General features: G+C 45.7%; 2 protein-coding genes and 2 non-coding genes across 4 annotated transcripts; 2 read left to right on the top strand and 2 right to left on the bottom strand.

Annotated features, from left to right (window-relative positions):
* Nucleotides 1-15,879: 15,879 nt before the first annotated feature.
* Nucleotides 15,880-15,951, top strand: trnat-cgu (transfer RNA threonine (anticodon CGU)). The gene has a single exon. It is a non-coding gene; the product is annotated as a tRNA-Thr (tRNA).
* A 4,419-nt stretch (nucleotides 15,952-20,370) lies between these two features.
* trnal-uaa (transfer RNA leucine (anticodon UAA)) lies at nucleotides 20,371-20,453 on the bottom strand. Its single transcript has one exon. It is a non-coding gene; the product is annotated as a tRNA-Leu (tRNA).
* Nucleotides 20,454-30,285: 9,832 nt separating this feature from the next.
* LOC137315747 (probable G-protein coupled receptor 139) lies at nucleotides 30,286-33,823 on the bottom strand. The gene is made up of 2 exons (XM_067980241.1): nucleotides 33,754-33,823; nucleotides 30,286-31,223 (listed from the first exon to the last, which is right to left on the bottom strand). Exons 1-2 carry the CDS (start codon nucleotides 33,821-33,823, stop codon nucleotides 30,286-30,288), a joined length of 1,008 nt encoding a protein of 335 aa, XP_067836342.1.
* Nucleotides 33,824-51,399: 17,576 nt separating this feature from the next.
* LOC137315746 (probable G-protein coupled receptor 139) lies at nucleotides 51,400-56,144 on the top strand. Its single transcript, XM_067980240.1, has 2 exons — nucleotides 51,400-51,496; nucleotides 55,246-56,144. The coding sequence occupies exons 1-2, from the start codon at nucleotides 51,400-51,402 to the stop codon at nucleotides 56,142-56,144; spliced, it is 996 nt and encodes a 331-aa protein (XP_067836341.1).
* The last annotated feature ends 8,317 nt before the right edge of the window (nucleotides 56,145-64,461 follow it).

The following is a 64,461-nucleotide window of genomic DNA, read 5'->3' as shown; positions in this document are numbered from 1 at the left end:
ACTGAGACGGCCCGAATCAAAGTTACAAATGAAATCCCATGTGACTGACCGTGGAAAACTATCCCTCCTCTTCCTTCTTGGCCTGTCTGCAGCCTTTGACACGGGTGTCCGCACCAGCCACATCCAACGCCTCTCTTCCGTTGTCCAACTGGGTGGGACTGCCCTCGCCTGCTTCCATTCCTATCAATTCAGGATTAGCTAGGGAATCTCCTGCAATGATTCATCTTCCCGCCCCCGCACCGTTATCTCTGGTGTCCCACAAGGAACAATCATTGACCTCCTCCCATTTCACAAATTGAAGCTTCCCCTCAGCGACATCATCCGAAAACACAAAGTCAGATTCCACATGTAACTGACACCCAGCTGTTTCTCACCACCGCCTCTCTCGACCCCTTCACTGCGAATCCAACGTCCAGTCCTGGATGAGCAGAAATTTCATCCATTTAAACATTAGAAAGACTGAAGCCATTGTCTTCAGCCCCTATCACAAATTCCGTTCATTCACAACTGATTCCATCCCCCTCCCTGGTCACAGTCTGAGGCTGAACCGGACTAGTAGGCGTTCTATTTGACCCTGAGCTGAGCTTCTGTCCCCATGTCCTCTCCATCACCAAGATCGCCGACTTCCACCTCCCTAACATCATCGTCTCTGCCCCAGCCTCAGCCCATCTTCTGCTGAAATCCTGATCCGCGGTTTTGTTACCTCCGGACTCGACTATTCCAATGCTCTTCTCGCCGGTCTTCCCACCACGCTCCATAAACTTGAGCTCATCCAAAACTCTGCTGCCCGCATCCAAACTCGCACCAAGTCCCGTTCACCCATCACCCCTCTGCTTGCTGACCTACATTGGCTCCCGGTCGAGCGAAGCCTCTATTTAAAAATTCCTAAACTCAGGTTACATAGAATTACATAGAATTTACAGCTCACAAACAGGCCATTCGGCCCAACTGGTCCATGCCGGTGTTTACGCTCCACACGAGCCTCCTCCCATTCTACTTCATCTCACCCTATCAGCATATTCTTCCATTCCTTTCTCCCTCTTGTACTTCGTGAACTTCTCCTTAAATGCATCTATTCTATTCGCCTCAACTATTCCTTGTGGTAGCGAGCTCTACATTCTAACCAGTCCATGGGTAACTCAGTCTCTCCTGAACTGCTTATTGGATTTGTTGGTCATTATCTTATATTTATGACCACGAGTTTTGTCCCTCCACTCCACCACAAGTGAAAAAAAAGGAGAGAAAAGAGTCCCAGCCTGTTCAGCCTCTCCTGATAAGTATATCCTCTCAGTTCTGGTATCATCATTGTAAATCTGTTTTGCACTCACTCCAGTGCCTTTAAACCATTGTTATTAATGGAGATCACAACGGTGCACAATACTCCAAGAGTGGACTAACCACTGGTTATAAATCACTGGTCAGGCCTCAGCTGTCCAATTTTCTCCAATTATGGGCATCACACTTCAGGAAGGATTTCAAGGCCTTGGAGAGGGTGCAGAGGAGATTTAGTAGAATGTTCCCAGGGATGAGCGACCAGGCTGCTGCTTTTACTCTCAGTCTGATGTACAATTCTCTGTTTTTCTCTTCCTTACAGTGAACTTAGTAACGATTGTGATCCTGTCTCGAGGAAGGTGCGGTCTCTCCAAATGTGTCACTCGTTACCTGGTGTCCATGGCAGCGGCGGATCTACTGGTCGTTATCACTGATCTGATATTCAGGCAAATTCCTATTCTTTATTGGACTCAGTTTCAGTTCATTTGGGGCTTTAAAGTGTGTAATATCCACGCCGTCCTGCTTTACGCAGCGACAGACTGTTCTGTCTGGTTCATAGTCACTTTCACCTTTGATCGATTTGTGGCTATTTGTTGCCAGAAGCTGAAAACAAAATATTGCACCGAGAAAACGGCGGCTGTGGTTCTGGGAACAGTGAGTGTGCTGTTCTGTGTGAAGAACACTTTCTGGTACTTTATGCTTGGAGGTGAATATTGGATTAGTAATTCTCCCTGGTTTTGTTTTGCATCAGATTATGTTCGTTATTCACAGGTGTGGACAGCAATTGAATTCCTTCATTATATTGTAACCCCATTTGTTCCATTTGTTCTGATTCTGCTGCTCAATGCTTTCACCGTCAGACACATTTTAGTGTCGAGCAGAGTCCGCAGGAAACTCCGGGCCCACAGCAGTGGGGAGAGTCCCAGTGACGCAGAGATGGAGAAGAGAAGGAAATCAATCATTTTACTGTTTGTTATATCGGGGAATTTTATCCTGTTATGGGCGGTGTTTCTGTTGTTTTCTGTATGGAAACGATTATATGTGTTCGACTTTATTCCTGTGATTCTACCTAAATTTGTACAAGAACTGGGATTTATGCTCCAGCTCCTGAGTTGCTGCACCAACACGTGTATTTATGCCGTGACCCAGACTAAATTCAGAGAGGCGTTGAAGAATGTGGTGAAATATCCCTTTACTGGAATTGTTAAATTCATTAAATAATGAGAAGACTTTCCATCATCACAAGGTGTTGGTCTGGTGTTCTGCCCAATCCCCTCATCTCTGTGATCCAAACACAGTGCGGCAGGTTTTCATCTTTCACCGCCCTGATTTAGTGACGAACAGGGACGGTGGAGGTGGGGAAGTCCGCGGAGATCAGTCCCGCTTGATTCCTGCTGGTTTTTAGCCCCGTTAAGTCCTCTGGTGCGGCCTGGGGCGGGTGGATGAAGCTCCCTTCCGCCAGGCTCTTGTTTCATGTGTTTACACAAAGCGGGCGGGCGGGGCACACATGCAGCCCGTGGTGTGAGGACCAGAGAATCATATTTTAAGAATAATATTACTTCACCTTTGGAACAGAGGAACAGGAGTCGGCCATTGAAACCCTCGAGCGTGTTCCCCCATTCTATTCGATCAAGTTCGATCTGTATATTAACTCAATTTACCCGCCTTGGATTTGTAACACTTAATACCCTCGACTAACAAAAATCGATCAATCTCAGTTTTGAAATTTTCAATTGATCCCCAGCCTCAACAGCTTTTTGGAGGAGAGGGTTCCAGATTTCCACTGCCCTTTGTGTGAAGAAATGCTTTCTGACATCACCCCTGAACGGACTGCCTTTAATTTTAAGGTTATGCCCCCTTGTTCTGGACTCCCCCACCAGAGGAAATAGTTTCTCTCCATCAAATCCTTTAATCATCTTAAATACGACCATTAGATCAGGCCTTATTCTTCTATATCAAGGGAATACAAGCCTGGTCTGTGCAGTCTGTCCTCATAATTTAATCTTTTTATCCCCGGTATCATTCTGATGAATCTTTGCTATACCCCCTCCAAGGCCCATACATCCTTCCTGACGTGCGCTGCCCAGAAGTGAATTCAGTCTCCAGATGGGGTCGAACCAAAGCTCAGCACAGCTTTAACATAACTTCCACCCTTTGTGTTCCAGCCCTTTTTGATCAGGCTCAAAGTTCCATTCGATTTTCAATTATTTTTTGTACCTGTCCTTCAGCTTTTCGTGATTTCTGGACTTGGACCCTGCAATCTCTCTGCTCCTCCACAGTCCCGAGCATCTCACCATTTCGAAACCCTGATCTATCTTTCTGAGGTCGAAAGCGGATGACCTCACACTTTTCCACATTGAACTCCATCTGCCACAGTTTTGCCCGTTCATTTAATCTTTCAACGTCCCTTTGCAACTATCTGCTCCCATCTACAATATTTATTGTGCTTCCTAACTTACTGTCGTCAGAAAACTTAGATATACGGCTCTCTATTCCTTCATCCAAGTCATTGAAAAACATAGTAAAAAGCTGAATCCCCAGTACAGATCCCTGGGGACACCACTAGTCACATCCTGCTGATTTGAGTCCATATCCATTATCCCCACACTCTGTCTCCTACCTCCTAACCAATTCCCTGTCCAAGCCAATGGGTTGTCTCCAATTCCATGCACTCTCGATTTTGTCAACGGACTCTTATATGGAACCTTGTCGAACGCCTTCTGGAAGTTCATATAAATAACATCCATAGACACTCCTAATCTACCACATTAATTAGCTCCTCAATAAAATCAACTAGCTTCGTTCGACATGGTAGCAGGAGAGGTCGATAAGGTGGTTGAGAAGGCAGATGGAATGCTTTTCTTTTGTTAGCTGAGGCATGGAACATGAAAGCAGGGATGTTATGCTGGAACTGTATAAAACACTAGTTAGGCCATAGCTTGAGTACTGCGCACAGTTCTGGTCAACACATTACAGGAAGGATGTAATTGCACGAGAGAGGGTGCAGAGGAGATTTACAAGGTTGTTGCCAGGATTGGAGAATTTTAGCTGTGATGACAGATTGGATAGTCTGTGGTTGTTTTCCTTGAAACAGAGGAGGCTGAGGGGTGATTTGATTGAGGTGTACAAAATTATGTAGGGCCTAGGTAGAGTGGATCAGAAGGACCTATTTCCCTGAGTGGAGGGATCAATAACCAGGGGCATAGTTTTAAAGTGATTAGTCGAAGGATTAGAGCGAAAATGAGGAAAATATTTTCAACCACAGGGCGGTGGGGGCCTGGAACTCACTGCCTGAGAGGGTGGTAGAGGCAGAAACCCTTCACTCATTTGAACAATACCTGGATGTGCACCTGAAGAGCCGTGACTTGCAGGGCTACGGACCAAATGCAGGAAAGTGGGATTAGGCTGGGTGGCTCGTTTCTCAGCCGGCGCGGACAAGATGGGCCGAATGGCCTCCTTCTGTGCCGTAAATTTTCTATAATTCTATGATTCTAAGAGGTCCAGGATCAATTTACAGCTTATTGAGTAAGACTTGTCACTGTCCCTGAAACTCCCTGTCCCTCAGTATCTGTGTCCGGGGAGAAGCTGATGGATTTGTGTTACTTTCTTCAGGTGAATCTTTGTGCTCATCGAGGTGATGGATGTCAGAGCCTGGAAATGGGACATTTAATCAGTCCGAGCACCTCTTGTCAGTATCCGGGACTCCCAGGTCAGGCACAGAGCAGTTCGCATACAGCAACGACAACTTGCATTTATGTAGCGCCTTTAACATAATAAAAGGTCCCAAGGTGTTTCACAGGAGCGATTATCAAACAAAATTTGACTCCGAGCCACAGAAGGAGATATGAGGACAGGTGAACAAAAGCTTGGTCAAAGAGTTAAGATTTAATGAGCGACTTAAAGGAGGAGAGAGAGGCGGAGATGCGGAGAGGTTTAGGGTGGGAATTCCAGGGATTCGGGTCAAGGCAGCTGAAGGCACGGCCGCCAATGGTGGAGTGATTTCGGACAAGGGCAGAAATCTCGGAGGGTTGTCGGGCTGGAGGAGGATACAGAGATAGGGAGGGGCGAGACCATGGAAGAATTTGGAAACAAGGATGAGAATTTTAAAATCGAAATGTTCCCAGACCGACCAAAAGCAAGCACAGGGGTGATGGTTGAACAGGAATTGGTGCGAGTTGGAATACGGGGAGCAGAGTTTTGGATCAGCTCAAGTTTATGGAGGGTGGAAGATGAGAGGCCGGCCAGGAGATCATTGGAATAGTCAAGTCTAGAGGTAACAAATGCATGGATGAGGGTTTCAGCAACAGATGAGCTGAGGTGAGCTGGCGATGCGCAATGTTACGGAGGTGGAAGGAGGCGGTCTTGGTGATGGAGAGGATATGTGAGTAAATCTCTCTCTACACTGTCCTAACAAACACTCCCAGGGCAGGTACAGCATGGGTTAGATACAGAATAAAGCTCCTTCTGCACTGTCCCATCAAACACTCCCAGGGCAACGACAGCACGGTTTACATTTTTTTTTCGTTCATAGGATGTGGGCATCGCTGGCAAGGCCAGCGTTTATTGGTCATCACTAACTGCCCTTGAGAAGGTGGTGGTGAGCCGCCTTCTTGAACCGCTGCATTCCGTCGGGTGAAGGTTCTCCCACAGTACTGTTAGGTAGGGAGTTCCAGGATTTTGACCCAGCGACGATGAAGGGACGGCGATATATTTCCAAGTCGGGATGGTGTGTGACTTGGAGGGGAACATGGAGGTGGTGGTGTTCCCATGGGCCTGCTGCTCTTGTCCTTCTAGGTGGTCAAGGTCGCGGGTTTGGGAGGTGCTGTCGAAGAAGCCTTGGCGAGTTGCTGCAGTGCATCCTGTGGATGGTACACACTGCAGCCACAGTGCGCCGGTGGTGAAGGAAGTGAATATTTAGGGTGGTGGATGGGGTGCCAATCAAGCGGGCTGCTTTGTCCTGGATGGTGTCGAGCTTCTTGAGTGTTGTTGGAGCTGCACTCACCCAGGCAAGTGGAGAGTATTCCATCACACTCCTGACTTGTGCTTTGTTGATGGTAGAAAGGATTGGTGGAGTCAGAAGGTGAGACACTCGCCGCAGAATACCCAGCCTCTGACCTGCTCTTGTAGCCACAGTATTTATGTGGCTGGTCCAATTTGATTCTGGTCAACGGTGACCCCCAGTATGTTGATGGTGGGGGATTAGGCGATGGTAATGCCGTTGAATGTTAAGGGGAGGTGGTTAGACTCTCTCTTGTTGGAGATGGTCATTGCCTGGCACTTGTCTGGCGCGAATGTTACTTGCCACTTATGAGCCCAAGCCTGGATATTGTCCAGGGCTTGCTGCATGCGGGTTCGGCCTGCTTCATTATCTGAGGGGTTGTGAATGAAACTGAACACTGTGCAATCATCAGCGAACATCCCCAATTCTGACCTCATGATGGACTATAGTGGAATCAACGGATATGGGGATCGGGCGGGAAAGTGGAGTTGAGGAAGAAGATCAGCCATGATCATATTGAATGGCGGAGCAAGCACGAGGGGCCGAATGGCCTACACCTGCTGCTATTTCTTATGTTCTTATCTTCTTATACAAAATCACAGATGGCGGAATGAATGTTGATTTCAGATAGTAAGGATGGAGGAAGGAGGGAGAGTGTGTTGAATGGGGAATTTACAGCTGAGAATGGACAGGAGACGACCGAATATTCTACAGAAAGACCAACAACTTGTATTTATACAGAGCATTTAACAAAGTAAAACATCCCAAGGTGCTTCACAGGAGTGAAATCAAATAAAATTTGATGGTAGAATTTGAAACTGGAGACATGAAACGAGAATTGTCTGTTCTGAAATTCTATCCTGTAATTAAAGTAGGAACTTTGGTAAACTCCTTTTACAGGATATTAGAAGGGGAGGATTTACAGATGGGAAACTCAAACCAAACATCACGTCAAGGTCTGACAGTCACTCGATTCATCAGGACCTGAATATCATCGGCCTTTGGATGTAGAAGGAAAAATCACCAATCACAGCAGTGAGAAACTGTACACGTGTTCTGTGTGTGAACATCCTTTCAGCCAATCGTCCAGCCCATGAGACACAAACACAGACGTGCCGGGAATCAACAGTGCAAATCTGGGGACTGTGCGAAGGGGTTCAGTTGCTGGAAACTCATCGACCCAGTCACACGGGGAGAGGCCGTTCGCCAGCTGAGTGTGGGAATGGATTCACTCGCTCATCTCACCTACTGCCACACCAGAATCTTCGTAATGGGGAGAATCCGTTCACCAGCTCTGTGTGGAAAGGGATTCACTCGATCATCCCATTTACTGACACACCGGCACAGTCACACCGGAGAGAGACCGGTTAGAGAAAAAGTACGAGGTAAACTAATGGGTCTTAAGGCTGACTAGTCCCCGGGAACTGATGGCTTGCATCCAAGGGTCTTAAAGGAAGTGGCTGCAGAGATAGTGGATTGGAAAACCGCAAACGTAACGCCCCTATTCAAGAAGGGAGTGAGACAGAAAGCAGGTAACTATCGACCAGTTAGCATAACATCTGTCATTGGGAAAATGCTAGATTCCATTATGAAGGAAGTAGTAGCAGGACATTTGGAGACTCATAATACAATCAAGGAGCGTCAACGTGGTTTTATGAAGGGGAAATCATGTCTGACAATTTATTAGAGTTCTTTGAGAATGTAACGAGCAGGGTGGATAAAGGGGAACCAATGGACGCAGTATATTTGGATTTCCAAAAGGCATTCGATAAGGTGCCACATAAAAGGTTACTGCACAAGATAAGAGCTCATGGTGTTGGGGGTAATATACTGGCATGGATAGAGGATTGGCTAACAAACAGAAAACAAGGATAAAAGTGTCATTTTCAAAATGGCAATCTGTAACTCGTGGGGTGCCGCAGGGCTCAGTGCTGGGGCCTCAACTATTTACAATATATATCAATGACTTCAATGAAGGAACAGAGTGTCTTGTGGCCAAATTTGATGATGATACAAAGATAGGTGGAAAAGCAAGTTGAGATGAGGACACAAAGTGTCTGTAAAGGGATATTGACGGGTTAAGTGAATGGGCAAAAATTTGGCAGATGGAACATAATGTGAGAAAATGTGAAGTCATCCACTTTGGGAGGAAAAATAAAAAAACAAACGATTATTTGAATGGAGAAATACTACAGAATGCTGCGGTACAGAGGGATCTGGGTGTCCTTGTACATGAAACACAAAAAGTCAACATGCAGGTGCAGCAAGCAAACAGAAGATTGGCCTTTATTTCGAGGGGGATGGAGTATAAAAGCAGGGAAGTCATGCTACAACTGTACAGGGTGCTGGTGAGACCATACCTGGAGTACTGCGCACAGTTCTGGTGCCCTTATTTAAGGAAGGACATACTTGCATTGGAGACAGTCCAGTCTGCCAGGATAAAGAGAGAGTTTTTGAAATACAAAAGTTCAGATTTAAATTAGCTGAGTTTTACGAATGCATGAACACAGGTTGTTTCTGGGTGGTGTGGTCAAGGTTCAATTTAATGGCAACTGGTCGGAAAACTCAGTTGCCATTGTGGACGGGCCTCACTAAATGCTTTTTGAGATCTTTTATCCCAACTCCAGAGATTTGAGATGTTAAATTACAATTACTGAATTAGACCCTTTCTCCAAACCCCCAATTTATCTCTCTCACACAAACAAGCACAAACTGATTTTTATTGTTTCATGTCCTGTAGTGTAAAATGGCTTGTAACAACCGTGAGAGGTCGAAGACCGGCGGCGGTTCAGCCTTTATGAGGGAGATGACCGAGCATGAAGAAAGGGCCACTCAGCTGCAGGGCATCACTTCCAGTTTCGTGCCTGGTGCCTGATCAGACACTGGAGCGAGGAAAGGTGAGTTTCACATTCCTCGATTGGCCAGCTGCATGTTTAAAACCTGCGTGTTGTCTGAAGGATGGGAAAAGGAGATTCGAGTCTGACCATGCTCGTGCAGCGTGTGGGCGTCTGTGATGTGACCGATGAACATGCTTCACCAGTGGAACATTTTGTTCTTCCTTCCCACAGGTGCACAGCCGTCTGAGGACACTCGGGCTGCAGAAGGTGGTGAGTCGGCGGCTGCAGAGCTTGATGGTGTTTGTGCTGCAGAGAGTGATGGTGTTTGGGCTGCAGAGGGTGATGGTGTTTGGGCTGCAGAGGGTGATGGTGTTTGTGCTGCAGAGAGTGATGGTGTTTGTGCAGCAGAGAGTGATGGTGTTTGTGCTGCAGAGAGTGATGGTGATTGGGCTGCAGAGAGTGATGGTGTTTGTGCTGCAGAGAGTGATGGTGATTGGGCTGCAGAGAGTGATGGTGTTTGTGCTGCAGAGAGTGATGGTGTTTGTGCTGCAGAGAGTGATGGTGTTTGGGCTGCAGAGAGTGATGGTGATTGGGCTGCAGAGAGTGATGGTGTTTGTGCTGCAGAGGGTGATGGTGTTTGGGCTGCAGAGAGTGATGGTGTTTGTGCTGCAGAGAGTGATGGTGATTGGGCTGCAGAGAGTGATGGTGTTTGTGCTGCAGAGAGTGATGGTGTTTGGGCTGCAGAGAGTGATGGTGCTTGGGCTGCAGAGGGTGATGGTGTTTGAGCTGCAGAGGGTGATGGTGTTTGTGCTGCAGAGGGTGATGGTGTTTGGGCTGCAGAGGGTGATGGTGTTTGTGCTGCAGAGAGTGATGGTGTTTGTGCTGCAGAGGGTGATGGTGTTTGGGCTGCAGAGAGTGATGGTGTTTGGGCTGCAGAGAGTGATGGTGATTGGGCTGCAGAGGGTGATGGTGTTTGAGCTGCAGAGGGTGATGGTGTTTGAGCTGCAGAGAGTGATGGTGTTTGTGCTGCAGAGGGTGATGGTGTTTGAGCTGCAGAGGGTGATGGTGTTTGGGCTGCAGAGGGTGATGGTGTTTGTGCTGCAGAGGGTGATGGTGTTTGGGCTGCAGAGGGTGATGGTGTTTGTCCTGCAGAGGGTGATGGTGTTTGTGCTGCAGAGGGTGATGGTGTTTGTGCTGCAGAGGGTGATGGTGTTTGTGCTGCAGAGAGTGATGGTGTTTGGGCTGCAGAGGGTGATGGTGTTTGAGCTGCAGAGAGTGATGGTGTTTGTGCTGCAGATGGTGATGGTGTTTGAGCTGCAGAGGGTGATGGTGTTTGGGCTGCAGAGGGTGATGGTGTTTGTGCTGCAGAGGGTGATGGTGTTTGTGCTGCAGAGGGTGATGGTGTTTGGGCTGCAGAGGGTGATGGTGTTTCAGTTCCTGACTCCACCTGCCACCCTCAGGGTGTTTATGTGGGGGGAGCGCTTTACTATGAGGAGCCTCACCTCACCGCCTCTCCAACTCCCGGCCCCTCTGGCTCTGTGCGAGATACACACAATCCCTGAGTCCGACCTGTCGGGGTGTGAGGCACCGATGCGAGTTAGGGTAGATGCGCCCAAGTCCCCCGTGAGTCGACGTTGACGTAATCCCCCCTTCCCCCTCGCCCCCCATGTAGATGATGAATTGGGAGAGGACATCAACGGTCAACAAGTGAGACGATTGACGGCTGATGAGAGCGACAAGTGCCGTGACTGTTTCGTCTCCATGAGACAGGAGATCAAGGATGCTGGACACAACATTCGCGCCCAGCTGGCCCATACTGGACTGAACATTGCCCAGCTGGCCCATACTGGACTGAACATTGCCCAGCTGGCCCATACTGGACAGAACATTGCCGAGCTGACAAATATTCACAAGGCTCTCGTACATTTCATGGAGTTGAATACGAGTACGGCTATGCTGCACCCGAAGCCCGTGACACACCCCGTGCCACTTCCTGCCGCAGACAGAGTACAGGCCCAAGAGCCAGGAGCTGTTCCTGCACCTGACGCTACTTTTATTCATGTCCCCGTGGAACAGCAGCACTCCAGCTCCGAACTCCCTGATTACAGCCATTTTGTAAGGCACAGATTTCGTGCCCTTGGCTCAAGAGGGGCTCGATCACAGGGAGGGATGGGGGCCAGGAGGAAATAGGATGCTCCTCGAGTGAAGAGTTCGCCTCATCTTGTTCAGAGAGTCACAGCGACCCTCGAGCATGCCGCAAGGGGGCGTCTGTAAATCTCATTGCTGTTTGTTCGGTTGGTGTTTTGGTTGTTTGTTTTCATTCGCTTGTTGATATTTTGTGATGTAATGAATCTCTCCTGATTGTTTGTCTGATAATTTTTGTTGGTGCTGCTGCTGCCCTTCAAACTTAATCAGAAGTCATTTGTAATTGTTCGAAGATTTTCTGAATATAAACCATTTTAACATCACAAATGCTTTCAAACAAGAAAATTAATAAGTTAACGTAATTTTTATTTAAAGTTTTGGACTACACACCTCAATGTTCACAATAAAGTTTTGCAATAACTAACGACCTCAAAATGTTAATGTAAAGTTTTGCACTAATTTTTTGATGCTGCAATTAAAGCTCACTGTTTCACTTTCAATCTCGCTTGTCCTGTTATCTGCTTTCCTGGGAGGGGGCGGGGAGACAATTACCCATTTTCATCGATGTCAAAAGCATCAGCCACTGGGTGCTCTCTCTCTGCCCTGTCCCCTGCAGCCACGGTTTCCTCGGGGGTGGCGGTGGGGGAACCAACAATGGCCCCAGCAACATCCGGGTTGTCATCCTGCATCTCATCCATTCCCAGCGGCATCTCGTCTTCCTGGTCAAAGGTCAGTCCTTCCCGCAGGGTAAAGTTGTGCAATGCGCATCAGACAACCACAACCCTGGACACCTTGACAGGTGAGTACGGCAAAGATCCCCCGACCTGTCCAAGTATCGAAAGCGTGATTTCAGCTCCCCGATTCTCCTCTCCATGACTTGGCGTGAGCACACGTGGGGACGGTTGTTCCTCTCCTGAGCTGTACTATTGGTCCTGTGGTAGGTTGTCATCAGCCACGGCTTCAGCGGGTAGCCCTTATCACCTGAAATCCATCCAGATCCTTGCTGCTCTCCGGTGAAGGTATCATTGCAAGTCTGAGTGGCGAAGGACGAAGGCATCATGGGCACTTCCCTTGTGATCTGTATTTCCACTCATGATCCACAGGTCGGCATCGCAAAGGATCCTCACATTTCACCAATTAAACCCCTTCCTGTTGATGTTAGTGACAGGTGCCTCATTGGGTGCCTTCCATGTCACATGGGTTCCAACGACAGCCCGTGCGCTCTTGGGAATCCAGCGATCCAATGGAACACGGTTGACCTCTCCCTTTGGGGAATCCAGTGATCCTGTGGAACACGCTTGACCTCTCCCTTTGGGGAATCCAGCGATCCTGTGGAACACGGTAGACCTCTCCCTTTGGGGAATCCAGTGACCCCGAGGGGAATCCAGCGATCCTGTGGAACAAGGGAGACCTCTCCGTTTGCCGCGGTGGGGACATGTCAAGGTTGATGAACTGGGAAATCCTGCGGAATATCGCGCCCCTGACCTCATGAATTCACTCTCACAGGTCTCTGGGTGATGGTGTATCTGTGACCTGATGAATACAGACTCTCGCCGCGCTCTGGGTGATGTTGCACATGTCACCAGGGCCTGACTGAAATGACCCACATGCAACTGACGAGGCCCTGCAGGAAGTAGAAGGTAGCTGAAGGTCCTCTTGTAACATCTCACAGAGGCGGCCGATTGCCTCCTTCCTGAAACGAAGTCTCCACACAGATATCTCTTCCGATAACAATGTGGTTGATGTGGTGTATCTGGACTTTCAAAAGGCGTTTGATAAAGTGCCGCACGGTAGGCTTATCATCAAGACTGCGGCCCATGGAATAAAGGGGGCAGTAGCAACATGGATACAGAATTGACTGGGGAACAGAAACAGAGAGAAGTGGTAAACGGTTGTTTTTCGGGCTGGAGGAAGGTGTACAGTGGTGTTCCCCAGGGTCAGTGCTGGGACCACTGCTTTTCTTGATATTTATTAATGACTTGGACTCGGGTGGACAGGGCACAATTCCAAAATTTGCAGATGACACAAAACTTGGAAGGGTCGTAAATAGTGAGGAGGACAGTGATAGACGTCAAGAGGAAACAGACAGTCTGGTGGAATGGGCGGACACGTGGCAGATGAAATTTAAAGCAGAAAAATACGAATTGATACATTTTGGTTGGTAGAATGAGAAGACGCAATGTAAACTGGAGGGCACAACGCTAAAAGGGATACAGGAACAGAGAGATCTGGGGGTTTATGTGCACAAATCGTTAAAGGTGGCAGGGTATGTTGAGAAACCGTTTAAAAAAGCAAAGGGATACTCGGGTTTATAAAAAGAGGCACAAGTACGAAAGTATGGAAGTCATGATGAACCTTTATAAAACACTGGTTTGACCACAACTGGAATATTTTGTCCAGTTCTGGGCACCGCACTTTAGGAAAGATGTGAATGCCTTAGAGAGGGCGCAGAAGAGATTTACTGGAACGATTCCAATGATGAGGGACTTTAGTTACGTGGATAGACTGGATAAGCAGGCTTTGTGGTTCTTGGAACAGAGGTGGTTGCGAGGAGATTTGATAGAGGTGTTCAAAATCATGAAGGGTCCAGACAGAGTAGATAGAGAGAAACTGTTCCCATTTTAGTGGAAGGGTCAAGAGCTAGAGGACGTAGCTTTAAGGTGATTGGCATAAGAACCAAAGGTGACGTGAGGAAAAACTTTTTTACACAGCGAGTGGTTGTGATCTGGAATGCACTGACTGAGGGGGTGGTGGAGGCAGATTCAATCATGGTTTCAAAAGGGAACTGGATAATTACTTGAAAGGAAAAAAATGCAGGGCTACAAGGAAAGGGACGAGCTGGAATGAACTTGCACAGACGAGGCACAGACTCGATGGGCCGAATGGCCTCATTTCGTGCTGTCACCTTTCTCTGACGGTCTGATGAAAATGGGAGAAGAGTGAAAATGAGTCAAAATACGACCGAAATAACAAGTACCTGGAGTGGGGGTCGAGCCCACGCTGGTATAAACCCATTGGATTTTATATCTAAATTCATAACCACTCGGCCATCCCGCGTTTTGAATTTGTATGTAATGTGCCTGAGTGTCATTTCTTTCATATCTTCGTCAGTCAAGGTCCAGAATGAAATGATGTCGGGAGTGGAGAAAGAGGAACAGAGAGGCAATTTGAAAAGCGTTGAAGAAGTGACAGACGCACACAGACAGATCCACACATGTGTTGGTTGAAACACTCGATGGAAGCTTTGAGAAAGAAAGCTCTGAACCGGAGTCAGCAGGCTTCAAACCTGCGCGGGGAGACCCCAATGGATTTCCAGTCGATCGCCTCAACCACTTGTCTGCGACTACTGGATTTCAGTTAAATGCTGCTCACTTAAAATTGTAACGATCCTTCCGTGCGGTAACTTTTCTGTGATGCCAATGGAAGACGAGTGACAATGAGCAGCATCAAAATGTAACCGAAGTAACAGCTGCGAGGAGTGGGGTTCGGAAACACGCGGGGATAAATCCAGTGGATCTTAAATCCAAAGCCTGAACCACTCGGTCATCCTGGTCCTTCCAGCACGACCGCTCGTCTTTAGCTTTTTCCATTCCAACAGAAGCTTTTAGAGTCCGTTCTGTTTCTTGCTAGTTTACTCTCATTTTCAATTTTCCCTTTCTTTATCAATTTCTTGATCCTCCTTTGCTGAATTCTAAAATGCTCCCAATCCTCAGGCTTACTGCTTTTTCTGGCAACTTTATTTGCCTCTTCCTTTGATTTTATACTATCTTTAATTTATCTTGTTAGCCACGGTTGGATCACTTTTCCTGTTGGGTTTTTGTGCCTTAAGGAATATATATTTGTTGCAGTCTATCACTGTCCTCCTCACTGTTCACTACACTTCCAAGTTTTGTGTCATCTGCAATTTTTAACATTTTGCCCTGTGCACCCAAGTCCAAGTCATTAATATATATCAAAAAAACAGTGGTCTCAGTACCGACCCCTGGGGAACAACACTGTACACCTCCCTCCGTCCGAAAAACTTTCACTTGCAATTGATCTCCAATGTTTGATGTAGAAAATACACTGAACGTCGAACTCGGACCATCCCACTTTCCACAATTTAATTTCACTGATATTCCAGCGATTTTAAAACCTGCTCTCTGCCTCACTCTTCACCTCGATTTCAGAACACGAATAATGTGCAAGTAATGAATACGCAGAATCGAGCTGTTTGTCGACCCGGGCTAATTCAGCCGCTCCAAACAGAGAGAGAGAGACATACAGAAAGAAATTTATTTCCAATATTTGATGTGGAAAATAGATTGAAAGACTAACTCGGACCATCCCACTTTCCAAAATTTAATTTCATTGATATTCCAACGATTTGAAAACTGTTTATTAAGGTCTCTCTCCCTGTCTCTTTCTCCCCGTGTCTATCTCTCTCTCTCTCTCTCTCTCTTTCTATCTCTCTCTGTGACTCTTTCCACAATGGCCCGTTAAATAAACTGTCATGAAATTATGACTTCAGGCGGAATAGCAGAAATCCATTGGTCCTCAATCAGTCGATTGTCGCAATCAGTTGCAAACACCTGTTGATCTGACTTCACCAGCTGAAGAACATTATCATCCGCTTTTTAAACATGAGGTGCGGTGGCCAAGTGGAAAGGCGTCGGTCTCGTAAACCGAAGAGCGCGGGTTCGATCCCCGTCCGCACCTGTTTCGCGTTTCAATTTTTAATGAAATGACCTATTTGATGACAGTTTGTTTAACTTTCCACGGGCCACTGTTGAAAGAAGACTCACTGTTCACATTTCCATCTCTCTGTTCGTTAAGATTCAGAATAAAGTGATGTGGGGTGCGAGGAAAAGAGTGATAAAGAGAGACACTCAGAAAGAGAGAGAGACACTGGGACAGAAAGAGTCTCTCTCGGTCTGTCTGAGTCTGTGTCAGTCTCTCTCCCTCCATCTGTCCAACACCCGCAGATTTGAGAATCACAGGGTCAAAGAAGGAAACAGATTGGAACACATTGAGCCTGTGTCCTGTTTCAAAACCGACTCCCAGGAAAACGGCTCCGCTAGAATCGTTAAATGGTCAAAGTTTTTCCGGCGAGTTTGACCTCCTCCCTGAGATGGGGAGACACGGGGACGTGGGGCGATTAAAAGGCTTCAGAAAAACCAGTTCCAATTGGATATTCTCCATCGTGGTGAGATATCCCCCCTCAGCCGATGGGGAGGAAGCATTTTTAAGAGGCCAACTACAAATTTTACTTCTTTGCCTCGCTTCTTCTTCAAAAACGACAGAGAGAAATAGAACAGAAAAAGAATGAAACAGGTGATTGTCACTTTCAGAATATTATTGAGCGGAGACTGTTTGGGGACTGAATTCTTGGGGCCCGTCTGTTGCAGAGCCCAAATGTGTTCCGATCTGTTCCCTTCTTTGACCCTGTGATTCTCAGATATGCGGGTATTAGAGAGAGGAAGGTGGAGAGATAAACTGACAGAGAGAGAGAGCGAGAGGGAGATATGGAGAAACAGAGACTGTGAGAGAGAGAGAGAGAGAAAGAGAGAATCAGAAAGAGAGAGAGAGAGAGAGAGAGACATAGACTGATCCTGAGACACACATTGAAACATAGAGGGAGGGGGCGAGAGAGGTTTAACGATTTTGCCTCTGTGTATAATGTGCCTAAGTGTGTGTGTGTGTGTCTCACTTGTTCTCAGATTTCTGAGTGAATCTCTGTTTCTCTGTCGTTCTCTCTCTGTCACTCTCTCCCGCTCTCCCCACATTACTTTATTCTGGACTTTGACTAACATCGAGATGGAAATGTGAAAGGTCAGTCTTCTTTCAACAGTGGCCCGTGGAAACCAGGGTTCAATTTCCCGACCGGGAGGTTATTGTTTTTTTGCCTTTAAAAGCTTCACTTTCGTTCCTCTTGCAATTTATCTCCAAGTGGAGGTTTACCAGAAAGATCCCACATACAACAATGAAATGGATGGCCAGTTAACCTGCTTTTTGTTGGTGTTAGCAAGGTCACATTAATAGCAATGACAAAATACCAGGTACATAATGCAGGTGTAAAAAGAGTGTCACTGAACAGTATGAAAGTGTAAATTAAAAAGCTACAAGGAGTGGGCTTCAAACCGCAGAACTGCTCGAGGTGTCAGCAGTCGCTCAGTGGGCAGCACTCTCGGCAGCCAGCACACAATCTGCTGAAAGAAGGCTTGTCTTTCACATTTCCATCTCTTTGTCAGTGAGGATGAAATAATGTGGGGAGCGGGGGAAAGAGAGACAGAGAGAAAGAAAGACAGAGAGACACTCTGAAAAGCGTTGTGAAAGTGAGACACACACATAACACACAAAAGCAGACACACACACACACACACACACACACAGACTCGTGTAGGTTGAAACGCAGAGATGAAAGTTTCGAAAAGAAAGCTCTGAGCTGCAGTCGGCAGGATTCGAAGCTGCGTGGGGAAACCCCAATTGATTTCCAGTCAACGACTTGACTTGCTCCAAACGCTGCTCACAGTAAAATTACAAAGATCCATCGCTCTCGAACAGACGAGCATTAAGAATCAGGATGCCTGTGTGGGTAATGTACCTGTATTTTTGTGTCTCACTTTTTCAAAGCTTTTCTGAGTGGGTTTCCGTTTCTCTGCCTTTCTCTCTCTCTCTCACTCTCTCCCGCTCCCCACATCACTTCATTCTGGACCTTGAGGAACAAAGAGATGGAAATGTGAAAAGTAAGTCTTCTTTCAACAGTTGCCCGTGGAAAGTCAAGCAAATTGTTAGCAAATAAATGGTTAAAATAGATTAAGTGAAACTTGAATTGTGTGTAACGCCATCTGTGGTGAGTGTCCTGGAGCAGCGCACTTCAGCTCCTCGTTAGTACAGTGGTGAGTTTCCCCACATATCACACTCGAGGCCGGGACTCAATGACCCGATAGAAAAAATCAACTTCTGCTGCTTTTAAAAGCTTCACTTTAATTTATCTGCAACGTTGGATGCGTTATCAGCCGTCGCTCAGTGGGCAGCACTCTCGGCAACCCGCACACAAACTGTTTAAAGAAGGCATGTCTTTCACACATTCCATCTCTTTGTTAGTCAAAGTCCAGAATGAAATGATGTGAGGAGCGGGGGAAAGAGTGACAGAGAGACACTCTGAAAAGCGTTGAAGAAGTGAGATACACACGCACAGACACAATATACACACACACTGACACAGCAGACACTGATACACATGCAGACTCTCACACACACAGGTGCACCACTGACAGACAGATATACACGTGTACGTTGAAAGGCAGACGTGAAGGGTCTGAAAATAAAGCTCTAAACCATAGTCGGCAAGGCTCGAACCTGCCCGGGGAGAGCCCAATTAAATTGTTTATCCATCGCCCGAAACAACCCCCGCCACGACTGTTTGAGTTTAGCGAAATGCTGCTAACTTAAAATTGCCACGATCCATCGCTCTGCAACAGACGGGCACCAAGAACGACCATGCCTCTGTGTGTAATGTGTGTGTGACTCACTTTTCCTAAGCTTTTCTGTGTGAGTGTCCGTTTCTCTGTCTTTCTCTCAATAGTTCAATATTCAGTTTGCCTTCTGGATTACCTGCTGCACCTGTATGTTGACTTTTTGTGTTTCATGTACGAGGACACCCAGATCCCTCTGTACTGCAGCATTTTGTAGTATTTCTCCATTCAAATAATATTTTGCTTTTTTATTTTTCCTGCCAAAGTGGATGAATTCACATTTTCCCACATTATATTCCATCTGTCAAATTTTGCCCACTCGCTTAACCTGTCAATATCCCTTTGCAGACACTTTGTGTCACTCTCGCAACTTGCTTTTCCACCGATCTTCGTATCATCAGCAAATTTGGCCACATCCTTCATCCAAGTCATTGATATATATTGTAAATAGTTGAGGCCCGAGCACTGATCCCTGCGGCACCCACTAGTGACAGATTGCCATTTTGAAAATGAACCTTTTATCCCAACTCTTTGTTTTCTGTCAGCCAATCCTCAATCTATGAGCTCTTATCTTGTGCCTGTTATTCTCTGCGAGGTAAAGGCCAGAAGCAGTGGCTGCAGCGTGGCAGGAAGCGGCAGAAGGCACGGGTGGGTGCAAGTGTGGAGAATAACAAGCAGCAGGGATACCAACTTTTATGTGGCATCTCATCGAATGCCTTTTGTAAATCCAAATATACTGCATCCATTGGTTCCCCTTTATCCACCCTGCTCGTTACTTCCTCAAAGAACTCTAATAAAATTGTCAGGCACGATTTCCCATTCATAAAACTATGCTGACAATTTAGATTGTATTGTGAGTCCGCGAATGTCCTGCTGGATTCGAGCATTTTCATTTCACACACACGAAAATGTTGAAACGCGGTGGTGAAAGGTCTGAAAAGTGAAATCTAGACCGTAGTCGGCAGGATTCGAACCACTCGGCCACGACTACTTGGCTCCAATGCAACGCTGCTCCCTTAAAATAGCAATAATCCAGCACTCTGCGACACAGAACCGCAGAACTGGTCCAGGTATCAGCCGTCGCTCAGGGGGTCGGATGTTCACGCTCGTTCCTCGTCAGTCCGGTGGTGACTATCCCTGGCGATTACACGGTAGACCTGGGTTTAAGTACACCTGGACGATGAACTTCTTCTACCTTTAAAGATATAATTTATTTCCAACATTGGACGTGTGAAAAAACACTGATAAACGAACTCGGACAATCCCACTTTCCACAATATAATTCAACTGATATTTCAGCGATTTTATATCTTGCTCTCTGCGTCACCTCGATGTCAGAACCACAATAATTAGCAAGAAATTAAAGGCAGAGTCGCGTTGTGAACAGACCCGGGCTAATTCAGCATCCCGAGTGGCTGATGGAGGCAGATTCAATCATGACTTTCAAAACGGAACAGGATAAGTCCTTGAAAGGAAAAAAATGCAGTGCTCCGGGGATAGGGCTGGGGAGTGGGCCGAGCTGGGTTGGTCTTGCATCGAGCCGGCACGGACACGATGGGCCAAAAGGCCTCCTTCCGTGGTGTGACCTTTCTATGATTCTGTGATGCAAATGGAAAAAGAGAGTCAATGAGCAATATCGAAATGTAACGGAAATAAAACCTACCAGGAGTGGGGGTCGAACCCACGCGGGTATAAACCCATTGGATCTTAAGTCCAACGCCTTAACCACTCGGCCATCCTGGTCTTTTTGCAATTTTGTTCTATGTGTAATGTGCTTGATTGTCATTTCTTCTACGCTTTTCTTTGTCATTAAATACATGGTTCGAATCGATTCACTGAAACTTGAAGCGTGTCCAACGCTATCTGTGCGGAATATCCATCAGTGGCTCACGCTAGTTCCTCGTTCGTGTAGAGTTTAGTATCCCCATCTGTCAAGCGGTTGATTATGGTTCAATTCGCCAATGTCGAAGTCCCATTGTTGTTGCCTTTAAAATCTTCACTATTTCATGTGGAAAATACACTGAATGTCGAACTCGGACCATCCCACTTTCCACAATTTAATTTCACTGATATTCCAGCGATTTTGGAACCTGCTCTCTGCGTCACTCTTCACCTCGATGTCAGAATCGAGCTGTGAGCAGACCCGGGCGAATTCAGCAGCCCGAAACAGAGAGAGAGAGAGAGACGGAGAGTAAGAGAGGCCCTAATAATGGCGCAGAGGAACTTTTCCAGAAATATCCCACATACAACAATGAAATTAATGGCCAGTTAATCTGCGTTTTGGTGGTGTTAGTTGAAGAAGGAAGTTTCGCAAATTGTCATCAAATAAAAGTTTAAAATAGATTCACTGAGATTTAAAGGGTGTCTCACGCCACCTGTGGTGAGTTTCCTTCACCAGACTGCACCAGCTCCTCGTTACTTTCCTGGTGAGAATCCTCGCCTGTCACTCAGGCACCCGCGGTTCAATTCCCCAAGCGGAAGTGGAACTTTTGCTGCCTTCAAAAGCTTCACTTTCCGTCCTTTTCCAGTTCCTCGTTAGTGTCGTGGTGAGGGACAGAGAGAGAAAGGCATCGGAAGGGGCGGAGAGGAGTTTTACCAGAAAGATCTCACATACAGCAATGAAAAGGATGACCAGTTTATCTGCTTTTTGGTGGTGATGATTATCGTCCAGGTTTGGAAATTTGCGATCAGCAAGGTCCCACAAACAGCAATGACAGAGTAACAGGTCCATGAGGCAGATGGAACAAGAGTGTCAATGAGCAGTATCAAAATGTAAGAGAAATAACAGCTGTCAGAAGTGCGTTTCGAACCCCCCGCGGGTAAAAAGCCGTTATATTTTGAGTCCAATGTTTTAACCACGCTGCTATCCTAGTCGCTAAGTGTTTATGGCGGTGAGTATTCCCGAGTGGTTAAGGCGATGGACTAGAACTCCATTCTCCACGCAGATTCGGATCCTGAGGACTGGGGATCCCATTATCTGCGTTTTAATTGCAGCAAACTTCTTGTAGAATTACTAATTCTTCAGTGAATTAAAAATGCACGGCTTTTAACACCTCGAGTTTTACGCTCATTGGAACTGATCTGCAAGATTTCATGAAATCTAAGATAGAAATAGAACAAAGAATGTGCCAATTGACCGACAGTCTGTCTCTCTCTGGATGTTTGAGTCACTCTGTGTGTATTTGTACGTGTGTATGTGTGTGCGCGCGCCTCACATTTTCTCCGTTTTTCTGAATGGGTTTCTGTCTCTTTCTTTCTCTCCCTCACTCTCTTCCGCGTTCCTCACATAATTTGACTCTGGACATGATCCAACAAAGAGATGGAAAAGTGGCCGCTCAGTCTTCTTTCACCAGTGGCCCGTGGAAAGTTAAATAAAGTGTCATTAAGCACAGGGCCGAGTGGTTAAGGACTTAAGATCCAATTGGTTTACACCCGGGTGAACCCCACTCCCGGTAGCTCTTTAATTTAATCCCGTTACACTTTCATACTGCTCAGTTCCACTCGTTTTACATCTGTATTATGTACCTGTTACTTTGTAATTGCGGTTTGTGGGACTTTGCTTTGCGCATGGCTGGAAACCTGGACGATAATCTTTCCTCAAACGACACCACAAAAAAAAAACAGATGAACTGTTGGTTCTGATATCGAGGTGAAGAGTGAGGCAGAGAGCAGCTTTTAAAATCGCTGGAATATCAGTGAAATTAAATTGTGGGAAGTGGGATGGTCCGAGTTTGTCTTTCAGTGTATTTCCCGCATCCAATATTGCGGATAAATTACAAGAGAAATGAAAGTGAATCTATTAAAGACAGCAAAAGTGTAACCTCCCTGTCGGGGAATTGAATCCCGGTGTCCCACATGGATTCTTCTCTCAGAATAAATAGACTTCAATGCTGAAAACGAAACATGAACATTCTCTCCAACTCGAATTTGATAAAAAGCACAGTTGGAAATCCATGAACAGACATTGATAGCCTCATGGTAGCACTGGGTCTGGATATGGAATGGTCGCTTCAAATCACTGCAGAATGACAAGAATCCCATCGTTTAATGCTGTTTGGGAAACAAATCCTTCTTTTTATTTTTTAAAATATAGCATTGAGCAATATAAGAACATAAGAACGTAAAATAGGAGCAGAAGTCGGCCATACGGCCCCTCGAGCCCGCTCCGTCATTCAATCAGATCATGGCTGATCTTCGACCTCAACTCCACTTTCCTTCCCGATTCCCATATCCCTTGATTCCCCGAGAGTCCAAAAAATTATCGATCTCAGTCTTCAATACATTGAATGACTCAGCATCCACAGCCATCTGGGGTGAAGAATTCCAAAGATTCTCAACCCTCTGCGTGAAGAAATTCCTCCTCATCTCAGTCTTGAATGGCCGACCGCTTACCCGGATAATATGCCCCCTAGTTCAAGACTCCCCAGCCAGGGAAAACAGCCTCTCAGCATTTACCCTGTCAAGCCCTCTCGGAATCAAATATGTTTCAATGAAATCATCTCTCATTTTTCTAAATTCCAGAGAGGATATCCCCATTCTACACAACCTCTCTTCATAGGACAATCCTCTCATCCCAGGAATGAATCTAATGAACCTTCATTGCACCGCCTCGAAGGCAAGTTTTTCCTTCCTTAGGTAAGGAGACCAAAACTGTATGCAGTACTCCAGGTGAGGTCTCACCGATGCCTTGTACAATTGTAGGAAGATTTCTTTACTCTTATACTCCAAGCCCCTTACAATAAACGCCAGCATCCGATTTTCCTTCCGAATTGTTTGCTGCCCCTGCATACTCATTTTTTCTGTTTCTTTTACGAGAACACCCCATTCTCCCTGAACACCAACATTGAAAAGTTTCTCACCATTTAAAAATACTCGGTTTTTCTATTCTTCCTACCTAAGTGAATAACCTCACATTTCCCCACATTATACTCCACCTGCCACCTTCTTGCCCATTCACTGAGCCTGTCTATATCCCTTTGCAGACTCTTTGTATCCTCCTCACAGCTTACTTTCACACCTAGCTTTGTATCATCAGCAAAATGGATACATTATACTCGGTCCCTTTATCAAAGTCATTAATATAGATTGTACATAGGTGAGGCCCAAGCACCGATCCATACGGGACCCCACGAGTTACAGCCTGCCAACCCGAAAATGACCCGTTTATCGTTGCTCTATTTTCTGTCCCTCAATCAATCCTCTATCCGGGCTAATATGTTACCCCGTCGCCATGAATCCTTACATTGTGTAACAACCTTCAATGTGGCACCTTATCGAATGCCTTTTGAAAATTCAAATATACGACATCCATTGGTTCCCCTTTATCTATCCTGCTAGTTGCATTCTCAAAAAACTCTGATAAATTGGCAAACACGGCTTCCCTTTCATAAAACCATGTTGACTCTGCCTAATTATATTGTGATGTTCTAAGTGCCCTGTTGCCACTTCCTTAATAATGGATTCCACCATTTTCCCAACGGCAGAGGTCAGGTTAACTGGCCTGTAGTTCCCTATTGTCTCTCTCCCTCCCTTCTTGAACAGCGGGATAACATTTGCGATCTTCCAATCCACTGGGACCGTTCCAGAATCTGGAGAATTTTGGAAGATCATAACCAATGCATCCACTATCTCTGCAGCCACCTCTTTTAGAACACTTGGATGTAGGCTATCAGGCCCAGGGGATTTATTGGCTTTTACTCCTTTAACTTATCCAGTACTTTTTCTCTAGTGATATTAATTGTTTAAAGTTGCTCCCTCTCATTTACCCCTTGGTTCCCCATTATTTTTGGTATGATTTTTGTGTCTTCGACTGTGAAGACAAAGAAACAATATTTGTTTAACGCATCTGCAATTTCCTGATTCCCCCTCATAATTTCTCCTGTCTCAGCCTCTAAGAGTCTAACGTTTTCTTTTGCTAATCTATTCCTTTTTACAAAAAACATGGAAAATAGGAGCAGGAGTAGGCCATTCAGCCCTTCGAGACTGCTCCACCACTCAATATGATCATGGCTGATCCTCTATCTCAGTACCATATTCCCGCTCTCTCCCCACACCCCTTGATGCCTTTTGTGTCTAGAAATCTTTCTAACTCCTTCTTAAATATATTCAGTGACTTGGCCTCCACAGCCTTCTGTGGTAGAGAATTCCACAGGTTCAACACCCTCTGAGTGATAAAATTTCTCCTCATCTCAGTCCTAAATGTCCTCCCTCGTATCCAAAGACGGTGACCCCTCGTTCCAGACCCCCCAGCCAGGAGAAACATCGTCCTTGCATCCAGTCAGTCTAGTCCTGTCAGAGTTTTATACATTTCAATGAGATCCCCTCTTATTCTTCAAACTCACGTGAAAACAGACATAGTCGATCCAATCACTCCTCATACGACATTCCTGCCATCCCAGGAATCAGTCTGGTGAACCTTCGCTGCACTCCCTCTATGACAAGGATATCCTTTCTTAAAGAGACAAAAACTGCACTGAATACTTCAGGTGTGGTCTCACCAAGGCCCTGTATAACTGCAGTAAGACATCCCTGCTCTTGTACTGAAATCCTCTTGCAATGAAGGCCAACATATCATTTGCCTTCCTAACTGCTTGCTGCACCTGCATGTTTGATTTCAGTCACTGGTGTACAAGGACACCCAGGTCCCTTCGTACATCAACATTTCCCAATCTATCAACATTTCAATAATACTCTGCCTTTCTGTTTTTCCTTCCGTAGTGGATAACTTCACATTTATCCACATTACACTGCACCTGCCATGTGTTTTCCCACTCACTCAACTTGTCTAAATCGCCTTGATGCCTCTTTGCATCATCCTCACAACTCACCATCCCACCGAGTTTTGTATCGTCAGCAAACTTGGAAATATTACATTTGGTTCACTCATCCAAATCATTGATATAAATTGTGAATAGCTGGGGCCCAAGCACTGATCCCTGTGGTACCACACTAGTCACCGCCTGGCAGCCCAAAAAAGACTCTTTTATTCCTATTCTCCGCTTCCTGTTTCCTTGCCAGCATATTACCCCCAATCCAATGTGCTTTACTATTGCACACTAACCTATCATGTGGGACTTTATCAAAGGCCTTCTGAAAATCCAAATGTACCACATCCACTGGTTCTCCCTTATCTATTCTAACATTTACATCATCAAAAATCTCCAGTTGGTTTGTCAAACACGATTTCCCTTTCATAAATTCATGTTGACTTTGTCTAATCCCGTTGATATTTTCGAAGTGCCCTGTTATCACAGCCATTATAATAGACTCCAGTATTTTCCCCACTACTGATGTTAGGCTCACCGGCCTGTTCTTCCCTGTCTTCACTCTCCCTCCTTTTTCAAATAGTGGGATTACATTTGCCACTCTCCAATCAGTAGGAACTGTTCCATCATCTATACAATATTGGACGATGACAATCAATGCATCCGCTATTTCCATGGCTACCTCTTTTAGTGCTGTGGGATGCAGATTATCAGTTCCTGTGGATTTATCGGCTTTCAGTCCCATTAATTTCTCTAACACTATTTTTTTTTACGAATACTAATTTCCTTTAATACCTCCTTCTCACCAGACCCTTGGTTCCCCAGCAATTCTGGGAAGTTATTTGTGTTCTCCTCCGTGAAGGCAGAACCAAAGTATTTGTTTAATTGCTCTATCATTTCCTTGTTGCCCATTATAAATTCTCCCTCTTCTGAATGTAAGGGACCAACTTTTGTCTCCACTAATCTTTGCCTTTTTACATACTTGTAGAAGCGTTCACAATCTGCTTTGATGTTCCTTAAAGTTTACTCTCATACTCTATTAATCCCTTATCAATCAATCTCTTGGTGCTTTTTTGCTGAATTGTAAACTCTTTCCAATCCTCAGGCTTGCTACTTTTTCTGGCAACTTTATATGACTCCTCTTTGGATCTCATACTATCCTTAATTTCTTTTGTTCGCCATGGTTGGGCCGCTTTTCTTTTTGTGTTTTTGCTCCAGAAGGGAATGTACAACTGTTGCAATTCATGCATTCGTTCCTGAAATGTTAGCCATTGCCTATCAACCGTCATGTCTTTTAATGAAGCTCCCCAACCTATGATAGCCAACTGACTCCTCATACCTTCGTAGTTTCCTTTGTTTAGATCCCGCACAATAAGATTATTAATTAACCCCTTCTATTGCACAATACCCAATCTAGGATAGCCTGTCCCCTAGTTGGCTCCTCAACGTAATGGCCTAAAAAAGCATCTGGTACACACTCCAGGAATTCAACCTCCACTGTATTTTTGCTAATTTGGTTTGGCCAGTCGAGATGTAGATTAAAGTCACCCATGATTACTGTAGAACTCTTTTTACATGCATCTCTAATTTCCTGTTTTATGCTGCCCCTACATTACCACTATTGGCATTGATTCATGTTATTATGAAGAGTCTTTTTTTGTTTTGATTTTATTCCGTTCACCTTCTTTTTATGGACACTGTACAATTGGTGGATGAAAATAAAATCAGCAATCATTTTAAGAGAATTGTTGGAACCTGGAGTCCAAGTTACACAAAGTGGTGTCTGATTGCTGGAGGCTTAACTTTAATATATTGATTGGTAAACTTTATTTAACCAAGTCATGGTCCTTGCCTGGGCACAGTTTACACTCCAGGGATTTGTGCAGAAAATCTAGGCTGACACTTCAGTGCTGTATTGAGGGAGCTCTTCACTGTCGGAGATGCCGTCTTTAGGATGAGACATTAAACTGAGGACCCCTCAAGTGGATGCAAAATATCCCGTGGTCCTATTCGAAGAAGAGCAGTGGAGTTCTCCCCGATGTCCTGGCCAACATTTATCACTCAATCAACACCTAAAACAGATTATCCAATCATTTTCTTCATTGCTGTTTATGGGAGCTTGCTGTGCTCAAATTGGCTGCCTGCATTACAACAGTGAGTACAGCTAAAAGTATTTCATTGATTATAAAACGTGTTGGGACAACCTGACACTGTGAAATGCGCTTTAGACATGCGAGATTTTCTATCTTTCTTCTTCTGCGTGGGGTTATTTGACTGAGATAATCTCATCCACCCCTCTACCCATGATTCTTCTATTGCTTTGCATTGTTTGCATACATAAATCGAGATTTTTTCATATCGATAGTTGGAGATATCCCCGCCTATTTTCCTGCTTGGATGACTATGTCTGTGTCTTCAATTTTTGGTGAACAAGATTCTCCACGCCCGAAACGATAACCTTTGTTCTTTCAGATTCGGAGTATTTTGCTTTTTGTTACAGTGCTGTGGGACCCTGTCCAGTTTACTAACACAACAGAAGGGGTAAGAGTACAAGCTGATTTAATACAGAATACAGCAGGTCACTGGGAAAGTTACACACTCTACAGAGCAGCTGGTAAAACTCCTGCTGTAAATAAAGGGCAGGGTCAGTTACACAAGACTGAGTGACTTTATTGTGCAGCCTCCAGGCATCATCTTTACAACTGTCAAAATTAAACCCAAAATCTGTTCCCCCAGAACAGACATTAACTGGCTCGCCTGCTTCATCTGCTGCTGTTCTGCTTCTGCACTCACCCACTCCAAGCTGATTACAATGAGTTGTTTTATGATTATTTCGTGCTCTCTGTGTGTTAATCACATTCCTGTCTCTACCTTGCTGTTTTTTTTGTATCTGTGTCTTTCATTGGTTCTGTCTCTCTGTCAATATATTTATCTTTCTCAGCCTCATTTCTGGCATTTTTCTGTCTTGTTACTTCACCCTCTTTTAATTTCTGTCTCTGTATCACTGTTCCATCTCTATACTTTTTCTCTGTCACCCTTTACTTCACTCTTTGTATCTCGATGTTTTTGTCTTTCATCTTTATCTCTTCTTTCCATTTGCCTCGCTGTCCCTCTCGCTCGTTCTCTCCCCACTCTCTCTGTCTATTTCTGTCTTTTTTGCCTTCTCACCCCCTTTTCAACTCTTTCTCTCTTTCGCTCTGCCTTTCACTCTCTCTGTTCTGTCTCTCCTTTTCTGCATTTCTCTCTTCACTTTCTCCGCCTCTTTCTTTTTTATGAATTCACAATCAATTTTAATTTCGTTGTACGCAGACTACGTAAATGTATCATTAATTCTTGCACATTAGTCCAACATTATCTTTTATACAAATAAAGAAAAAATAACAGTACAATTGGATATTTGCAAATCAACATAAACACACCCATTTCTTCTGTTCAGACACATACATAGTAATTATATTCATTTACACGTGTGTTTACATAGCTGTCTCTGCAGCTCAGAAGTAATTCATTGTGTAAAGTGTTTTGAGATGTGTTAATATAAAGGGCACTGCACAAATTCCGCTTTAATGAATTACATTGTCCATTTGTAGACCAGCAAATATCCGCCTCTTTCTTTTGTTGTCTCACTTTGTCTCTTTTGCAGTCTGTCTCTCTCCTGCACTGAATCTTTATGTGTCTCCAGTTCTCATTGCTTCACCTCTTTTGTTTCTATCGCCTTGTTTCAATCTCTCTTTGTAATTTTCCTTGTGTGCCTCTCACTTTCTGTCTAACTTTCCATCTGCACTTCTGAGTTTCTTTCTCCATTTGTCGACCAGTTTCTCTCAAATTTCTCTCGCTAGTAAACTCCCTCTCTTTCTCTTAATCTGTGTTATTCATTCCCTGTCTCTGTTTTCTAATGTATACATGCTCCTTTCCTGTCTGTGCTTTTTCTCCCTGTATTTCTTTCTCATTATATATTCTCCTTCCATGTTTCTCCATCTCTCTTGTCTTTTCTATTTATCTTCCTGCCCCCTCTCTGTTTCTGCACTTTATTCTTTCTCTCTCTCTTGCACCCTTTTCTGGTTATTTCATTTTTTTGATTGTCTCCAGCTGTTTCTCCATCGAAATCTCTTAAGCTGTTTCTTTACGTCTTTCTTTAACTTGTTAACTGTCCTTTTCTCTCTGCCCCTTTCTGCCCTTCAGTCACTTTCACTTTCTATTTCTCTACGTCTTCCTTTCTTTCACTTTCTTCACGATTTCTTTCTCAATTATCAGCTTTTCTCTCTGTTTATGGCTCTAACTGTCTCTCATTTCCCCTTTCTATCTGCCTCTATATGTAATGTTATCTCTATGTATAACCCTGTCTCTTCCTCTCCATGCCTTTATCTATCGATCTATCTATCTATCTATCTATCTATCTATCTATCTATCTATCTATCTATCTATCTAACTATCTATCTATCTGTTTGTTGGTCTGTCTGTCTGTCTATCTCTCTCTGTCATCCTATCTCTCCATTTATGTGGAGTGCACTCATTCTGATCAGGCCCACAGCAACTAATTTGATTGACAAGTTTGCCCATTTTGCAGGGCGGCCGTTTAGTTGAAGTCCAGCTGAGCTCTTTCGTGCCGCTTGTTTGAACAACAATTCACGTGTTGTCTGCAGAGCGAATCACGCCTCAATAGGTCGGATTATCAATATAATGTAATGTTAGAATCAGATTTAAGAATATTTCAGCTGATATAAAATGTACTTTCCATCCAGTGGGAAGTGCAATGGGTGGAGTATGAAATGGCTAGAAAAATTCTAGTGCTTGAAACCTTTCAGCTCTTTCTATGATTTCACTAATTTAACAATTAGATTGAATGGGTATTTCACCGCGTTCTTCAGCTCCTCTCTGAATTTAGCCTGGGTCAGGACATAAATACACGTGTTTGTGCAGGAACTGAGAAGCTGCAGCATTACTGATGTGGATTCTGTGATATAACGAGGGTCAGTGTAGGAATTATAATACCGAGTGTCTGTCATTCGCCGATAAATGTTATTTACAACCTGGGTCACCCATAATAGGATAAAACTGCCCGATATACTGAAGAGTAAAATGATGGATTTCTTTCGGTTCTCCATCTCTGAATCCTTGTGATTCTCTCCATTGCTGCGGCCCCGGAGTCCCCTGCGGACTCGACTGGCTGCTAAAATACGCCTGACCGTCACAAAATTGAGCAGCAAAATCAGAAAGAACGGGACACAAGGGGTTAAAATGAGGTGAAATAACTCAAATGCGGCCCACACTGGGGAAGTGCGGAAGTTCAGTTTAAAGACACAATACCGGGGAACATTATCAATTATAAGGTAAGGTTGATATATAAAGTACCAGGGAACACTCTCTAAACAGCCCAACACACTCACTGTTCCTATAACTGCAGCCGCCATTTTCTCGGTGCAATATTTTGTTTTAAGATTCTCACAACAAATGGCCACAAATCGATCAAAGGTGAAAGCGACTGTGAGCCAGACAGAAACCACCGTGGCTGCATAACCCAAGTACTTAATGGGACGACACACGGGAGTAATGAACAAAAATGAATCTGGGAAATAAATTCCACCAACCCGTGTCAATATCAGATCAGTAATAACGACCAGGAGATCGGCCGCTGCCATTCCCAGCAGGTAGCGACTGATACACTTGGAGAGCCCGCAATTTCCACGGGACAGGATCACAATCGCCAACAAGTTTACTGTAAGTGAGAGAAAAGGAAGCAGAGAAATTACTGATCAGACCTGGAGCCAAAGCAGCAATTTGACAGGATCTGAGGTTAAGTTTCCAGCTTTGTTGCTGCATCGAACGGTGCAAACTGATTCATTGACCTGGGCAGCGCTTTCAGGCAGAGAAATGTTTTTAAACTCAATTATCAATTATGAATTGTGAGAGCGATAAAGAAAGTGAATAAATGAGCACTGGATCCACTGGAAGGGCCGAGTGAGAGCGCAGTGCCGGTGGGGAAGGGAGACGGAGTTTTACCGAGCTGGTATCCAACGGGTTAAAGCCGGATTTGGGCTCCAGACTGACGGGAAAGAGAGCGAAGGCCAGAAAGGTGAGGGGACAGGGTGGGGGGTGCAGCTGGTTTGTTTCTCTGGGTTCAGAGCGCCGACAGGGGCTGGCACAAAACAGGGAAAGGTCGAGAGTCGCGGCGGTGAGTTTGAGGCTTTGGATCGGATTGGAAGAGTCAGCTGGAGACCGAGGCAATGAGTGAGATCGGAGAGAGACAAGGAAAAGGACATGTCGGAGCAGGAGGTGAGTCAGGAACAGATTGTTTGAGAAAGTGGATAAACTGAAGCAATGGATGAGGAGACAGAGGATTCACTGTGGTGGTGGGAGAGGCTGGGATTCACAGGGAGAGACTGCATCAGAGTGTGAGAGGAAATCTAATCTATCGGTCCCACTAACACAATCCAACTAATACATTGAACGGTTCACTTCAGTGGTTATTGGTGTCAGGGAACAGCTCGTTGGATATAAAATGTGTTCATTAAATTTACTTTGCACATTCAATTAAAATTAAATTAAAATGTATGAATTAAATCCACCTCGTTCTTCATTGAATTCCGCCGATACCGAGTTTTTAGAATACACTATCTTAATAATTCATTAGGATCAAGAAATCACTGATTCTATTCTTTAAATACATTTGAATTATGTTTATTTATTCATTCAGTGAATAAGGAAAAGTAACATTCACCAAAACAGACTGAGGCGCTGAGGATGTTGGGATTGTATCGGATGTGAAAAGGGGCATTGAGAAAGAGAGTAGAGATGGCAGAATAATAGATAGAGGGCGGTAGAGACAGAGACTGAGAGGGAAATCGAGAGGAGGGGTTAGGAGGAGCGCGAGAAGAGAAAGAGAGACATAGAGATAGAGAGAGACATCGGGAGAGAGAGAGAGAGTGAGAGGGAGAGACAGAGAGCGAGAGAGACGGGGATAGAGATGGAGAGAGACAGGTAGAGAGAGGGAGAGAGTGGCAGCAGGGTGAATCATTCATCGGAATGAACTGCTGAAACTTCCAGTACAAATATGAAGAAGTAAAGTGACTTGAAGATGTTAATAGGAAGTTGTCAGATTGCGAGAGTTTTATTGCACTCTCGCTCCTCTATCTATTATTCTGCCATCTCTACTCTTTCTCAATGCCCCTTTTCACATCCGATTCAATCCTAACATCCTGCAGCACATTCTGTTCACCAGCCCCGTGTTCCACGGATCCGATTCTCAGTGTCAGTTTATTAAATAGTGAAGCCTCTGTGGAATAGTTTAATTTTACTACAGATCATCCAAGTTTCCTCCTGTTCGCCTACACTGTTCACTTCATCTGCAAATCATGAAAGAAACAGAATCAAAAGCCTCTTCCAGACAGACTGCACAATAATTGAAATTCCTTCTCCTGTAATTATAAAGTACACCATTAGATGGCGGTGTTGTTCAATTAACAAAACGCCAACGTCACCGCTTCGAATCCATAGACAAAGAGAGGGCTCTGGATTCCAACAGACTCAGTGCAAACTGACACAGCATAACACCAAAACATTGTATTTTAGAATGAATCCATCCACAGTGAAGTAGAGAAGGAGATGTGAAAGATTCAGCAGCAAACTCAGTTCAGTAACCAGACCTCTGGAGCTGCGCCAGATACAAACAATGAAATAACATTTTATAAGTGATAACCAAAAAAAACACTGAAACCCCTGTTAAACTGCACCATGTTATTGGGGAGGGGGGACATTGCGCTGCCTCCTTGTAACACTGAGACCGTGAGCTGTCCCATTATCTATCACTGAAAACACATTAATGAAAAAATATTCCAGGGCACGTTCGTTCCACAACATGAAACTGTTAACAGCTCCTGATGGTCTGATACCAGCTCTTAGCCCTGACACCTGATTCCAATCCATTCAGTACAGAGAATAATCCCGGAACAATGCCAGTTTGGAATATACAAAGGCCACGACAGATATAATGGAATTGCGACAAGACCGAACGTTTCGAAGTTTAGGAGATACCATTATTGAACAGGACATTCAGTACAGAGTAGTTTACATTCAGTACACCCAGTAACAATGCCAGGTTTGTATTTACAAAGTTCATTACAGACCAGCTCCTACAAGACCAACTTAACACATTCCATCATTCAACTGGTAGAACACAACAAGCCACTGTGTAAAACATGCAGGGAGAAAAGATATTTCGCCAAGTACAGCAGCACAGTTAACACCGATTTATACCATTAACAACTGAGATAACAGCTTACCCGGCACTCCAACGGCTGAAAGGGCAGGATAGTAAATGTCTTCAATCTGAAACATTACTGGATATCCCATTACTGTGAGAAGCGGTCACTTCTGTTGGTCTGGTAAACATAACTCCGGCAGGCACTCTGAGCTGATACATTCCAATGAACCCTGATTTATACACGGGATAAGACTCCACTGACACGGTTATACCCGTGATCATTGCTATTAGTTACAGTCACTTGAACAAACACATTACATCAGCAGCTTTGACTCTGATATAAATAATGTGGTGGATATAACACAAACATCTCAAAGTCCAGGACATTATCTTAATGAGACCTCTCTCAGGAATAAAGTTAAAATCTGTGCTCATACAAGACTGATCCAACAATAATGAGCGGCTTCATTTACAGTTTTCATATAATTGTATTGGCCATGTTCACTCTTGGCGATTCATTTATAATGTATACCGATTTATCCGCAGTGCACATTGAATCCAGGGACTCAACCAGATCGTTTCACTCTGTTCCTGCAGTTTCCCAATCAAAAACTGAATTTTGATTCCTTAACACGCGGAGAGCTAAAGGGCAGGTTGAGGATTGCAGCCGAGAAATGACTGTGGGTGATATTAGGGGACGGAGACTGAAAGTGCCCCATTGAGATTCCACTCTCCGCTATTTTACTTCAGATGTTTACCCGTTTATTCTACATTGGTTAATGTGTCCAGTAAAGTTAGCCCCGTGTAACGCCGAGCTGAGCTCATGACCTGATTTGACCTCCATCACAAAGGCCCCCTGTTTCCCTCACCCACCTCCTTTCCTTCCTCTGCCCATTGCCATTGAAACCCTCATCCATGCCTCTGTCCCTTCCAGACTCCATTCCTCCAATACAGTCCTGTCCGGCCACCGATCCTCCACCTTCCATAAACCTGAGCTCGTCCAAAACTCTGTTGCCTGTGACCAACCAGCACCAGGTCCCGCTCGGCCTCACTGACCCTCACTGGCTCCCACTCCCATATCCCTGAAATTTAGAATCCTCATCCTTGAATTTAAATCCGTCCATGACCCACCCCTCTGCATCCCCCTCGTCTCCTCCACAAATAAAATCATAGAATTTGATGGAGGCCATTCGACCCATCGTGCTTGTGCCGGCTCTTTGAAAGAACTATCCAATTCGTCCCACCCGCCTGCTCTTTCCCCATAGCCCTGCACATTTCCCTATGCACCGACAGCAAATCCACTCATGACCTCCTCGCTCATCAGACATTGGCCCCTTTTGGTGGGACTACCCTCGCTTGTTTCCACTCACCTATCTGATCGTAACCAGGAGAAGCTTCTCTTCCCACCCGATCACCTTTACCTCTGACGTCTCTAAAGGTTCAATCCTTGGCTCCCTCCTTGTCCTCATCTACATGCTGCCCTTTGGTGACTTCGTCCACAAACATGGACCTCCTTTCAGATGAACACTGACAAAACAACCTCCTCCCTCGACCCTTGCAATGTCTTTGTGTTATCAGATCGACATCCTGTTTTAAATTTCCTCCAATTTCCTTGGAATGTCATGATCTTTGGTCGCACAATCTCCACATCCTCGGCACTGATTCCATCCCCATGCCTGGCTTTAGTCTGAGGCTGAATCTGAATGTTCGTAACTTTTACGTCCCATTCGACCCCGTGCTGAGCTTCTGACCCCATATCCTCTCCATCACAAAGACCGCCGACTTCCAGGTCCTTAATAACGCCCGTTCCACTCACCCTGCTAAGCTTCTACAACCGTTAGCCATGCCTTTCTACCCTCTATGGCCTTTCTTCTACTCTCCGGCATCTCCAAAAACTTCAACTCATCCAAAGCTTTGCTCCCTGTAACGTATCCCTCATTAACTCCTTCACCAATCTTCCAAGCCCCGACTCATCTGCATTGGCTTCCAGTCTCCTAAGTCTTGATTTTTTTTCTTTCTTACGCTGAAATACATAAGAGCCTCACCCCTCCCTATCACTGCAATCTCCTCCATCTTTACAGCCCCTCGCCCTTGTCGTCCACCTCTGGCTGCTTGTGTATCCACAGTCTCTTTGCCCTACTTTTGGCAGCTGATCCTTAAGCCACATCCACGCCCCAGAATGTGCTCCCTAAGCCGCTCCATCTACATTACTCCCTTTCAATGTCAGCTGTGATTCAGTGGGTGGCACTCTTGCCTCTGAGTTAGAAGTTGAGAAGGTTGTGGGTTCATAGACCCACTCCAGAGACTTGAACACAATATCTTCATTTCAGTGCTGTACTGAGGTAATGCTGCACTGTCAGAGGTGCTGTCCTTCAGATGAGACGTTAAACCGAGGGCCAGTCTGCCCCCTCAAGTCGATGTACAAGATCCCATGGCACTATTCGAAGAAGAGCAGGGAAGTTCTCCCCGGTGGTCTGGGCCAATATTTATGCCTCAACCAACATCACTAAAACCAGATGATCTTCTCAATTTCATATTACGGTTTGTGGGATCTTGCTGTGTGCAGTTTGGCCGCTGTGTTTCTTACATTATAACAGTATTTATTTGGCTGCAAAGCACTTTGGGACAGACTGAGATTGTGAAATGCGCTGTATAAATGCAACTGTCTTTCTTTCTTTCTATCCATCTCTTGCTCCAAACTTTTGTCCTTCTACGAATATCCCCATCTTTGGCTGGGGTCCATTTTTGTCTGATTATCTCTCTGTGAAGCACCTTTAACTTTTATCCATGTTGAAGGCGCTTTATCAATCCAGGTAGTTATTGTTATACTTTACATCCTCCTCTGTCTTCATCCCACCATTGGTGGCCATTCCTTCACACAACTAAAACCAACCTTATCCCCTCCGTCTCTCGTTTTACACCCCCCTTAAACCCTCCTTGCCGAAGGATTTCATCATCCCTCCTGATTCCGTTTGTGCCTGTTTTACTTCCAGCCCCTGTGAATCCCCTTGGGAATGTTTATTACATTAAAGGCGGTCTGTGAATGCAAGTTGTTGTTGATTTTCATTGGAATGTGTTCATTAGTTGTCCACAGTATGAGCAAAAGTAATTTCTGGGCTAATATTCTTGTATCAGAAAGAGATTTCTATAATAGGCGGATATGATGAGATACATTAACATCGGCAGCTACTCGGAGAAATCTTTTTGTTCGAACAACATAAATTGGTTTGTCCACACACAGCACATTGAAATAGGTTTGTCCCACTGTGAGGCAACCTTTAGGGAGTCTGCTATCTAAGATGAAACCAGCTGCAGTTGCTAAGATGAAAATTTATTAATTATTTGTCTTTTTTCTCTTTGGTTATAACTCATTTTACTGCACCCTGGCTGATGACTCGGATGAAGCTTTAATAGTTAGTCTCTTCGGTTCGGGGCTGTTTCACTTTTTGCCATCCAATCTACGATATCACTGCTCCCTGGGGCTGATTGAGAAAGGCCCCGTATGTTCTGACATTGTGTTGTCTTGGTATGAAATTAGATTGTTGTTTTTGGTACGGGAGGGAGAGAGAAATCCATTGGATACGTGTAGACCAAAGGTTCCAATCTTGTTTGTGGAGAAACTCTTAGAATCCATCATCAGATCTAAAACTGTGGAGCAGGTAGCAGTGCTCGGGTTAATCAAGGAATGTCCATGTGCCAAACCCCACTAACTCCCACTGTTTCTAGAGATGATTTAGACTTAGACAATCTCTAATTTTGCTGAGAAGCAAAAGCAGGGTTTGGCAAAATATGAGGAAGACTATAACAACATTAAAGAACGATGCAGGCAGCTTGGCTGGATTGAGCAGACACGAGGCAGTTGTATGTTAATGTAAAGTGATAGATATTGGAAGCAAATCAATGAATTTGTGTATACAGTTAATGAAAAGACGCCGAATGATGTTGAGTAAAAGTGAGAATTAAGTACTTAAATGTATAATTCCATGGAATTGTGACGGCAGCTCCATAAATCATAAACAAATGCAAACAGCATTTTGAATTTTATAAGTAGGGTCACACAGTCCAAAAATAAAGAAGCAATGACAAATTTGTACAAAACATGGGTTGGCCCACAATTCCAGAGTATTGTGTGCAGCTTTGTGCATCCCATTATATAAACTAGATTAAAGCCATCGAGAGCACAGTGTAGATTCAATCGAATGAAGCCCAGGAAGGGAAACTGTCTTCGGGTTAGATATTGGATCTATTTCCACAGAAACAGAGAAGACTAGGGGGAACAACATCGTAAAGGGCAAGGAGGGTGAAACATTCCTAAAATGGGTTTTGTAGAACTTTCTTAATCAGTATGTTTCTAGCCCAAAGAGGAAGGAGGCGGTGCTGGATCCAGTGTTATGGAATGAAGTAAGGCAAGTGGACTGAGTTTCATTGGGAGAACATCTGGGTAATAGTGATCATAATATAATTTGGATTAAAGTAGTTATAGAAAGGGGCAAATGAAATTCAGCGCTGAAAATACCTAACGGGAAGGGCGACAACATCAGTGCTTTGAAAAGGGATAGAACCATAGAACCATAGAAAAGATTCAGCACAGAAAATGGCCATTCGGCCAATCGTGTCCGCGCCAGCTCGAAGAACAACCATGTGCCCATTCTAATCCCACCCCCCAGCACATGGCCCTGCAGCTTACAGCACTTGAGGTGCAGATGCAGGTACTTTTTAAAAGTGTTGAGGGTCCCTGCTTCTTCCACCAATTCGGGCACCGAATTCCATACACCCACCGCCCTCTGTGTAAAAAAAGCTTTTCCTCATGTCGCCTCCAATCCTTCCGCCAATCAGTTTAAATCTATTTCCTCTTGTTTTTGAACTCTCCGCTAGGGGAAACAGTTACTTCCTGCCTACTCAACCTGAGCCCCTCATGATTTTGTGCACCTCAATCAAGTCTCCCCTCAGCCTCCTCTGCTCCAAGGAAAACAACCCCAGCCTATCCAATCTCTCCTTGTAGCTGCAATTTTCAAGCCCTGGCAACATTCTTGTAAATCTCCTCTGCACTCTCTCCAGAGCAATTACGTCCTTCCTGTAATGTGGTGACCAGAACTGCGCACAATACTCCAGCTGTGGCATTACCAGCGTTTTATATAGTTCCATCATTACATCCCTGCTTTTGCATTCTATACCTCGGCTAAGAACGGAGAGCATTCCGTGTGCCTTCTTCACAACCTTATCTACCTGCACTGCCACCTTCAGGGACCTGTGCACATACACTCCAAGGTCTCTCACTTCCTCTGCCCCTCTCAATATATTCCCGTTTATTGCGTATTCCCTTTTACTGGTTGCCTTCCCTAAGTGCATTACCTCACACTTCTCCGGGTTGAACTCCATTTGCCACTTTTCCGCCCACACCACCAACCCATTGATATCTTCTTGGAGTCTACAGCTATCCTCTTCACTATCAACCACACATCCAATTTTTGTGTTGCTTGCAGATTTGCCAATTATGCCCCCGACATTCAAGTCCAAATCATTAATACATACCACAAACTGCAAGGGACCCAACACAGCCCCGTGGCACACCACCGGAAACGGATTTCCATTCGCAATGACATCCATCGACTTTGACCCTTTGTTTCCTGTTACTGAGCCAATTTTTGGATCCAATTTGCCACATTTCCCTGTATCCCATGGACTTTTACCTTTCTGACCAGTCTGCCATGTGGGACCTTGTCAAATTCCTCACCAAATTCCATGTAGACAACATCCACTTCACTACCCTCATCAATCCTCCTTGTCACTTCCTCAAAGAATTCAATCAGATTTGTCAGGCATGACCTTCCCTGAACAAATCCATGCTGACTATCCCTGATTAAACCATGTCTTTCCAAGTGACAGTTTATCCTATCTCTCAGTATTGATTCTAATAGTTTGCCCACCACCGAGGTAAGACTGACCGGCCTATAATTGTTCGGCCTTTCCCTCGTACCCTATTTAAACAATGGTACTACGTTTGCAGTATTCCAGTCCTGCGGGAGCTCCCCTGCATCGAGTGAGGTTTGGAAAATGATCCTCAGAGCATCCGCTATTTCCTCCCTGGCTTTCGTCAAGAGCTTCGGAAACAATCCATTCGGCCCTGGTGACTTATGAACAATCAAGGATTCCAGTCCTTCCATTACTTCCTCTCTCGTTATGTTCACCTTATCTAATATTTCACACCTCTCCTCTTTGAAGTTTACCGCAGGATCTAGCACAGGGGCAAATTGTTGTTGAAACAAGCTGTTGTGGGGGGCGGGGTCGACGCTATTAGACCCCACTTGTGGTGCTTGCCAGACCGCTAACATTAATCACTCATGAGCATCGGAACAGGAGGAGGCCATTCAGACCCTCCAGCTTGTTCCGCCATTCTATGAGATGGTGGCTGATCTGGAACTCAACTCCATTTACTCGCCTTTGTTCCGTATCCTTTGATCCCCTCACCCAACAAAAACCTTATCAATCTCAGTCTTTAAAGCTTCAATTGACACCCAGCATCCACAGACTTTTGGGGGAGACGGTTCCAGATTTCGACTACTCTTTTTGAGAAGAACTGCTTTCTGACATCTCCCTTGAACAGCCTAGTTATAATTTTAAGATTAGCTCCCTTGCTCTGGATTCCCCCACCAGAGGACATAGTTTCTCCGTATCTACCCTATCTAATCCCCTGATCATTTTAAACTCCTCGATCAGAAATCCCCACAACCTTCTAAATTAAAGGGAATACAAGCAAATTTTATGCAACCTGTCCTTATAATGTAGCGATTTAAGCCCCTGTATCATTCTGGTGAATCTGTGCTGCTCCCCCTCCTTGGCCAATATATCCTTCCTGAGGTTCGGTGCCCAGAACTGAAGACAGTCTCCTGATGGGGTCTGACCAGAGCTCCAAACAATTGCACCATAATTTCCACCCCTTTGTATTCCAGCCCTCTTGAGATAAAGGCCAACAGCCCAATAGGCTTTTGATTAATTTTGGTGAATTGTGTACTTGAACCCCAAATCTCTCTGCTGATCCACGGTTCCTAATCTCTCCCCATTAAGACAATATTCTCCTTTGTTTTTCCCTGACCCAAAGTGGATGGTCTCACACTTGCCCACATTAAACATAAATTCTGCCCCAGTTTTGCCCACTCACTTAGTCTGTCTGTTTCCCTGGTTTCTAGTTTCTGAACAGGATCAGATTCTGTTTTCAGTACAAAGTAGTAAGTCATAAAACCTCCCCTTTTATTTGGTCTGAGGATCGAGGGATATGGAGCTAAGGCGGGGAAATGGAGTGAGATCGGCAAAGATCTAATAAAGTGGCGGGAAAGGCTCGAGGGGTAGAATGGCCTCCTCCTGTTCCTTTGCAACAGGATTGAAAGGCTGAATGGACTCCTCCAGTTCCTTTGTAATGGGCTTGAGAGGCAGAATGGACTCCTCCTGTTCCTGTGTCACAGGCTCGAGGGGATTAATGGGCATCACCTGTTCTGACGAGGTTGTCCGTGGGCTTGCGGTAGAGTGAGGTGCTGAGGTGCCCGTCTTTGATGGAGATTCGTATGTCCAAGAAAGAAACTGATTCTGAGGAGTAGTCCATGGTGAGCTTGATGGTGGGATGGAACTTTTTGATGTTATCGTGTAGTCTCTTCAGTGATTCCTCACCGTGGGTCCATAGAAAGAAAATGTCGTCATGTATCTGGTTAGTTGGAGGTCTTGAGCAGTGAAGAAGTCCTGCTCGAACTAGTGCATGAAAATGTTGGCGTATTGTGGTGAAGACATTGTGATCCAGGATGAAGCGGATGAGTTGTAGGATGGCGTCTGGAGATTGGCTGTTGATGGTGTTGAGTATTTATGGTGTCGCAGCGATGCCGTCATCGTGGGGGATACTGGTGTAGAGTGCCGAGACGTCCATCGTGGTGAGAAGTGTTCCAGGTTCAACTGGTCCGTGGGTACTGAGTTTTTGTGGGAAGTCTGTAGTGTCGCGACAGAAGCTGGAGGTTCCCTGTACGATGGGTTTCAGGATGCCCTCGATGTTTCCAGCGAGGTTCTCACACAGGGTTCCGTTGCCTGATACGATAGGACGTCCGGGTGTGTTGGCTTTGTGTATCTTTGGGAGGCAGTAGATGTCTCCCACGCGGGGAGTACGTGGGATCAGAGCGCGTAGGATGTTTTGAAGGTCTGGATCGAAGGTCTTGATCAGTTTGTTGAGCTGGTGGGTGTGTTCTTTGGTCGGATCTGCGGGTAACCGTCTGTAGTGTTCCTGGTTGTCCAGTTGTCGGTATGCTTCTTTGCAATAGTCCTGTTCTGTTCTGTATGACGATGGCTCCTCCTTTGTCCGCTGGTTTGATGACGATGTTGCGGTTGGTCTTGAGAGCGTTGATGGCGTTGCGTTGTGCTCGGGTGACATTCTGGACTGTCTTCTGAGTGCGCCTGATGAATCTGGCATTGACGCATTTCCTGAAAGCTTGGGCATACATGTCCAGCTGAGGGCAGTGACCCTCCGGAGGAATCCAACCAACGCTATACACCAGATACATCGACGACATTTTCTTTCTATGGACCCACGGCGAAGAATCAATAAAGAGACTACACGATAACATCAACAAGTTCCATCCCACCATCAAGCTCACCATGGACTACTCCTCAGAATCAGTTTCTTTCTTGGACACACGAATCTCCATCAAAAACGGGCACCTCAGCACCTCACTCTATCGCAAGCCCACGGACAACCTCACGATGCTCCACTTTTCCAGCTTCCACCCTAACCACGTCAAAGAGGCCATCCCCTGTGGACAGGCCCTGCGAATACACAGGGTCTGCTCAGACGAGGAGGAACGCGATGGACACCTACAGACGCTGAAAGACGCCCTAGTATGAACGGGATATGACGCTCGACTCATCGATCGACAGTTCCGACGGGCCACAGCAAAAAATCGCACAGACCTCCTCAGGAGACTAACACGGGACGCAACCAACAGAATACCCTTCGTCGTCCAGTACTTCCCCGGAGCGGAGAAACTACGCCATGTTCTCCGCAGCCTTCAACATGTCATCAATGACGACGAACACCTCGCTATGGCCATCCCCACACCTCCACTACTCGCCTTTAAACAGCCACCCAACCTCAAACAGACTATCGTTCGCAGCAAATTACCCAGCTTTCAGGAGAACAACGTCCACGGCACCATACAACCCTGCCACGGTAACCTCTGCAAGACATGCCAGATCATCGACGCAGATACCACCATCACACGAGAGGACACCACCCACCAGGTGCATGGTTTATACTCCTGTGACTCTGCCAACGTTGTCCACCTCATACGTTGCAGGAAAGGATGCCCCAGAGCATGGTACATTGGCGAGACCATGCAGACACTGCGACAACGGAAAACGGACACCGCGCAACAATCGCCAGACAGGAGGGTTCCCTCCCAGTCGGGGAACACTTCAGCAGTCAGGGACATTCAGCCACCGACCTTCGGGTAAGCGTACTCCAAGGAGGCCTTCGAGACACACGACAACGCAAAATCGTCGAGCAGAAATTGATAGCCAAGTTCCGCACCCATGAGGACGGCCTCAACAGGGATCTTGGGTTCATGTTACGCGACACGTAAGCCCACCAGCGAAAAATATCTATGTGTTTTTAATATAACGGGTCATTTGCTGGCTTTCTGTGCCTTCCGGATGTTTCTGCCTCTCTCTGTTTTTTTTTCCTGTTTGTTTTTTTTTTGAATGTATATTCGGGGGTTCTGTAGGTAACACCTCTCTGTCTGAACACGGTGATTGCCTTGGCAACGGGCAGTTGCAAAGGCTGTCTGTAATCACCATGTATTGTTCTGTGATTTATAAATGCGTAGGCTTCGAGGAGCTCCTGACATTTACCTGAGGAAGGATGAAGCCTCCGAAAGCTTGTAGATTTCAAATAAAATCGTTGGACTATAACTTGGTGTTGTAAAATTGTTTACAATTGTCAACCCCAGTCCATCACCGGCATCTCCACATCATGGGAATTTAAAATTAGGTTTGAACGAGGTTAGCACTCCTTGTGCCATTATCCTCTGCCATCTAATCCCTCTTCACCAGATCACCCCTTACGAGCAATGCCACGAGAGGTCGGCCAGTCTGTAATAAAAATACAGTCGGACTGGTTCACTCGCGGTACATCAGTGGGCCAGTTTACATATTGGAACGAGATTAACCAGGGTGTTCTCTAGCTCACTTGTGAGCAGCACCAGTGGAGATTCTTAACCCCAATAATTTACCGTTATTTAATGCTGCTGCCACTCTTTAATCCCCGCATATATTCGACATCAAAAACAACTTGCAATTATATGGCGCCTTTAATGTGGTAAAACGTCCCAAGATGCTTCACAGGAGCGATCATCAAACAAACTTTGACACCGAGCAACATCAGGAGATATTAGGACAGGTGATCAAACGTTTGGTCAAAGAGGTAGTTTGTCAGCATCGTCTTAAAGGAGGCGAGAGAGGTCGAGAGGCGGAGAGATTTCGAGAGGAAATTCCAGAACTTGGAGCCTCGGCAGCTGAAGGCACGGCCGCCAATGGTGATCCTGGAAAAGTGAGCAGTTTTGGCAGAGGAGATCAGGACCCGATAGTGCTTTATGTGGTCCAGCCAGATCTGGCGATGAATGGCTGAACGAATTGTCCAGCATAAACTTTCCAGTCTGCGTCCCCTGTACTTAAGGGAGCGGAGACAGGGGCCGGACCAGGGGGAGCGACCCGGGTGAGAGAGAATGATGGTTTTAATGGGGACAAGGGAAAGAAAGGTGGAGGTGAGGTTGTGACTGAGCAGATCATTAGCAACAGAAATTTCGTGGTGAATGGAGGGGCAAAGGCTAGACAGTTGTGAATATGAAATTGCCTTTATAAGTGATTTGGTGGAGAGTTTGTTCCAGGGACGAACACAGAAAGAAGTGCAGTTGGGAGGGGGTGTGGCGATACGGTTGGAGAGGGATCCAACTTCGTGGTCAGAAATGTCCGTATCCGTGATTGACACGATAGGAGTGGAGAGGTCACGTGAGATGGCAAGGTCGAGGTGGTGGCTATGAATATGAATGGGGAATTTAAATGCAGGGAGAGCGACCGTATGGTAAAGGATTGGTTAGCTAACAGGAAACAGAGAGTGGGCATAAATAGGTCATTTTCAGCTTAACAAGTTGTAGGAAGTCGAGTGCCACAGGGATCAGTGCTTGGGTCTCAACTATTTACAATCTATATCAATGACTTGGATGAAGGGACCGAATGTGTAGTTGCTAAATTTGCTTATGACACAAAGCTAGGTCGGAAAGTAAGTTGTGAAGGGGACATAAGGTGTCTACAAAGGGATATAAATAGGTTAAATAGGTTGAGTGGGCAAAAAATTGGCAGATGGTGTATAATGTGGGAAAATGTGAACTTGTCCACTTTGGCAAGAGGAATAGAAAAGCAGTACATTACTTAAATAAAGAGTGATTGCCGAACTCTGAGGTACAGAGGGATCTGGATGTCCTAGCACATGAATCACAAAAAGGTGGTATGCAGGTACAGCAAGTGATTCGGAAGGCAAATGGAATGTTGTCATTTATTGCAAGGGGAATGGAATATAAAAGTGGAGATATTTTGCTACAGTTGTACAGGCATTGGTGAGACGACATCTAGAATACTGTGTGCAGTTTTGTTCTCCTTATTTAAGAAAGGACATAATTACTTGGGAGGCGGTTCAGAGGAGGTTCACTCGACTGATTCCTGGATTGAGGGGGTTAACTTATGAGGAAAGATTGGACACGTTGTGCTGGTATACACTGGAGTTTAGAAGACTGAGAGGTGATCTTATTGAAACATATAAGATCATGAGGGGACTAGAATGGGCAGCTGCTGAGAGGATGTTTCCCCTTGTCGGAGAGACTGGAGAGACTCGGGCCACAGTTTAAAAACCAGGGGTCTCCCATTTTAGACAGAGATGAGGAGAATATTTTTCTCTCAGAGGGTCGTGAGTCTGTGGAACTCCCTTCCCCAGAGAGCGGGGGAGGCAGGGTCATTGAATATTTTTAAAGCTGAGTTGGATAGAATCGTGATTAACAAAGGAGTCAAATGTTATAGTCGGTGGACGGGAAAATAAGGTTGAGGTCACAATCAGATCAGCCATGATCTTATCAAATGACAGAGCAGGCTCGAGGGGCCGAATGGCCTCATACGAGTGAGGAATATGCCGCGCCATGAGGTTACAGATTGTGCTGGGATGCAATTCTGCTGCTGCTGCTGACGTCCCACAACACCCCCTGGATACCCAGTTCATATGTTCATATTAGAGATTAATGGAGGATAGGAGGGCAGTGAACCCAGAGGAGAGAAAAAATGATGAGTTGAGATGGAGATTGAAATCACCGAGGATGAGAAGTCTCTCGGTGCAGAGGTTGAGGGAGGAAAGCAGTGAAGATATCTCGGTGAGAAACGTGGCGTGGGATTTGGGTGGCGGTAGAGAACGAGGATTTTTTGGAGAGGTGAGTGGAGCGGAACGACGTGAGATGCTCAAAGGAGGAGAAGGTGCTAGAGGATTAGGGGGTCAGACATTGGTGTAATTTGGTGATAAGATGCACACCGCCACCGAGGCGGTCTGGGCGGGTCAAGTGATAGATATAACCAGGCGTCAGGCATAATTAAGGGGGAAGGTGTCATCACCCGTCAGCCAGGTTTCTGTCAAGGCCATGATATCGATGCAATCATCCACAGTGAGATCATGGATGGCAAGGGCTTTGATCACAATTGAACGGACATTCTGGAGGGAGATGCGGAGAGGGGCGGCGATAGCTGATCCGCTGGGAGAATCCACAGTGTCAGAGCTGCGAGGGGTGAGTGGGACAGGAAGGTTAGCCCGCAGCGGATACGTTGGGTTGGAAGGTCGGTGAGAGAGTAGGAAGGGGCAGTTGGGGTTGCTGCTCATAAGGAGGTCGCGACGAGTGTCTCGATGGGCCCTTCAGAGGATGTCAAGAGAGCCACAGAAGGAAGCTGTGGGATTATCTAAGAGGGAGTCAAGCCTGGGATGGCGGTAGGAGAGTAGGAAGGTGGAGGAGTGCTGAAGGGTTGGGATAGGGATTGGGGGGCAGAGTACCCGAGAGGGCAGAAATGAAAGGAGGCATGACGACAGGAGGGAATGGCCCAGGAGGGGTAAAGAGAAAAGAAGAAAAAAGGGGAAATAGAAGCGATGGGCTCGGGTCTGGAGCGGCAGCAAAAACACACACGTGAATGGACATAGGGAAACTGAGGTGACATAGGAGCGGTTACAGAGTAAGATTGGGATAGAAATATCCTGGTAATGAACAGGGAATAGAGGAGACAATAGGAGGGAGATCAAAGTTATCGTCAGTGATCCCGTGGTGGGATAAAGATGACGTAGATAGGGTGGAGTCAGCTTGGAACATCAACGAACTGATGTCCTGGTTCGGAGACAGGAGTGGAGGGAGAGAGAATCCAGACGCTATTTGAAGTACCAGAGAAGGCACTGCTGGAGGTATTTCCGTGAGAATGAAGAGCCCGGATGTGTGCAGAATCAATGGCGGGGCAGAAAAACGGTGGCGAAGTTGGAGGTCATTGTAAGATCCAGAAGCGGTGGAGAGATGGACGACGGCCCAGGAGAGTGAATTTCTGGCCAGGAATTCTCACTTCAGTAAAATAAAACTGAAAAACCAGTAGGACCAATGGGACAGTCATCAGCTCAGCAGATAACAGCAATGGTGGGGGTTGGGCTGTGGGCGAGACAAAGTTACTTTAAAACTTAAGCAACTGAATTGCAGATCAGAGTCACAGCAGCTGAGTCTTGCAGTGTAGTCCAGTGGAGATGCGTCGTCTTGACGGCAGAGAAGTCCAGGAATTGAGTATCCAAACTTGAGCAAAGATCCAGCGCTCAGTGATGAAAACAAAGAGCAGGCATGGTCGGGGGATGGGCAGTGGGCCCAGGTAACTTTAAACTTGCAGCTTGAACTTGTAGTTCGAGCTAAAATGCACCCACCATTGGAGCCAGGGGAACTTAAACAGTGGAAGAGAGGAGACTGGGGGAGAAAGGGCAAAGGATGGCAACGGATGACCAAGGATAGAGTTGCAGAGTAAAGGAGCTCCCCAGGGAGCAGCCAAACCTGGGCAGGATCTTAGCCTCAAGAATGTCCGGCTAATAGAGGAATAGGTGATCAATGTATCTTTACCATACCTCAGGTGTTTGGTGAATGCGACGGAAATCCAGGCACCACAGTCACAAGGATATATCTGCAGTTTCAGACGTACTTCCCTTTGGTTTAAACTTCTGATCGAGGCTACTGCACGGAGTCACAGACAATGCCTCGCGCCTCTTTGTGGAAGGGGGCAGACACTTGTATTCCTGGTAAATGTGGAGGAAGATCATTTAAAATGGGATTAATCTGTCCGTCAGTCTCATCTTCGTGGACACAGGAGGGCGGCTGGTGGGCGGTGACCAATGATGGGAGAATAATGGGCGGTCAGTGTGTGTCCCATTTCAAAGACAATCGTTCGTTCAAGAGGAAAACCATTCACCGGGGTTAAAATAAGTTACCATTGTTGGAAAATAACTGTGGTTCTCTATAGGTTTTATCATTAAACAATGATAATATGGCTATTACAGGCATTATGGGTAAGTGGAGTTCGCTTCGGAACATCGGAACATGAAAAGGCCATTCAGCCCCTCGAGCCTCTATTTTTTTTTCTGTTCCAGTATTTATCCAATTCCCTTTTGAGAGTTACTATTCAATCTGATTTCACTGTCCTTTCAGGCCATGGATTCCACATCATTACAAAGATCTGTATTAAAACAATGTTTCTTCATGTCGCCTCTGGTTCTTGTGCCAATCACCTTAAATCTGTGGCTTTCGTTCCCGACCCAACTGCCAATGGAAACAGTTTCTCCTTGTTTATTCTGTCAAAATTGTTCATGATTTTGAACACCTCTATCAAATCTCGACTTAACCTTCTCGGCACTAAGGAGAACAATCCCAGCTTCTCCAGTCTTTCCACACAACTGAAGTCCTTCATCTCTGGTACCATTTTAGTAAATCTCTTCTGCACCCTCTCTAAGGCCTTCACATCCTTCTTCCTGTGTGGTGCACATAACTGAACACAATTGTCCAGCTGAGGCCAAACCAGTGTTTTATAAATGTTCAGCATAACTTCTTTGCTTTTGTACTCTATGCCTCTGTTAATAAAGCCCAGGATCCAATGTGCTTTTTCAACAGCCTTTTTAACTTGCCCTGCCAACTTGAAACATTTGTGTGCATAACTCCCCAGGTCTCTCTGTTCCGGTACCCAGTTTAAAATTGTACCATTTAGATTATATTACCTCTCCTCATTCTTCCTAACAAAATGTATCACTTCACATTCTCTGCATTAAATTTCATCTGCCATGCGTCTGCCCATTTTACCAGTCTATCCATGTCCTCCTGAAGTCTGTTGCTATCCTCCACATTGTTTCTTGCATTCCTGAGTTACGTATCATCTGCAAACTTTGAAATTATACCCTGTGTACCGAAGTCCAGGCTATGAATGTATATCACATAGAGCAATGGTCCTAACACCAACCCCTGAGGAACACCACTGTATACTTCCCATCTGTCTGCAAAACAACCGTTCACCACTCCTTTCTGCTTGCTGACCCTAAGCCAATATTTTATCCAAGCTGCCACTGTCCCTTTAATCCAATGTGCTTTAATTTTCCAAACAGGTCTATTATGTGGTACTTCATGAAAGGCCTTTTGAATGTCCATGTACACAACATCAACCCCGCTGCCCTGATCAACCCTCTCGATTACTTCATCAAAGAACTCAATCAAGTTTGTGAAACGCGATTTTCCGTTGACAAATCCATGCTGACATTCACTTATTAGTCAATTCTTTTCCAAGTGCAAATTAATGTTGTCGTGTATTATTGTCTCTAAAAGTTTCCCCACCACTGACGTTAGGCTGATTGGCCTGTAATTGCCGGGTTTATCACTCGCCCCTTTATTGAACATTGGTATAGCAATTGCGTTCCTCCAATAATCTGGCATTGCCCCATGTCGAAGGAGGGTTGGAAGATTGTGGCCAGAGCCTCTGCAATTCCTACCCTTACTTCCGTCAGTCACATCGGATGGATCTCGTTTGGATCGGGTGATATTTCTATTTTGAGTGCTGCCAAACTTTCAAGTACCTCCTCTTTATCTATTTTTGCCCTATCTGATATCGCTGCTACCTCCTCCTTTACTGTGACAGTGGCAGCATTCGCTTCTCTCTTGAAGACTGATGCGAAGTATTCATTTAGTACCTCAGCCTTGCCCGCTGCCTCCACAAGAAGATCTTTTTTGTCCCAAATCAGTCGCACGCTTCCTTTGACTGCCCTTTTATTCATTGCTTTATCAGCCACCGTGTATCCTTTCTGACCATTGTATAATCAGCCCTTATGTATCGTGACTGACCATTGTATTATCAGACCCCATGTACCCTCACTGACAATTGTATTCTCAGGTTGCTGTATTTTTACTGACCATTATATTTTCAGCCCCACCTATCCTTCTGGAACATTGCATTATCAGCCCCATGTATCCTCACTGACCATTGTATTATCAGCCCCATCTATCCTTAATGACCATTGAATTATCAGCACCATGTATCCTAACTGACCGTTGCATTATCAACCCCAGATATCCTGACTGACCATTGTGTTATCATCCTTCGGTATCCTGAGTTACCATTGTATTATCATCCTCTTGTATCCTTACTCACCATTCCATTATCAGAGTCATGTATCCTTGAAGACAATTGCATTATCATCCACCTGCATCCTTTCTGACCATTGTATAATCAGCCCCATGTATGCTAACTGACCATTGTATTATCATTCTCCTGTATCCATACTGACAATTGTAATCTCAGACCCCGTGTTTCCTTAATGACCATTGTATTATCATCGCTCATTTATCCGTAGCTACCATTGTATTATCAGCCTCATTTATCCTGACTGACCATTACCTTATCAGACACCATGTTTCCTTACCGACCATTGTATTATCAGCCCCCATGTATCCTTAATGACCATTATTTTATCAGCACCCATTTATCCTGACTGACCATTGTATTAACAGCCCCCATGTATCCTTATTCACCATTGTATTATCAGCCCCCATGTATCCTTACTGACCATTTTATTATCATCTCAATGTATCCTTACTGACAATTGTTATATCAGGTCCCATGTATCCTTACTGGCCATTATTTGATCTGCTTCTATCAATCATTTTTGTCTTTCGCACTTTTGCGAAGTCCAACCCAGAAACTGATTTTAAAAATTCTGAAATTGCCGGCTGAATTCGTATCACAAAAATAATCTGAACCTTGTCAGTGAAGCTGTTCTTTCTTCACATCAGTACTGTAAGACTGCAGGATTCATATGTTCTTCCTTCACGATTTTGTTTGAAGTAATATTTCGAATTATCGGTCCCATCACTTCATGTCAGTAAAATACTTGTTTACCTATAATTGACAATATAGAGTGATGGTGTTAAGGGATTAATCTAACCTGTTTCTTCAGTGACTGTAATTAATGTCAGTCAGTGTGTCGTTTAATTGTCTCACTGGTGAGTTCCCCCAAGATATAAATAGGGTCTGTTTTCAAGGCGTCACATCAGAGTGTTTGATGCGGCTCTGCCTCCAGGTCAAACAGTGATCATTGGATCTCACAGATAATGAAAGAATGTTCTGGTATGTTCCAACTGAGCTTCGGATTCTGTGGGCACTCTATGATGCACAAAGAATTTACTATCCGCTCCTCGCTGCTGTTGGTGTTCCTGGTAAGTCATTATTTCAGCAAATAATTCTGTCAACCATGTTTAACTGTATTTACTGTCCTTGTCCTTTAGACCCGGTTATTAATTGTATTCAGTGTAAGCCTCTTGTTCAATGTCTGGTAATGCACCTTGTTTCCTTCATGTAACATGTGAACAGTTGCCGATTCACTGGTCCCAGTCCAATGAACAGTCTGTCCTTTTCATTACATTTCATTACTTTCTTCAACTGATGGTCATTTTTTTAGGATTTGACTGTTATTTGAGTCTCGTACACAAGGAATGTTGGTGGACGGTTCTCTTCATTGAACAGTTTGCCCTCTGCTCTTTGCACTGAACCCGAGTATCGGATCAGAAATATGTGTTCATAGGTAACAGGAGTTTTAAGGTCTGCTGGTTATAGTTAATGACACTGATCTGTGGAAACCAGCGCTAACAGACAGATCACCAACACACTCTGAAATATTGGACAATATCCAATAATGATTCAGCTCCAGGCAGCTGTCTTACTTTCAAACGTCTCCCGCTCTGCCTTATGGTCATTGGTGTTAGATGGTCAGGACAGGCTTTAAACTATAATATTTGTTCCAGTAAATTATTTATTCAGTTATGTTTGAGTTGATTGATTTCCACTGTTTTCATTTGGTCCCGTTCCCGTGGGCCACATTACAGGAGATCTCAGTGATGTCCACATGGACTATCTAACATCTACTGTTGAAGCGCACTGGGACGTTTTACTATGTTAAAGGCGCTATATAAATGCAAATTGTTGTTGTTTATTCAGTTATGTTTGAATTCATTTATTTCCTTTGGTTTTGATTTAATCCCATTCCTTCAAATCACTTTGAAATTCCCAACTGTTTCACCTTTGACCCTCCATTCGCCACGATACTTCTGCAGCTACTGATCTGCTCAATCTCACCTTCACCTCCACCTTTGAACCCTTGACCCCAGTGAACCCTTTACTCTCTCTCACCCTGTTCGTTCTCCTTGGCACGACTTCCATCGTTGCTCCTTAAGGTCCAAGGGACGCAGATTTGAACACTTCTGGCGCACATCTGGATAAGCCATTAATCGCCAGATCTCGCTGGACCTCATCAAGCACTATCGGGACCTGCTCTCCTCTGTTAAAACTGCTCACTATTCCAGGATCACCCGGGAATGCGAAGATGACCCGGCTTCTCTTCACTACAAACCGTCTTCTTAAACCCCTCTTCCCTGCCTCGTCCACCCTCACTTCCTTCAAGTGCGAGGAGCTCATGGACTTCTTTGTCACTAAGATTGAGACCATTCATTCAGCTGCCTCTGCCGCTTCTCTACCTTCCTCCAGTCCACCGAGCCAATCTTCCCGAAGTTCCCTGCCCCCCAGCCCTAACCCTGAATCCACATCTTTCTCTTGTTTCTCTTCTATCTCCCCTCATGCCCTCTCCGAGCTCATCTTGACCATGAAACCAATCTGCTGCTCCCTCGGCCCTTTTCCCACTGAACTGCTGACCACCCAACTTCCCTTCCTGATCCCCATGCTAGCTGATATTGTAAACGATTTTAGGGCCTGGACTATAGTCAGTCAAAGATGTATGTTGTCGGTTCGTTAATCAAAGTGATTATTTAATGATTTACATAATTCTTACAAGCATCAAACAAATCAAACAATACATACAAACTTAAAACCAAGGATTTCAGCCTCAAGGCAGAAGATCGATCAGCTCTCTCTCTCTCTCTTGAAGTTTTCTTCTTTTGTTGTTGGACGTCCTTCCTCCAGGCGAAGCTTCTTAAGGTTCCTACAACGACATTAAAGAGTCTGCCACGATGTCCCATCTTTATATGATTTTGCCAGTTGGGGTGTGAGTAAAAGTTAAGAGAATTCCCATTTTGGCCACTCACCCACTATTGCATTGACAATGGACTGTTGGCTGGGCCAATCAAAACCAGGTGACCCCAGGTGCAGCCTTTCCACCGTGTGAAACCACCGAGTGAAACCATCGAGTGAAACCACCGTGTGAACCCACCGTGTGAAACCACCGAGTGAAATCACCGTGTGAAATCACCGAGTGAAACCACTGTGTGAAACCACCGAGTGAAATCACCGTGTGAAATCACCGAGTGAAACCACCGAGTGAAACCACTGTGTGAACCCACCGAGTGAAACCACCGTGTGAAATCACCGTGTGAAATCTCCAACAGCCTTTTCCCCGTGTGAAACCAGGTGTAAGTAACTTGAATTGTCTCTCCCAAAGATTTCAAACTCTCTCAGCACTATTTTTCCAAGTTGCTATTTGTTCAGGTTCCCATCAGTTGTTTTGAGAACCAAAAGCCTGTTCGAATCTTCTCGAAGTTTCTGCACATTGCTGCCTTTGCAGTTTAAACTTACAATGTCCAAATGTAATATCTAAAGGGGCGAAGTTAACCCTTTCCTTCCCGGTTCTCTTTTGTCTGGTACTGTCACCTTCCTTTCAAATCTCCCGTATTCCCCCTTCCTCAAAAAAAACATCCATGACCTCTCTGTCCTTGCAAATTACCGCCCCCGTCTCCAACCTCCCTTTCCTCTCCTGAAACTTGTTGTCACCTCCCAAATACATGCCTTTCTTGCCTGAAACTGCACCAGTAACCTCTCCAATCAGGTTCCTGCCCCTGCAACAGCGCGGAATCGGGCCGAATCAAAGTCACAAATCACATCCTATGTGACTGACCGTAGTAAACTATCCCTCTTCATCCTTTGACACGGGAGACCACACCATCCACCTCAAACGCCTCTCGTCCGTTGTCCAACAGGTTGGGACTGCCCTCGCCTGGTTCCATTCCTATTCATCCAGGCTTCTTCAGAGAATCTCCTCGATCGGCATATCTTCCCGCCCCCGCACCGTTATCTCTGGAGTCACCCAAGGAACAATCCTCCTATTTCACATCTGCAAGCTTCCCCTCGGCGACATCCTCCGAAAGCACACTGTCAGATTCCAGGTGTACACTCACACCCAGCAGTAACTCAGCACCGCCTCTCCCGGTCCCTTCACTGCCTCTGATTTGTCAATTGTAAACAATTTTACAACACCAAGTTATAGTCCAGCAATTTTATTTTAAATTCACAAGCTTTCGGAGACTTCCTCCTTCCTCAGGTAACTTGATGTTGTAAAATTGTTTACAATTGTCAACCCCAGTCCATCACCGGCATCTCCACATCTGATTTGTCAGACTGCTTGTCCGACGTTCGGTCCTGGATCAGCAGAAATTTCGTCCATTTAAACATTGCGAAAATTGAAGCCATTGTCTTCGGCCCCGATCACAAATTCCGTTCCCTCGCTATTGATTCCATCCCCCTCCCTGGCCAGGATCTTAGGTTAAATCGGTCTAGTAGGCGTTCTACTTCATCTCCTAACCCAAGGCCACTTAGGGCATTGTAACTTCCAACTGCCGACCCACGACAGGCCCTGGATTGGAGCTGGGGCCTGCTGGTGGTTTTGGTTTCCTTCCACACCGGGGCGGTCCTTTACAACAAACCCTCTCCGCAGCAGAAAGTTCTGTTGCAAGGAAAGTACATAAGAATATAAGAAACAGGGGCAGGAGTAGACCATCCGGCCCCTCGTGCCTGCTCCGCCATTCAATAAGATCATGGCTGATCTTCGAACACAACTCCACCAGTAATTAGATTCTGTCCCTGGATTCAATAATAACGCTGAACATTTCACCCTAAATTCGACCAGGCTGCTGCTTTTACTCTCAGTCTGAAGTAGAATTCCCTGTTTTTCTCTTCCTGACAGTGAACTTCGTGACGATTGTGATCCTGTCTCGAGGAGGGTGCGGTCTCTCCAAATGTGTCACCCGTTACCTGGTGTCCATGGCAGCGGCCGATCTACTGGTCGTTATCACTGATCTGATATTCAGGCAAATTCCTATTCTTTATTCGACTCAGTTTCAGTTCATTTGGAACTTTAAAGTGTGTAATATCCACGCCGTCCTGCTTTACGCAGCCACAGACTGTTCTGTCTGGTTCACAGTCACTTTCACCTTTGATCGATTTGTGGCCATTTGTTGCCAGAAGCTGAAAACTAAATATTGCACCGAGAAAACGGCGGCTGTGGTTCTGGGAACAGTGAGTGTGCTGTTCTGTGTGAAGAACACTTTCTGGTACTTTATGTATGGAGGTAAATATTGGATTAGCAATTCTCCCTGGTTTTGTTATATATCACGGGATGTTAGTTATTCACAGGTGTGGGCAGTAATTGAATTCCTTCATTATATTTTAACACCATTTGTTCCATTTGTTCTGATTCTGCTGCTCAATGCTTTCACCGTCAGACACATTTTAGTGTCGAGCAGAGTCCGCAGGAGACTCCGGGCCCACAGCAGTGGGGAGAGTCCCAGTGACCCAGAGATGGAGAAGAGAAGGAAATCCATCATTTTACTGTTTGTTATTTCGGCGAATTTTATCCTGTTATGGGCGGTGTTTCTGTTGTATTCTGTATGGAAACGATTGGATCTGTTAGACTTTATTCCTGTGTATCTACCTGAATTTGTACAAGAACTGGGATTTATGCTCCAGCTCCTGAGTTGCTGCACCAACACGTGTATTTATGCCGTGACCCAGACTAAATTCAGAGAGGAGTTGAAGAATGTGGTGAAATATCCCTTTACTGGAATTGTTAAATTCATTAAATAATGAGAAGACTTTCCATCATCACAAGATGTTGGTCTGGTGTTCTGCCCAATCCCCTCATCTCTGGGATACAAACACAGTGAGGCCTGTTTTCATCTTTTACCGCCCGGATTTAGTGACTAACAGGGACGGTAGAGGTGAGGAAGTCCGTGGAGATCAGTCCCGCTTGATTCCTGCTGGTTTTTAGTCCCGCTCAGTCCTCTGGTGCGGCCTGGGGCGGGTGTATGAAGCTCCCGTCCGCCAGGCTCTTGTTTCATGTGTTTACACAAGGCGGGCGGGCGGGACACACATGCAGCCCGTGGAGTGAGGACCAGAGAATCATATTTTAAGAATCATTTTACGTCTCCTTAGGAACAGAGGAACAGGAGTCGGCCATTTAACCCCTCGACCGTGTTCCCCCATTCTATTAGTTCAAGTTCGATCTGTATATTAACTCCATTTACCCGCCTTGGATTTGTAACACTTAATACCCGCGCCTAACAAAAATCGATCAATCTCAGTTATGAAATTTTCAATTGATCCCCAGCCTCAACAGCTTTTTGGAGGAGAGGGTTCCAGATTTCCACTGCCCTTTGTGTGATGAAATGATTCCTGACATCACCCCTGAACGGACTACCTTTAATTTTAAGGTTATGGCCCATTGTTCTGGACTCCCCCACCAGAGGAAATAGTTTCTCTCTATCTTCCCCATCAAATGCTTTAATCATCTTAAATACGACCATTAGATCAGCCCTTAATCTTCTATACTGAAGGGAATACAAGCCTGGTCTGTGCAGTCTGTCCTCATAATTTAAACTTTTTAGCCCCGGTATCATTCAGGTGAATCTGTGCTGTACCCCTCCAAGGCCCATATATCCTTCCTGAGGTGCGCTGCCCAGAACTGAATGCACTCTCCAGATGGGGTCTAACCAGAGCTCAGCACAGCTTTAACATAACTTCCACCCTTTGTGTTCCAGCCCTTTTTGATCAGGCTCAAAGTTCCATTTGTCTTTTCAATTATTTTTTGGACCAATTCTTCAGCTTTTAGTGATTTCTGGACTTGGACCCCACAATCTCTCTGCTCTTCCGCAGTCCCGAGCATCTCACCATTTAGATACCCTGATCTATCTTTCTTAGGTCGAAAGTGTATGACCTCACACTTTTCCACATTGAACTCCATCTGCCACAGTTTTGCCCATTCATTTAATCTTTCAACGTCCCTTTGCAACTATCTGCTCCCATCTACAATATTTATTGTGCTTCCTGACTTACTGTCGTCAGCGAACTTCGGCTGTCTATTCCTTCATCCAAGTCATTTATAAATACAGTGAAAAGCTGAATCCCCAGTACAGATCCCTGGGGACACCACTGGTCACATCCTGCTGATTTGAGTCCATATCCATTATCCCCACTCTCTGTCTCCTACCTCCTAACCAATTCCCTTTCCAAGCCAATGGGTTGTCTCCAATTCCATGCACTCTCGATTTTGTCAACAGACTCTTATATGGAACCTTGTCGAACGCCTTCTGGAAGTTCATATAAATAACATCCATAGACACTCCTAATCTACCACGTTAATTAGCTCCTCAAAAAAATCAACTGGCTTCGTTCGACATGGTAGCAGGACAGGTAGATAAGGTGGTTAAGGAGGCAGATGGAATGCTTTCCTTTATTAGCTGAGGCACAGAATAAAACAGCAGGGATGTTATGCTGGAATTGTATAAAACACTAGTTAGGCCACAGCTTGAGTACTGCGCACAGTCCTGGTCACCACATTACAGGAAGGATGTAATTGCACTCGAGAGGGTGCAGAGGAGATTTACAAGGATTTTGCCAGGATTGGAGAATTTTAGCTGTGATGACAGATTGGATAGTCTGTGGTTGTTTTCCTTGAAACAGAGGAGGCTGAGGGGTGATTTGATTGAGGTGTACAAAATTATGTAGGGCCTAGGTACAGTGGATCAGAAGGACCTATTTCCCTGAGCGGAGGGATCAATAACCAGGGGGCATAGATTTAAATTGATTAGTAGAAGGATTAGAGCGAAAATGAGGAAAATATTTTCAACCACAGGGCGGTGGGGGCCTGGAACTCACTGCCTGAGAGGGCGGTAGAGGCAGAAACCCTTAACTCATTAAAAAAATACCTGGATGTGCACCAGAAGAGCCGTGACCTGCAGGGCTACGGACCAAACTCGGGAAAATGGGATTAGGCTGGGTGGCTCGTTTATCAGCCGGCGCGGACACGATGGGCCGAATGGCCTCCATCTGTGCCGTAAATTTTCGATAATTCTATGATTCTAAGAGGTCCAGGATCAATTTACAGCTTATTGAGTAAGACTTGTCACTGTCCCGGACACTCCCTGTCCCTCGGTATCTGTGTCCGGGGAGAAGCTGATGGATTTGTGTTACCTTCTTCAGGTGAATCTTTGTGTTCATCGAGGTGATGGGTGTCAGAGCCTGGAAATGGGACATTTAATCAGTCCGAGCACCTCTTGTCAGTATCCGGGACTCCCAGGTCAGGCACAGAGCAGTTTACATACAACAACAACAACTTGCATTTATGTAGCGCCTTTAACATAATAAAAGTTCCCAAGGCGTTTCACAGGAGCGATTATCAAACAAAATTTGACACTGAGCCACATAAGTAGATATTAGGACAGGTGACCAAAAGCTTGGTCAAAGAGGTAAGATTTAATGAGCGTCTTAAAGAAGGAAAGAGAGGCGGAGATGCGGAGAGGTTTAGGGAGGGAATTCCAGTGATTCGGGTCAAGGCAGCTGAAGGCACGGCCGCCAATGGTGGAGTGATTTAGGACAAGGGCAGAAATCTCGGAGGGTTGTAGGGCTGGAGGAGGATACAGAGATAGGGAGGGGCGAGGCCGTGGAAGAATTTGGAAACAAGGATGAGAAGTTTAAAATCGAGGTGTTCCCAGACCGACCAAAAGCAAGCACAGGGGGTGATGGATGAACAGGAATTGGTGCGAGGTGGAATACGGGGAGCAGAGTTTTGGATCAGCTCAAGTTTATGGAGGGTGGAAGATGAGAGGCCGGCCAGGATGCATTGGAATTATCAAGTCGAGAGGTAACAAATCATGGATGAGGGTTTCAGCAACAGATGAGCTGAGGTGAGCTGGAGATGCGCAATGTTATGGAGGTGGAAGGAGGCGGTCTTGGTGATGGAGAGGATATGTGAGTAAATCTCTCTCTACACTGTCCCATCAAACACTCCCAGGGCAGGTACAGCACGGGTTAGATACAGAATAACGCTCCTTCTGCACTGTCCCATCAAACACTCCCAGGGCAGCGACGGCACGGTTTACATTTTTTTTTTCGTTCATAGGATGTGGGCATCGCTGGCAAGGCCAGCGTTTATTGTCCATCACTAATTGCCCTTGAGAAGGTGGTGGTGAGCCGCCTTCTTGAACCACTGCAGTCCGTCGGGTGAAGGTTCTCCCACAGCGCTGTTAGGAAGGGAGTTCCAGGATTTTGACCCAGCGACGATGAAGGGACGGCGATATATTTCCAAGTCGGGATGGTGTGTGACTTGGAGGGGAACATGGAGGTGGTGGTGTTCCCATGTACCTGCTGCTCTTGTCCTTCTAGGTGGTAAAGGTCGCGGGTTTGGGAGGTGCTGTTGAAGAAGCCTTGGCGAGTTGCTGCAGTGCATCCTGTGGATGGTACACACTGCAGCCACAGTGCGCCGGTGGTGAAGGAAGTGAATATTTAGGGTGGTGGATGGGGTGCCAATCAAGCGGGCTGCTTTGTCCTGGATGGTGTCGAGCTTCTTGAGTGTTGTTGGAGCTGCACTCACCCAGGCAAGTGGAGAGTATTCCATCACACTCCTGAATTGTGCTTTGTTGATGGTGGAAAGGCTTTGGGGAGTCAGGAGGTGAGTCACTCGCCGCAGAATACCCAGCCTCTGACCTGCTCTTGTAGCCACAGTATTTATGTGGCTGGTCCAATTTGATTCTGGTCAATGGTGACCCCCAGGATGTTGATGGTGGGGGATTCGTCGATGGTAATGCCGTTGAATGTTAAGGGGAGGTGGTTAGACTCTCTCTTGTTGGAAATGGTCATTGCCTGGCACTTGTCTGGCGCGAATGTTACTTGCCACTTATGAGCCCAAGCCTGGATGTTGTCCAGGGCTTGCTGCATGCGGGCTCGGCCTACTTCATTATCTGAGGTGTTGTGAATGAAACTGAACACTGTGCAATCATCAGCGAACATCCCCAATTCTGACCTCATGATGGACTGTAGTGGAATCAACGGATATGGGGATCGGGCGGGAAAGTGGAGTTGAGGAAGAAGATCAGCCATGATCATATTGAATGGCGGAGCAAGCACGAGGGGCCGAATGGCCTACTCCTGCTGCTATTTCTTATGTTCTTATCTTCTTATACAAAATCACAGATGGCGTAATGAATGTTGATTTCAGATAGTAAGGATGGAGGGAGCAGGGAGAGTGTGTTGAATGGGGAATTTACAGCTGAGAATGCACAGGAGACGACCGAATATTCTACAGAAACACCAACAACTTGTATTTATACAGAGCATTTAACAAAGTAAAACATCCCAAGGTGCTTCACAGGAGTGAACTCAAATAAAATTTGATGGTAGAATTTGAAACTGGAGACATGAAACGAGAATTGTCTGTTCTGAAATTCTCTCCTGTAACTAAAGTAGGAACTTTGGTAAACTCCTTTTACAGGATATTAGAAGGGGAGGATTTACAGATGGGAAACTCAAACCAAACATCACGTCAAGGTCTGACAGTCACTCGATTCATCAGGACCTGAATATCATCGGCCTTTGGATATAGAAGGAAAAATCACCAATCACAGCAGTTAGAAACTGTACACGTGTTCTGTGTGTGAACATCCTTTCAGCCAATCGTACAGCCCATGAGACACAAACACAGACGTGCCGGGAATCAACAGTGTAAATGTGGGGACTGTGCGAAGGGATTCAGTTGCTGTAAACTCATCGACCCAGTCACACGGGGAGAGGCCGTTCGCCAGCTGAGTGTGGGAATGGATTCACTCGCTCATCTCACCTACTGCCACACCAGAATCTTCGTAATGGGGAGAATCCGTTCACCAGCTCTGTGTGGAAAGGGATTCACTCGATCATCCCATTTACTGACACACCGGCACAGTCACACCGGAGAGAGACCGGTTAGAGAAAAAGTACGAGGTAAACTAATGGGTCTTAAGGCTGACTAGTCCTCGGGAACTGATGGCTTGCATCCAAGGGTCTTAAAGGAAGTGGCTGCAGAGATAGTGGATTGGAAAACCGCAAACGTAACGCCCCTATTCAAGAAGGGAGTGAGACAGAAAGCAGGTAACTATAGACCAGTTAGCCTAACATCTGTCATTGGGAAAATGCTAGATTCCATTATGAAGGAAGTAGTAGCAGGACATTTGGAGACTCATAATACAATCAAGGAGCGTCAACGTGGTTTTATGAAGGGGAAATCATGTCTGACAATTTATTAGAGTTCTTTGAGAATGTAACGAGCAGGGTGGATAAAGGGGAACCAATGGATGCAGTATATTTGGATTTCCAAAAGGCATTCGATAAGGTGCCCCGTGAGTTGACGTTGACGTAATCCCCCCTTCCCCCTCGCCCCCCATGTTGATGATGAATTGGGAGAGGACATCAACGGTTAACAAGTGAGACGATTGACGGCTGATGAGAGTGACAAGTGCCGTGACTGTTTCGTCTCCATGAGACAGGAGATCAAGGATGCTGGACACAACATTCGCGCTCAGCTGGCCCATACTGGACTGAACATTGCCCAGCTGGCCCATACTGGACAGAACATTGCCCAGCTGGCCCATACTGGACTGAACATTGCCCAGCTGGTCCATACTGGACAGAACATTGCCGAGCTGACAAATATTCACAAGGCTCTCGTACATTTCATGGAGTTGAATGCGAGCACGGCTGTGCTGCACCCGAAGCCCGTGACACACCCCGTGCCACTTCCTGCCGCAGACAGAGTACAGGCCCAAGAGCCAGATGCTAATCCTGCACCTGACGCTACTTTTATTCATGTCCCCGTGGAACAGCAGCACTCCAGCTCCGAACTCCCTGATTACAGCCATTTTGTAAGGCACAGATTTCGTGCCCTTGGCTCAAGAGGGGCTCGATCACAGGGAGGGATGGGGGCCAGGAGGAAATAGGATGCTCCTCGAGTGAAGAGTTCGCCTCATCTTGTTCAGAGTGTCACAGCGACCCTCGAGCATGCCGCAAGGGGGCGTCTGTAAATCTCATTGCTGTTTGTTCGGTTGGTGTTTTGGTTGTTTGTTTTCATTCGCTTGTTGATATTTTGTGATGTAATGAATCTCTCCTGATTGTTTGTCTGATAATTTTTGTTGGTGCTGCTGCTGCCCTTCAAACTTAATCAGAAGTCATTTGTAATTGTTCGAAGATTTTCTGAATATAAACCATGTCAGCATCACAATTGCTTTCAAACAAGAAAATTAATGAGTTAACGTAATTTTTATTTAAAGTTTTGCACTACACACCTCAATGTTCACAATAAAGTTTTACAATAATTAACTGCCTCAAAATGTTAATGTAAAGTTTTGCACTAATTTTTTGATGCTGCAATTAAAGCTCACTGTTTCACTTTCAATCTCGCTTGTCCTGTTATCTGCTTTCCTGGGAGGGGGCGAGGAGGCAATTAACCATTTTCGTCGATGTCTAAAAGCATCAGCCACTGGGTGCTCTCCCGCTGCCCTGTCCCCTGCAGCCACGGTTTCCTCGGGGGTGGGGGTGGGGAAACCAACAATGGCCCCAGCAACATCCGGGTTGTCATCCTGCATCTCGTCCATTCCCAGCGGCATCTCGTCTTCCTGGTCAAAGGTCAGTCCTTCCCGCAGTGTAAAGTTGTGCAATGCGCATCAGACAACCACAACCCTGGACACCTTGACAGGTGAGTACGGCAAAGATCCCCCGACCTGTCCAAGTCTCGAAAGCGTGATTTCAGCTCCCCGATTCTCCTCTCCACGACTTGGCGTGAGCACACGTGGGCACGGTTGTTCCTCTCCTGAGCTGTACTATTGGTCCTGTGGTAGGGTGTCACCAGCCACGGCTTCAGCGGGTAGCCCTTATCACCTGAAATCCATCCAGATCCTTGCTGCTCTCCGGTGAAGGTATCATTGCAAGTCTGAGTGGCGAAGGACGAAGGCATCATGGGCACTTCCCTTGTGATCTGTATTTACACTCATGATCCACAGGTCGGCATCGCAAAGGATCCTCACATTTAACCAATTAAACCTCTTCCTGTTGTTGGTAGTGACAGGTGCCTCATTGGGTGCCTTGAACGTCACATGGAATCCGTCGACAGCCCCCTGTAATCTGGGAATCCAGCGATCCTGTGGAACGCGGTAAACCTTTCCCTTTGAGAATCCAGCGATCCTGTGGAACGCGGTAGATCTCTCCCTTTGGGGAATCCAGCGATCGTGTGGAACGCGGTAGACATCTCCCATTGGGGAATCCAGCGATCCTGTGGATCACGGTCGACCTCTCCCTTTACCGCGCTGGGGACATGTCAAGTTTGATCAACTGGGAAACCGCGCGGAATATCGCGCCCGTGACCTCATGAATCCACTCTCACAGGACTCTGGGTGATTGTGTATCTGTGACCTGATGAATACAGACTCCCGCAGGGCTCTGGGTAATGGTGTATCTGTGACCTGATAAATTCAGACTCTCACAGGGCTCTGGGTGATGGTGTATCTGTGACCTGATGAATTCAGACTCTCACAGGGCTCTGATGATGTTGCACATGTCACCAGGGCCTGACTGAAATGACCCACATGCCACTGACGAGGCCCTGCAGGAAGTAGAAGGTGGCTGAAGGTCCTCTTGTAACATCTCATAGAGGCGGCCGATTGCCTCCTTCCTAAAACGAAGTCTCCACACAGATATCTCTTCCGATAACAATGTGGTTGGTGTGGTGTATATGGACTTTCAAAAGGCGTTTGATAGAGTGCCGCACGGTCGGCTTATGATCACGATTGCGGCCCATGGAACAAAAGGGGCAGTAGCAGCATGGATATAGAATTGAATTTGGGACAGGAAACAGAGAGAAGTGGTGAACGGTTGTTTTAGGACTGGAGGGAGGTGGATAGTGGTGTTCCCCAGTGTGGGTCCTGGGACCACTGCTTTTATTGATATATATTAATGACTTGGACTTGGGCGTGCAGGGCTCAATTTCAAAATTTGCAGATGAAACAAAACTTGGAATGGTCGGAAACAGCGAGGAAGATAGTGATAGACTTCAAGAGGATATACACAGGCTGGTGGCATGGGCGGACACGTGGAAGGTGAAATT

The sequence above is a fragment of the Heptranchias perlo genome, unplaced genomic scaffold (genome assembly GCF_035084215.1).
Source record: "Heptranchias perlo isolate sHepPer1 unplaced genomic scaffold, sHepPer1.hap1 HAP1_SCAFFOLD_56, whole genome shotgun sequence".
Lineage (NCBI taxonomy): Eukaryota > Metazoa > Chordata > Chondrichthyes > Hexanchiformes > Hexanchidae > Heptranchias > Heptranchias perlo.
This window is presented reverse-complemented; position numbering and strand designations above follow the sequence as displayed.

Coding starts and splice junctions, on each gene's coding strand:
- LOC137315747 (XM_067980241.1), bottom strand. CDS start 33,823: ATGGGATATCCAGTAATGTTTCAGATTGAAGACATTTACTATCCTGCC. Junction 31,224..33,753: donor TTCAGCCGTTGGAGTGCCGG/GTAAGCTGTTAT, acceptor AGGTCTGATCAG/TAATTTCTCTGCTTCCTTTT.
- LOC137315746 (XM_067980240.1), top strand. CDS start 51,400: ATGTTCTGGTATGTTCCAACTGAGCTTCGGATTCTGTGGGCACTCTAT. Junction 51,497..55,245: donor CGCTGCTGTTGGTGTTCCTG/GTAAGTCATTAT, acceptor TCTTCCTGACAG/TGAACTTCGTGACGATTGTG.